Source organism: Ambystoma mexicanum, chromosome 6q (genome assembly GCF_040938575.1).
Source record: "Ambystoma mexicanum isolate Mex_15411 chromosome 6q, UKY_AmexF1_1, whole genome shotgun sequence".
NCBI lineage: Eukaryota > Metazoa > Chordata > Amphibia > Caudata > Ambystomatidae > Ambystoma > Ambystoma mexicanum.
Window position 1 is genome coordinate 1,210,156,804 of NC_090937.1, and position 72,089 is coordinate 1,210,228,892.

Consider the following 72,089-nt stretch of genomic DNA (forward strand, 5'->3'; position numbering starts at 1 on the left):
ACAAATACCATTAGGCCAAGTTAAGGTAGTCCCCACACAATGATTTAAAGTACACAGGCCAACGCATTGACCCTGTTCAGTATTTTCAGAGAAGTCAGACCTCATGAAACACATTAGTATAGGCCACACCTATTCATGGGGAGTAAAACCATCAATGACTTTTAGATTAATTTACAGTAGGTCAAGGGTAGTAGATCCAGTCAGCCATGCAGTGACACTCAATTAAGGAGTCACTTAGTTAACCAACCCTTTTAGCAGGTTACTCTTCTGAATAGTGGAACACACATTCATGGAACAGTATAAACCTATAACTAATCTTCAGGATACCACACAGTTATACTAGGTGAGTAAGACTGTATTGTGTAATATACAATTTCAGTTGCTTTTCAGATCAGTGAAACACAGACTAAGGTAAACAATCATCTTCTACACTAACTTAGGATTGCACCAGGAAGACCAAGGACATCTACCCCTACAGGACACTTTTTTTTTTTCAAATTAGCTTCTCCAAACTTTATTTCTTATTTTCAACAAGAAAGAAACATATCAAGTACAAAGAAAATGTTACTAGGCCAACAAGCTATCATCCAGGTAACAACATAAACCTGAATCAAAGAAAACAATAACCTCGAAATGCATATTAACCGCAACACATTTAAAAACGTAGCCATGAGCGGTGGCCTGACATTCCCAAACATAACAGACAACATAGAACAAGAGAACATAACAACACAAGCACCCTCCCCCCAAAACGTATCCATTAGACGTGATGCAAACCCATTCTATTACACAATTCCGATCAAGATGGTTTACCAATAAAAATCATTGAAATTCCCCCATTGTTCATCATAACGTGCTTCTTTGCATTGCTTATAAAACATAGTCTTCTCATATTTAGATAGAACTTGCACATCTAAAATCCAATACTCTACTGTTGGTTTCTTTCTTGTCTTCCAGACCTTTAATATCTGTTTAGTAGCTACTAACAGAACTTTGGCAATCCAACACAATATTACCCAATCATATTTGCAACCATTCCTTGGTAATTGCAAAATGATTGCTAATGGATTGCGTGGATAGGTGATGCCCCAGACCTGGTTAATCCTATCAACCACATCTCTCCAGAAATGTGTCACTCTTTCACAACTCCACAACATATGAAGCAAACTACCCCTCTCTTTCCCACAACCCCAACAACTGTCACCATCCACCATTCCTAAAGCATATATACGGAATATATATATTAATAATATATATAATAATATGTATATAATATTATATATGATATATAATTATATATATAATAATATATATATATAAATAATATGCATAGGGGAGAAATTTGGACTGCATAATAGAGAGTTACGAAGGTACAATGAATTGGTGGATTTAATATCTGAAAGGAGTCAGATGATGGATGCATCACTCTCACTGGATCCTGAAGTCCTCAAAATATTGGCTTGTGGATCACAAAAGGTGTCGAATATTTTGAAAATTATGCAAACAGATGTACAGTGGTTAAACTCATGGGAAAAATTGAGGTTGTCATGGATGGATTAGCTGGGCAGAGAACTGACACAAGATGAATGGGATAGGGTCTGGAGAGTTTCAGTTAAAGCTAAAGCGGATTTACAACTGCGTTACACTCATCAGAGAATATTGAGTAGTGGACCCCGGCCCTTATGTACAGGACACTTTTTTAAGAATGGAACACAGATGTTCTAGACAGATAAATACTAAAGGTGTAATATACTATGACAGTTGCTTTTCAGTTTAGTGGAACATAGACTAAGGTAAGCAATCACTCTTTAACTTAGTTTAGGATGTCACAAGGCAAGCCAAGGTAAGTAAAACCTACAATACACTTACTAAGAAATACACACAGCTATTCAAGGTAAGTAAAACACAAGCCAGACATATTCTAGATTGGCTATACAGCAGGTCATGGGAAGCAAGACCCAGTTCGTACACCTATAAACTAATATTCTCAAATAAATAGCTAAGTGAAGCCAATAGCATTACTTTTGGGAAAGAGGCGTAACCAATTCAAAGGTGAGTAAAATAACATTACATATACTTTTCAGAATGGCAAAACATATTTAAGATGAGTAAGAACTTTTGTAACTTCTCACTCTCAGAGGGGCAGTAACCAACCAACTCTTTCACGAGTAAATCCTTTTTAAACATCTGTTATACTTTTAAAGGCAGAATCATTTTCTTATCCAGTTCTTCTCCATTCTATTATTGCATGAGTTCTCACAGAGGCAGAAAAGGGACCCTAGTGGTCTAGGAGCCAGCGGTAGGCTGGAATAGATAGGGTTCAGTTGCAGGGAAAGTCAGCGTTGCTGAGGAAGTCTCTTCAAACAGGTAACTATTTTACTTAGTTTTAATTAGTTAGGGTCCAGCAATGGGCCTGGTTTAACTGAATGAGAGGACTCCCAATCACAAAAAACACCACAAAGGTATACTGAAATCACACCAGCTTAAGTTAAGTAAATACCTCAGCCAACACAGTACCTCAGCACAGAAGAAGAGTTTGCAGCGGGGGAGACTTGAATATCTGCAGCCAAAAACCTGTTTGATGAATTCCTTGTCATGAAGACTGAAGACAGGACAATGGAAGGGATTTTGCAGTAGGGATCAATGGGGAAGACGGCTCCAGGTAAGAGTTTCTTTGTGGCTGGATGCGCCTCTGTGGTTTTAGTGTCCCTTTTAGGAGCAAGTAGAAGATTGAATATTGCTGGTCGGATTCTTGTCTTCAATCTGGTCCAGCACTCTGATGAGAGGACTTCAAAGACTCAAATTGTGTCTCTGGAGAGCCAGGAGGCGTTCCCAAAGTTACAGTTCAATTTGAAAGACCATGCACCACACGATGGCTTGAGGTCCCAAGGTATTGGGGTATTACACCCCCGAAAGTTTGCAGCATGACGTGGAAAGGCTCAAAATGCAGGTCTTCTTGAGTCTAGTGGATCCAACTAGGCCCTGGGTCAGGGTCCTCCTTCTCGGGGTCCTGAGGTCGATTGGAAGAAATTACAGCAGCCTCTGGTTACACAGCAGGCTCTCTGGTCGCTGGAAATCACTACAGCCATCATGTCTTTATCTTTCTCTTCGATTTTAGCTGCAATGGTCAACTTGTCAACAGCTTGCAGGTTCGGAGTATTTAATAGGAACTACAGCACAACTTCTGCAATTTTTCCCTGCATTTTACAGAAAGGGGCGGTCTGGCTTTCCAATCAGAAGAGCCAGCCTCACCCTCCCACCCCCCCAGTGAGACAGGGCTCCTCTTAGGCAAGGTGAAATACAAAGGGATGCAGAGTTTTGGACTCCTCCCTTGTTTCCTGCCCTTTCAGACACTTTGGAGGCTGGTGGGGATTGCAAAGGATTCCCGCTAAAGACAAAGATCCTCCTAGGTTCATTACCACCTAGAATCATATGGAAAGACTTCACTCTCTATACACACACATAAAATGGTGATATAAAAAGGAGCCCATAATTTTAGAAAAATAGTTACCCTTCTGTGCATTACCGTGGCTGATTTAAAGGCCTGCAAGTAGTGTTGTAAGCTCAAATGTTATAGGAAACTATAACTCCAACCATAAACTATGGGGAGACATAAAAAGGTCACCCATACAAAGAGTAAAATACTAGGTGAGGGGGGGGGGAGGAATTCCCTTCACTGAGGGACATGGTAAAATAGTTAACTAGTCAAAGCAAAACGTTCTGGGGTTGAAACAACTCAGGAAGATGTATGCAGCCTAAGGAGAAAACAAACAACCTGTCCATGACTGACCTAGGCTCACATTGTTGACATATGTATAATATATATCAGATGTGGCTTTAATAATTATGTGAAGTACCAGCTACCATATCTCAAACTCAGCTGTGTCTTATGTTTAAAGATTAAACATCCACCAGGATGCTAGTTCATCATAATTATTTATTTTTTCAAATAGATTTACAGATTTGAAATGCAGCCTCTATGATGAAGTGACTTGGAGGCTCAGAGCCTATCTCCTGAAACCACACATACAAATCTATTCACACCCGGACGAACCCTGTATTGCAAATACCAATTACCCACTCTCAAGTCTACTTAGGCTCATTACCAGCTCTCCACACTCCCCTCAGCAGGGGTGACTGTTATAATATACAACAGGGACAGGAAGTTTTATGATATGATATGATATGATATGATATGGCATTTATAACGCGCCAATACACAAGTGTTTCAAGGCGCGACGAAGCAAGGGAGGGGAAAGCAGACAACGAACCTACTAGGCCAGGTGTCATTCAGATTGCGCAAGTGCGAGGGTAGGGAGAAAGGGAAGAGTGCCAGGGAGAAGGGAAAGAGGAAAGTGCAGTATATGGGATAGAAGAATAAATACAATAAATAAAAGCGGCCTGATGGTGGCAAGTGCAAGGTAAGAGCAGACATAATTTCTGGTAGGGGGACTGTAGGGATACAGAGCCAGTCCCTAGTGCAGGGGGTTGCCAGGGAGGCAGGGCAGGTGTGCAAAAAGGCAGGACCTGGCCCCAAGATCAGAAAGGGTGGCCAGGTAACCAGTGCAGATTTGGCAGGGAATTTCAGCAAGGGAGAGAGGCAGAGAAAGCAGAAGCAAAGAGGAAGGTTTTGAGGTGTTTCCGGAACCGGAGATGGTTCTCCTCAAGTTTCAGGGAGGCAGGAAGGCTTTTCCAGAGGGAGGCCCGTGCCGAAGAGAGAGATCGACCTCCCACTCGTTGCTTGGAGAAGCGGCTAACCCTGAGGGAGTTGGAGGCAGATAAGCGAAGAGCCCGAGAAGGAAGGTATTTAGGAAGAGAGAGTTGAAGGTAATGCGGCCCTAGGCCCCAGAAGACCTTGTGGATAATGCAGAGGGTTTTGAACTTAATCCTTGCAGCCACTGGGAGCCAGTGCAGAGATTTCAGTCCTGGAGAGATACGATCTCTGGGCTTGAGGCCAAGGACAAGTCTTGCAGTCCTGTTTTGGATAAGTTGTAGAGCACGGAGAGTAGAGGCAGGCAGATTTAGATAGAGGCTGTTGCAATAGTCCAGCTTAGAGAGAACCAGGGCTCTGGAGATGGTGAGCTTCTGGGGGAAGGAGAGGAGAGGAAGAATACCTCTGAGGAGGTACAGCTGGTAGTGTCGGAGATGTAAGGAGAGAAGGGGACTGTGGAGTCGAAGATGGCCCGAGGTTTTTAGCCTTGCAAGTGGGAGCAGGAAGAGGGTCAAGAGAGGCCAGCCAGAGAGCTGAAGGGAAGGAGGGAGAGAGTGTGCCAATGAGTAGAATCTCGGTCTTACTGTCATTAAAGCAGAGGTCATTGGCGGCACACCACTCCTGGATAGCAGACAGACAGTCAGAGATGAGGGAAGGAGAGGAGGAGGCCGAGGGTAGCCTGAAGATGAGCTGGGTATCATCCGCATAGCACTGAAAATTGGGACAGAGAGCAGCGATGCAGTGGGCAAGGAGTGCCAGGTATGGGTTGAACAGCCAAGGAGAAAGGTTAGAACCCTGGTGGATGCCACAGGTAGAGAAAAAGATATCGGAGAGGAAGGAACCAAGTTGGACCTGGGAGGGTCGGTCCGAGAGGAAAGAAGTCAGCCACGCCAGAGCATGTCCAGTGATACCCAGGTTATCACAGAGACGGTTGAGCAGGATGGCGTGGTTGACAGTGTCAAAGGCAGAAGAGAGATCAAGCAAGATAAGGACACACAGGGTTTTGGAGTCAAGGTTGGAGAGAAGGTCTTCACAAATGTTCAGGAGAGCAGTTTCCATGCTTCTGGCAGCCTTGAAGCCAGACTGATGGTCATGAAGACAACCAACAGATTCAGCATGGAGATTAAGATGGGAGATGGCCAGTTTCTCGAGGGGCTTGCCCAGGAAGGGCTTGATGGAGATTGGGCGATAGTTAGCCGGGCAGGAGGGGTCAAAAGAGGGTTTCTTAAGAAGAGGGTGCACAATGGAGTGCTTCAGGGGGGATGGGAACACTCCAGTGGCAAAGGAGTGATTGCAGAAATCAGCCAGGGCAGGAGCCATGGAGTGGATGTGGTGCTTGATAGTTTTGGAGGAACAGGGGTGAACCTGTTTTGACGAGACTTTCATAGTTCGGACTTGTCGAGAACTTGTTTTGACTCTGCATGGACAACATACTGTTGATCCAGATAATAGATCTGGACAGAGCCAGAAAAATGATGTCCAGATTGGGTCAGTTAGCAGAAAGCTATAAAGGTTCCCCTTTAAAAAGAAGTACATCCTGGTTTGATGTAAAACATAAATGCCCTCCATGACCAGGTTGCCTTCACCTGACATTAGTAGCATGAACATGGAAACAAACCATTGTGTGGTTAGTCCTGCTCTGGATGCTGCAGTCAACAAAATCCTGTGTGCTACACATTCCCAATGGTTACTGTGTAGGTCTGAAGTAGAAGACAGAGAGATAGGTGTAATTTTCAAAGCTTTTATTTCAAAATAATAATGAAAATTACTATATTTCCCTATGCTAAGGGTTTTCCTACCTAAAACAACTAAACTAGGGTGCTCCTCATCAGGATGAAAGACTAAATGAAAAGTCTGTCCTCCATCCATATTTAGTCTAACTGACCCTACCACTATGAGTCAGTAGGGTTCTCCTTAATATGAGTTTCTTAGTCTTTTGTTATATCTCGTAATACACTTCTCAGTTCTCTCAAGGTGCTTCCCCAGACCCTTGTGGCCTGTCTCCTTAACTTCTTCAAAATAATGTCTTTGGTTTCTCTCTTAATGGCCTGAAACTCTGAGTATCTGTTCCAACGCACAGTCCTTCTATTTCCTTGACTATTCACACACAGATTGTTGGACCAACCCTCCTTCCTGCGGTTGGTTTTCTCCTCTGTGAAATATACTTGTAAAGCCTTTTCCATTCAATAGAACAAGTTTGATGAGTCCTTAAGAATGCCTGAATCTTGTCGCTGTCTCGCCATTCATTGGGACAAATATGAGGAGTTCTTACATAATTCTTACTCTTTATATATTTGTGCCACTCACTGGGATCAGTATGATTAACCATTGAGTAATTCTCGTCCTTTTGGTTGTTGTACTTGTCACTGGGATGAGGGTTCTTTCTCCATTTGTTAAATTTGGTTTGTTTACAGCTTGCGAAATCTCTGTCCCGTTTTACACATACGCCATCTTTTCGTCTTGTATCTATTTTATGATTTAGCCATTCGCTGGAATGAACTTGATGAGTCCCTAAACGAGTTTCAATCTCCTGGTAATTTCACCTTTCATTATGACAAGTGTGATGAGTCCCTAAATCGGCCTCACTCTTCTGATTGTTTTGCCATTCCTTGGGATGAGTATGATCATCCTCTTGGACATGATTCTCACACTTCATACATCTGTACCGCTCACTGGGATGAGTATAATCATCCTCTCGGACACTACCTTTACTGACACTTTGACATGCTCCTTCACACACTAACTCTCTCCTTCTCACACAACATCACCCCCTAGTTTCATTGGCCTCTGAAGGCCTACCCTGTTCGTTTTGTGTGATCCCAGTGCCTGCATTAAAATCGAATTTAGGTGCCCTTACCTCTGTTCTGCCATTGTCGTTTTGTGTGATCCCAGTGCCTGTAACAAAAATCAAATTTAGGTGCCTTTACATCTGTACTGCCATTTTCGTTTTGGGTGATCCAGTGCCCGTAGCAAAAAGTAGAATTTAGTTACCTTTAGATCTGTGCTGCCATCTTCATTTTGTGTGATCCCAGTGCCTGTAAAAAAAACATTGAATTTAGTTGCCCTTACATATGTTTTGTATGCTTTGATTGCTATTCCAGTGAATTTATCTCCAGCTTTCCTTGGCTAGTAGGTTGCCTGGTGAGTTTGTGTTCATACTGTGCCGTGCAGCCCCTCCTCTATCTTCCTCCCATCCTCCACCACTATGGCACTCACCATCTGCCCTATCTTTTCAAACTGCTATACTATCACCTATCCTCCCTCTGTCACAAACTTGGAAAGATAAAAGCTTAAAAAAGATATCCTGACTGCTAACCCTGGCCTACCTATCGCAGACACCTATGTCAGTGCAACCTCCAGACACATCTTTACCAATATTCTCTTCTCTGTCCCTTCTCCAGATCTATGGACTCCTCATCTCATCTCTACTCTCTCTCCTCTTACATCCTCACCCATTAATGGTGGCACTAAATGGGAATTCCTCTTGGTGGGATTCACATCATCCAGATGTATCATTAATGTCTATCACACTGGCGTTATCTTGGTTCATGGCCCCCAACTCAACCTCCTCCTCTTTGATTGATGCCTGCTGTCCCTAATTAACTTACTCCCCACTCCCGTTACTTCTCCTTCCACACTCTCTCTGCCCCCCCCTCCGACTGGTGTACCATGCCATTGTACCCCTCCTCAGAAAACCATCAAAGTTTGAGACCTCCTGTATCTAGCCACGCTTAATGCTCATTCTACCGCCACACACTCTACTGACATCTGCCTCCTTCTTGAAGACCTTGACCTTGATATCCTTGAGTTTACCGAAACGTTGTTCAAGGCCAGCTCAGTTACTGCTTTTGACTCCATTCTCCATGATGGCTATAAAATGATCTCCAAGCCTCGCCCTAACTGTGCAGGCAGTGTGGTTGCTCTTATCTTCCCTGAGTGGGTTCATTCTTTCCTCATACCTGCCCAGCCTTACTCTTCCTTTCAGAGCCTCGTTTGCAAGTTGGACATCTCTCTCACCTCCTCTCTGACCAGTGCCACCATCTACAGGCCACCTGGCTTTACCGCCCTGTTCCTCTTTAAATAGGCTGATTTCGCCTACTCTCTTCTTAAAACCACCACTAAGCTTCTCATGGGCGATTTTAACATCCACCACGACTCTGCACTTTACTCTCCCTTCTGGTCCTACCCACTCGGCTACCCACTCGGCTGGACACAATGTTGATGCCTTCATCCACACCGATCTTTCACTCTCCTTCCCACTGATCACCCCACTCTCTAGGTCAGACCACTCTCTCCTGTCCTCTCATCTGGGTCATCTAGGCCCTCTGACCGCGCCTCTACCAGCCATGCCAACCTCGTTCAGGAACATCCACCCAAAGAAACGAGTGTCACATGCTGCCTTCGCATCTACCTTCATCCCCCCTCTCCCCACTGCAGAATCTACCTATGACTCTGCTCTTAGCAGCCTTCATCTTGCCATTACTAATACCCTGGATATTCTTGCCCCAGTCATGAGGATCTGCCTGAAACATGCCTCTAAGCATAACACCCCGTACGACTCTGAGCTTGCAGCCCTGAAAGACTGTCACCTGCTCCAAAGGCAATACAGACTCTCCATCCACACCAAGAAAAGGTTGCACATCCAAGGTTGTGTCTCTGATGCATCCAACAGCATGGCTGTTCTCTTTAAAATCTGCAGGGAACTAGCCAACCCCTCCACAGTCTCCTCCTCACCTCTCCCTCCCAGGCCCTTTGCAACGCACTGGCCACACACTTCAATGCAGAAATGCAGGACATCCTGAGCTCCCCTGAATCCCTCTCCCCCTGCCCTTCCTCTACCCACTTGCCTCCTATGGCCTCTTCCTCTTTTTCTGCCTCTCCTGTCACACCTGATGTGGTCACCAGAGTTGTCCCTCCATGAAGGTCTCCTCCAAACAGGTTTCCCCCTGCTCCTCCAGAACCAGTAAGGGCAATATTGGCTCCCTTGCCCCTGCACTCGCTAATTTCTGCAACCACTCTTTTGCCATTGGACCTTTCTCCTCCTTCCTCAAACACTCCTTTGTGCACCCCCTCCTGAAAAAATCTTTAAACAGACCCATCTTGCCCAGCCAACTACCGGCCCATATCTATCACCCCCTTCCTTGGGAAACTCTTGATTCCAATTCTCCAGCTGCTCGCACTGTACTTTGTCTCTCCCCTGAATTTGATATGGTCAACCACTCCATCCTCATAAAACAGCTCAACAATACCCTAGGTATCTCGGAGCGGGCACTGGACTGGCTGTCCGCCTTCAGCTGCAGTGTCCCCCAGGGCTCCAAACCTTTCTAACTGGCTCTTTAACAACTACCTTGCTTTGCTTGCACATCTCGTCCACCTTTTCCCCAAAGTTCTAGTGTTATGAGGATGACACGCAACTCTTCTTCAAACTTCCCTCTGATCCTTACCTCACCTCCTCCATAATTCCTGACTGCCTATCTGCCATCCAGTCCTGGTGTACTTCCAATGAACACTGCCTCAACAGCAGCAAGACTGAGATCCTTTGTATTGGGGTTCCTGCTCCCTCTTTCTGTCCCTCAATCTGGCCATCTTCTATGGGCCCTCCCCCCATCGTTCATCTGATGCCATAAACCTTAGGGTCATCTTTGACACCTCTCTTTCCTTCATCCCTCACATTCAGGACCTTGCCAAGAAGTCCCACTTTCAGCTCCACCTCCTCAAAGGAATTCTCCCTCTCCTCACTTTCCCCCAGAAGCTCAATGTGTTTAGAGCCCTGTTTCTCTCTAGGTTAGACTACTGCAACAGCTGTTTCCTTAATCTACCCTCTACTTCTTTATGACCCCTCCAGAGATTTTGTCCTTTTTAAAGTAGGTTTTATACTGAAAAACCCAATAGTAGGTAATCGGTCGCTTGATGTGGCCTTAAGAGAACAAAGAGAATGAAAAAAATGTTTTTACTTGACAGTGTTTTTTTTCTGTATTGGGAAATAGCATTCCACTCTGACACTATATTTGATAGGTCAGAAGGAGGAGGCAGATCAATAGGTGACATGTTCAAAGCTTGTATCCAAAATAATAATGAACACCTAACTTTCCCTATTCTAAGGGGTTCCCTACCTAGCATAACTAAACCAGGTTGCTCATTATCAGGATGAAAGTCCAAATGACAACTCTGTCCTCCGTTTGAATCAAGTCTAACTGACCCTACCACTATAACAAAAAAAAAAAATAAGTACCAGGAAAATGATACCCTTCTCATGTTCATTCACAGCAAGGTTCTCCTCAATATGAACTTCATGAATTGTCTTTCCTTTATCTCGGAATGAACTTCTCAGTTCTTTCAAGGGGCTTACCCAGACCCTTTTGTTCTGTCTCCTTCGATTATTTTCCTTTCTTGTATTCTTATCTCCAAATTGGGCCCTATTGCAATGCACCAACTTATTTTGCTTTTAATTTTTCTTAGACATTAATATTACTGATACATGATTTTTTTGCTGATTAATTCCTATAATCTTTTTTCTTTATATAATTGGATTCTGAATGCACCTTACAGAAGTCAATTGTATCTTTATTGATTGTTTTCACATTCATATGCTTGTATTCTTCTTTACACCTTTTGAAAATCAATTATTTCTTCATTGATTGTTTTCACATTTGAAGTTTACCTTATCATAAGATTGTAAACAATCACTTATTGTGAGTAATCTATCTATTGTAATTGTAAGTGTTCCCAAGTTTATCTCTTCTCTCAACACATGTTTCCCCATGGACTGGTTTCCATGGTTCTTCAGGAGAGAGTTTAGCTGGGAAAAGATCAAAGTTAACAATGTATACAGGACCTTCATTTATAGGTCTTTTGCGCTTTTAGACAAGTATTCTATCATGTTTTAGTTGCACTTTCCTTATTTTTCCACTTAGTTCTCTTCTTTATTTGCTTCGGTTCCTTAATATTTCCCTTTTTTAATTTTGATGTTACTGATACCTTAAAGTGAATTAATGGATACTTAGATTTCATTTGACTTTAAACACATTTTTAATTTTCTCAAAGTTTTGCTGATCTTTATATCAGTCTAGAGCGCTATAGTAGACTCTCATGATTTCAGATGCTGTTGCTTTTCAAAAAGATTACATGTATTAATTTCGTCTATTTGCTTTAAATTAACTGTGATTATATACATTTGTATTCCCTTTCAAACTGTCTATGTACTTAGTTCTTTAGGTTAAGTGCAGTCACGTAACATCTAAAACTAAGTCTATATAACGGAGATAATATACATAGAATTATAGCTTCCCCCTCTTAACCGTTAGTATCTGGAGAGTCCTAAAGTCAGTATTTAATCTAAACAGAATCTCCTCTCCTTACCTGCTTGAGCGTTCTCTTAATTGTGATTGTCCAGGAGGCGTCCTATTCGGTCTGTCTTTTTCAATCTTTGTGTACTTTCTTAAGTACTTTTGTGTGAATGACGTCATCACGCTTCTATGCGTGATGACATCATCGCTTTTTTGCGTGTCTCAGCCATTTTGAATGCCGTGATACCTAAATTACTCTTTGGGCCTCATTACGAGGTATGCCGGTAAGGGAAAAATGATGCCGGTATGTATATACCGGCATCATTTACCGTTCCGTAGCATTCCGACCCGCAAACCCGGTATTACCGCATACCAAACAACGGTGCTGCTAATAGCGGCATAGACGCGTACACGTGCACCTTCAGGGAGCAAATACCGGCATGCCGGTAATAGGGGGTAATTCCAACCCACGCATACATGCAAATACCGGCATCGCGAAGCCGGTAATCACGGCCTGCATGATGCCGGCCATACAGGCACCCCAGACCACCCGCAAACAGCAAGCAAGATACAAGGCAGCTGCCACAGGTGCATACAATCCCCACAGGTGGAGTCAAAGGAGGCTGTGCCAGTATGAACTGAGCACACCCACACACCACAACCCTCCCTCCCGGTGTAGGCAATGCAGAGTTGCCCAGTACAAAAGGAGCACAACTAAACACCACACCCCTTCCTACACCAAAATGCCACCACTAGCATTTGCAAACATGGCGCAGGAGGACCTGCCTATACTGATACAACTACAGCAACAACTGCAACAACAACAGCAGCAAGAACTGGCAGCACATAGGAGACACAGGAGGAGAAGGAGGTTGAGACAGGCCCATCCATCACCACCAGCGCAGCCACCAGAGCCTCGTAGGCAGCCAGCAATGCATTGCACCAGACCCAGCCCATTCAACCCTATCCCTGAGCAGATCCACACCCTGTACCGTTTGGACCGTGACACCATCACCACCATAGTGCACATGATACAGAACATTGCCAGCCACATACAAATATGCACTGCCTTCCCCCCACTACTAAAGGTGGTGTCTATGCCACACTTCCTGGCCACAGGCACCTACCAACACACAGTGGGCCAGCTGCATGGCATTTCACAGCCACTACTTTCATGCATGCTGAACCAAGTGCTGGATGCCCTCCAGAAGCATGCAAGAACCCACATATCCCTACCACGGACTGACCAGGAGATAGCCGAAACCAAAGTAGGCTCCCAGGCGCTGGCAGGCATGCCCAATTGTGTCGGTGCCATCGACTGCACCCATGTGGAATTGATAGTCCCCCATGCCATAGAGGCCGTGTACCGCAATCGCAAACAACACCACTCCATCAATGTGCAAATGGTATGTGACTCCAGGAAGATCATCACCCATTACTGCGGCCGATTTCCTGGATCAACACATGATGCCATGTTACTGGGTAAATCCACGGTACCCCATGAAATGGAGCGACATGCGGGACCACGTGCCTGGCTGCTTGGTGAGTTGCACAACCGTCCCATGGCAGTGCTTTGGGGTACTGATGTGTGGGGATGCATGAGGGGGGGGCAATACTGCACCTGGGTCGGAATAGCCGGTGATTGGAGAATGCATGCAGAGCCAAACACTCCTGACCTGAACCAGGCAAACGGTACATGACACTTCACTGGGCCACAGATCACAAATAATGCATATCAATGAGAACAAGTAAGAGGCATAACCAGGCCACCATGGTGATGGCAAGCAATGCATGAATGAACAGGACGGCTAGTGTGGCTATGTGGGCAGTGTGACCATGCATAGTAAATAATGAACAGCATGAATTGGAGTCAAAACATTGTTGCACTACCACAGCATATCTGCCTCAGCATGCATGATTACACCCTGCATCATCTATTGAATGCCAACCAGACTACCACAACTCATGACAGTACAGATTGCACCTAGATAACATTTTTTCATACTAACAGGGACATGTGCATGGCCACACCAAATAGCTGGCGGCATGACTGTGCTCCCTGAATTACGGGAGTTCAGAGTGACACACACCTATTTGAATCTGCTTGCTGGTGATGGAGAATATCCTTTGAGGCCGTGGCTACACACCCCTGTGCCTAACCCGCAGAATGGCCATGAGGAGGAGTACAATCGTGTGCACACCCGTACCCGTGTTGTCATTGAGCAGACCTTTGGCCTGTCGAAGTGGCGGTTCCACAGCCTCAGCAGGTCTGGTGGGGCACTTCTATATAGGCCTGAGAAGGTGGCAAAGATCACCATGGCCTGTGTCATGCTGCAAGACATGTGCGTCCGGATAAATATACCATTGTCACCTGACATTGACATGCATGGGCCGGGTGAGGATGATGAGGACGGAGACGGAGGTGAAGTAGCCCCACTGCCAGTACGTGATGCACAGGATGGCCCTGCCGTATGGCAAGCACAAATTCAAGTATACTTCTGATACACAGAGACTATGAAAGACCTGTGTCAGTCAGACACTGGGCCAATATGAACATGCCCACAGGGAATGTTGGGAGTTGGGCACTGAACACCGTAACTGATTAAATGGATGCACACGAAAAATAACAATGTCCAGCCATGGTTATTTCTTCGCACAACTTGTGTATTATTCAAAACTCGAAAAATGTGCCCACTCCCCCCTCCCATTAAACGCACAGGGCTCGATTGCACCGAGGTGCAAGGGGTTGTTGGAGTGGAGTTGTCTATTGTCAGTCCCATGGCTGGGCCGAGGTGTTGACGCTGCATTTGCGGGATGTTGGCAAGAAGGGCCTGTGTCAGTGACCCCATGCACTCCCTGAATGCACACGTAGATGCCTCCACGGCAGCTGTATTGGCTGCAATGGCTGTGGCTATGGCCCTCATGGCCTCATTCCCAGCATCTACCTGTCGATGCATGATTTGCCGCATTGACTCTTGGCGGGCCTCTACCCTTGCCAGGCGAGCCTCGAAGGAGATGTCGGCTGCAGGTATACTGGTGGCTGGCAGGGTGGTGGCTGGCAGGGTGGTGGCTGGCAGGGTGGTGGAAGGCACCTGCATGGGCTCCTCGTCCTGGGCACTGTCCTCCTGGAAGATCCCAATGTCTGATGCTCCAAGGTCTGAGTCATGGAGACACGGATCGTCCAGGCTCTCAGGCTCCGCAGCTGGGTGGGGGCTGGTAATGGGGCTTGGGGTGGGTATTCCAGACATGATTCCAGCCTCATCATCCACCTCTGTGGACACAACGTCCGTGGTGGCTGGCGGAACGGCTCCCACTGTTGTGGGTGCCTGCTGCGGTTCTGTTGCTGCAGGTGCCCCCTGCAGGGTTGATGCCTTGCGTGGCACACTGGGTGTTGCTGTAGGCATCTTCCTGGACGGGGGGGTGGCGGTGGCCCTGGTCCCATTGAGTGCACTGGAGGTACTCGCATCCCTGTCCTGTGTTCCACCTTCCTCATCGGTGCCTGGGAGATAGAAGAGATGCAGGTCATCAGTGATGTTGTCAAATGGCAGCTATGATGTATTGGGGTGTAATATGTTCATACATTCAGGCATGATTTCATTTCTGGTGTGTGGCATTTGGTGTACTGAGGGGACATGTTGGCAATCAATGCATGGCTGGTGGCATAGCATTGGTATGATGTGTGTGTGGTGGGTCCCATGGGCATGGTTGGGTCATGTTGCACCTCTGTTGGGATTGGGATTTTAACTCAGCATGCGTGTGGTGCAGGGTGTGGCACTCATTATTCTATGGATGTGTTAATGTAGCCTTGGAACATGCATTGCCTTGCCTAGTCTAACTTCCACATCACTTTTGCCACATCATGTTTTGGTATACATGGATGTGATGGTTCACTCACCTTCCTCTGTGGTAGTTGCAGCGCCAAACTCCTGGTCTCCTATTCCCTCTATGGATTCCGGGTCAATGAATGCACTTCAGTCTCCTCCCATGCGGTGAGCTTTACAGGGGAGTGTGGGCCACCGCCTGTTGCCATTGCGGCCCTCCTGTTATCCGCAAGGATCTTCCTGACCCGGAGGCGGAGGTCATCCCAGCGCTTACGGCAGTCACGTACACTCCTTGGGGTGCTCCCCACTGCCGACACCCTCTGAGCGACCTCCTGCCAGACCTGTTTTTTTCTGGTTTGTGCCGCATGCTTGAGGTCTGTGCTCCTGATTGTGTCTGCATGCTGTTCGAGGGTGTTAGCAAGCATAGTCAGTTCAGCATCAGAAAAAAGCTCCTTCCTCTTCCTCTGGGAGGATTTACTGGTGGCCTTCGACATCCTGCTTCAGTTGTGGCACACAACAACACGAATGTAGTGGTGGTTATGGAGGATGGCAATGGATTGTGTTTTTAAAGATGGCCGCCGGCTCATTTCCCGTTCTGACGCGATGACGTAATTTCCGGGTCCTTTTTTGCGGCCACAGTAATGGTTGTTATGATGCGGTTACGGAATGGATGGTACCCGCAATGCCGGTATAGGGGGGTTGGTGGGCCGTTACCGGCATGATGGTTTTGCCACTACCGGCATGGGGTCACGCGCATGCTCGCGCACTCGTAATCACCCTCTCTTAGCGGGTTCATACGAGCACAGACCCGCTCATTCTGGCATACCGGTAATGAACCGGTTTTACCGGGCAACTCGTAATGAGGCCCTTTGTTTACTTTGTTCACATTCAAACGGTACCTGTTAGGTATAACTCTATTTATTAATAGAAAGATACATATTTCCTAAAGATTTATACTTTTTGCACGCTATAATCACCTTACAAACATTATTTCCGAATTATTTTGGTCTGTATTGTTTTACTATAGAAAATACTGCCTTTTATTATATTGATTCCTATCAGATATTATTTCTATTTCAGCACTTATTCTTTCTTTACAAGTCTTTTGCAGGCTTGCTGTGCAGACGAGAGCAAAGTACTTTAATTTTCATTGTAAACTTCTATATTTAGAGCTATTAAGCATGCAACATGAAATTCTACTATGTCTGTTTCTTTGCACCTCTTGGGCTTCCCCCTCCCATTTGGTCTGCCCAAATTACATCCATTCATTCCATCTAAAGCCAATAGGCCATCTCATGCTCAGAATTTAGACCTTTTGTGCCAGTGTCCATAAAACAGATCCATTCTGATTCCTTTCGTCTCAATAAAAGTTCTCTGTTTCCACCTCTTTCCAAGTTATTGACTCTTTCCAGCCCCAAGAGTGTCTTCATGTCCATGTCTACATCTTCGTGTTCAGAGCTGAAGTGGGTAGAGAGCTAATATCGTGGGTCTCTATTTTTTATTGCTTGCATGTGTTCCGAAAGTCTCTTTTTCAAATTCCTAGTTGTGATCTCTATGCACATTCTTTGGCACACACATATGTATTATGTATTTGTTTATTACTGTTAATGAATTGTTTGATGGCTTTACTTTTCCCATTTGGTAGGAGCTGTTGCTTAACTCCATTTAAAATTTAAGGACATAGTTTGCAGTTTCCACATCTGTATGATCACTCCTCTCTCCTGGAGTGATCACTTTCTCCTATCCTCCCACCTCACCTTCCCTAACCCAGGCAAAGCCCCCCTCATCACTGCCATCCTCCTTCTCGGTCACCCGACCCATGAAGTGCGTGTAAGTTGAGGCTTTCGCTGCCACCTTCTCGCCCTACCCCTCCCCCTTCGGCTGACTCCCACCCAGACACAGCCCTCTCCACGCTCCACTCTGCTATATCTGATACTCTTGATAGCCTTGCCCATGTCATGAGAATCTGCCTGAAGCCCAAAGCCAAATGTAACTCCTGGTATGACTCGGATCTTGTCACCCTAAAACACAAGTGCAGGGTGGCAGAGAGGAAATGGCGTGCTTCATGTTCATCCTCTGACAAACTGGCCTGCCGCCTGCTCCAAAGGCACTACCGGCTCTCCGGTCTCACCAAGAAGAGAGCCCTTACCCAAGCCCGCATCTCTGCGCATCTAACAATTCGGCCAAACCCTTTAAAATCTGCAAGTATCTGGTCAGCCCTGATGCAGTCTCTACCTCTCCTGTCCCCTCCCAGGCCCTCTGCATGGCACTGGCCTCTCACTTCATCTCTAAAACTCAGGACATCCTGTCCTCACTCTCCTCCTATCACCTCCCTCCCTCTATTCCCTGCTCTTCCTCTGGCCCTTCTGCAGCCACCGCTCCTCCCTCCTTCTCTGCCTTTCCCCTTTTCTCTGCTGACGAGGTTTCCAGACAAGTCCGATCTATGAACGTCTCGTCAAAACAGGTTCACCCCTGTTCCTCCAAAACTATCAAGGACCACATCGACTCCCTGGCTCCTGCCCTGGCTGACTTTTGCAACCAATCCTTCGCCTCTGGCGTCTTCACATCCCCCCTTAAGCACTCCTTTGTGCACCCTCTTCTAAAGAAACCCTCTTCTGACCCCTCCTGCCCGGCTAACTATCGCCCAATCTCCATCACTCCCTTCCTGGGCAAGTTCCTGGAGAAACTGGCCATCTCCCATCTTAATCTCCATGCTGAATCTGTGGGTAGTCTTCATGACCATCAGTCTGGCTTCAGAGCTGCCAGAAGCATGGAAACTGCTCTCCTGAACATCCGTGAGGACCTGCTCTCGAACCTTGACTCCAAAACTCTGTGTGTTCTCATTTTGCTCGATCTCTCTTCTGCCTTTGATACTGTCAACCAAGCCATCCTGCTCAACCGTCTCCGTGATAACCTGGGTATCACTGGTTAGGCTCTGGCGTGGCTGACCTATTTCCTCTCCAATCAACCCTCCAAAGTCCAACTGGGGTCCTTTCTCTCTGCCATTTTTTTCTCTACCTGTGGCGTCCCCCAGGGATCTAACCTCTCTCCCTGGCATTTCTTTCAGTATCTGGTACTCCTTGCCCAGCACATCGCCACTCTCTGCCCCAACTTTCAGTGCTATGCGGATGATACCCAGCTCATTTTCATACTACCCTCCGCCTCCTCCTCTCCTTCCCTCATCTCTGACTGTTTGTCTGCTATCCAGGAATGGTGTGCCGCCAATGACCTCTGCCGTAATGCCAGTAAGACTGAGATTATACTCATCGGCACACCCACTCCCTCCTTCCCTGCATCTCTCTGGCCGGCCTCTCTTGGCCCTCTTCCTGCTCCTACCTGCAAGGCAAAAAAACCTCAGGGTCATCTTTGACTCCACACTCTCCTTCTCTCCTCACATATCTGACATCTCTAAGAAGTCATACTACCAGCTGCACCTCCTCAGAGGTATTCTTCCTTTCCTCTCCTTCCCCCAGAAGCTCACTGTCTCCCGAGCCCTGGTTCTCTCGAAGCTGGACTACTGTAACAGCCTCTATCTAAATCTGCCTGCCTCTACACTCTGCCCTCTGCAACTTATCCAGAACAGGACTGCAAGACTTGTCCTTGGCCTCAAGCTCAGGGACCATATCTCTCCAGGACTGAAATCACTACACTGGCTCCCAGTGGCTGCGAGGATTAACTTCTGCATTGTCCACAAGGCCTTCAGGGGCCTGGGGCCTAAATACCTTCAACTCTCTCTTCCTAAATATCTTCCTTCTCGAGCTCTTCACTCATCCGTCTCCAACTCCCTCAGGGTCAGCCGCTTCTCCAAGCAACGAGTTGGGGGTAGATCTCTCTCCATGGCAGGGGCCTTCCTCTGGAACAGCCTTCCTGCCTCCCTGAAACTTGAGGAGAACCATCTCCAGTTCCGGAAGCACCTCAAAACCTTCCTCTTTGCTGCTGCTTTCTCGCCCCCTCTCCCCTGCTAATTCTTCACTGAAACTGCACTGAATCTGCAACTGGGCTACTCTCACCGATCTCGGTCCTTGGCTGAGCCACTCTCCACTTGCACTTCCTTCTTGGCAACCCCTGCACTGCGGGACTGTGTCTGTATCCCTACAGCCCCCTTCCCAGCACTTGTCTGCACTTACCTTGCACTTGCCACCAGCTGGCCCTATTATTTATCTATTATTCTACCCTGTACTGCACTTCCCCCCCCTTTACCCTTGCACTTTCCCTTCCCCCTACCCATGCACTTGCACGATCTGAATGACACGTGGCCTAGTAGGATAGTTGTCTGTCTTCCCTTTGTTCCCCCCTCCCTGCCTCGTTGCGCCTTGAAACACTTCTGTATAGGCGCATTACAAATGCCATATCATATCATATCATATCATAGAATACCTGTAGGTGATGGCATCTTTAGATAGCTATGAAGTTTACTCAGTGACAGGTTGCTCGGACTAATCATTTGTTTTATTGTCGGTGCTTTGCGAAAAATTATAGTTGGCTTATACTTTATGAAATGTTTGATGCTGTCATCTGTCTTTAGGATATTCCAGTGAACATACAGAGAACTGTATGCGGTGATGAAGTTGACTTTGGTCATTGCATTTCTTCTTATCTGTTTATTCTTTAGCAGAAGTTCTCTTGAGATCTTCTCCGCTTTAGTTAGGGCTTTGTTTAGACATCCAGGCTGATAGCCTCTTTGTATGAATTTTGTCTTCAGTTTTTTCACGTGTTTGTCAAATAATTCTTGTGTGCTGCAGTTTCTTTTAACTCTCGGTATCTCCCCATAAGGAATGTTTCTGATGATATGGTTAGGGTGGTTGCTTTCAGCATGCAAGATACTATTCACTGCTGTATTTTTAGTAAATAGATAAGTGAGGATTTTGCATCCTTCAATATAGTTCAAGGTCTACAAATCCTACTTTCTGTTTACTACTATTCATCGTGAATTGCATATTGTACTCATTTCCATTAAGATAGTTTACATATTCTTTAAGTTATGTATCTCCTCCATTCCAAATCATAAGCACATCATCTATATATCGTCCCCAATATATGATGTTATTATTCATATTAAAGGTGTATGTTGCCAGGCATGGTTGAGTTCATAGTGTCCCATAAATGGGTTTGCATAGGCCGGCGCACATTTTGAGCCCATAGCTATTCCTTGTTGTTGTTGATACATTACTGTGTCAAAAGTAAAGGTGTTGTTTTCCAATACAAATGTCAACATGTTTTAGTATCATTGTATTTTGATTGGTATATGAAATTGACCTTGTTTTCAAAATAATTCCATACTTTCCAAACCTTCTTATGTTTTATGCTTATGTATAGTGAGACCACATCTAAAGTTACAAATACTTAGTCCTTTTCCCAGGGAATCTCTTCTAACCATTGTATGACATTCTTGGTGTCCCTGAGAAAGGATGCTAGACTTGTTGCCAATGGTTGCAAGTGAATGTTGATGTATTGAGAGATCCTCTCTGTTAGGGATCCTATCCCATTTATTATCGGGCGACATACTGGAAATGTATCATAATCCTTATGGATCTTTGGAAAGAGGTATATAATAGCCATCACTGGTTTTGTCACTCCCATATAGGCTAATTCCTCCTCATTAAGTAGACCTTCATTGAACCAATCTTGTCTCATCTTTTTACATTCCATTTGTAGTTCTGATAGCGGGTTTTTATCCAGAACTTGATACCAGTCTTTGTTGTTAAAATGTTTATTTCCTTCTTGTACCTTTTACATAAACTGTCCTATTCATGAGGATGACATTTCTTGCTTTATCTGCCATTTTGATGACTCTGTATTTTTTGCAAGTTTGTCTAATGCTTGTTTATCTTTGAGTGTTAGATTGTAATGTACTCTTGCTTTCTTATGTGTTAAGTAGTTGTGCCTAAACTCTTTACTGAGTGCTTTCAGGAAAATATCCACTGCATTATTTTCTGCCAATACCCGCATACATTTTGATTTGGTTTTAAGAGTTGTTTCTTCTGTTTGGTAAATGTCTATTGCTTGTTCTTCTATAAACCGCTGAGTTGTGAAGCTTTTTTCTTCTTCATTCAAATTCAATCAGTTGACTGTTTTTTTCCACCAATTCTACTGATAAACTAGACATTTATTTTACTTCTTGTAGGTCTTTTCTTTTGAAGGTTGCTTCTTCAAAGTATTTCTTCAGTTTAAGCCTCCTACCAAATTTGAATGTATCCACCTGTGAGTTAAAGTAGTTTGATTTATTTGTTGGGCTAACCGTCAGTCCTTTGTTCAAAGCTTCAATTAGATCGCAATCCATTGGATAGTCTGAAAGGTTAAGGACCAGGTTTACCTGTTTGCTTGTCTCTGGGATCATGTTTGCCTCACTTTTAGATTTTCTCCTGTGTTTCTGAGATCCACCCCTCTTTCCCCTCTTGGTTTTGTCAAAGTATTTACATTTGTTGGCGTTCTTACTCTTGTATCTGTAATTTGCTCTGTCTTGTGCTTTTTTTGTACCTCTGAAGTTCTTCTTAAAAGGACAATCCTTACTGACTGTAGATGTGCTGAGTGTTTCTGTGGATGTACCTGGTTTTTCTACAGGTCCCTAATCGCTTTCACTGTTGGTCTCTGAGTCTGATGCTTCTGTTGTTGTTCCTGGGTTTGTTGTTTTTGAGACTTTAGATTTGGCTTTCCAATCGCTCTTTGTATCCCATTTTCTGTGAAACGTGTACACTCTTCCATTTTTATAATCCATCTCATCACAAAAAAAACATTCTCTGTTTCCTTGCTTTTAGTTCTTTTGTAAAATTAGATATGTAGTCATCAAGAATCTGATCATTTTTGAAGGTCAATTCCAGTAAATTGATCTTTTCTATTGTTTCTTTCAGTTTTCCTATCTCTATAACTGTGTTTTCATGTACTAATGCTGCCTGGTTTATAATTCTGATCATCATTCCATTGGATGTTTTGGTCAAAAGTTCCTCCTCTTCTCCTTTCTTGGTTTTCTCTTGTAAGGGCCTTAAACATTTAGTATCTGTTCCAATTTACAGTCCTTCTATTTCCTTAATTATGCACACACAAATTGTTTACCCAACCCTCCCTTCTGAGGCTGGGTTTCTCCTTGCTGAAATATACAGCTAATGTCCCCATTTGACTCTTGTTACCCTTATCAGTGTTCTATTTACTGGGATGAGTAGATGAGTCCCTAACAATGCCTCATTGTTTGGGTTGTTTCACCATTCACTGGGATGAGCATGATGTGTTCTTGCATAATTCTCTAACTTTAAATATTTGTACCCCTCATTGGGCAGAGTATGATTAACCCTTGAGTAACTAGCCCTCTTTCGCTAGTACTTCTCACTGGGATGAGGGGGCTTTCTCCATTCACTGTATTCTGTTTGCTTATAGCTTGTGAAATCTCCATCCTGTTTTACATATATGCCCTTTTTTGTACTCTTATTCTTTTTATGATGTTCCGATTCAATGGGACAAGCTTGATGAGTCTCTGAATGAGTTTCATTCTCCCGGTAATCTCGCATTTTACTGTGACAAGTGTGATGAGTCCCTAAGTGGGCCTCACTCTTCTGTTTTACTCACCATTCAATGGGATGAGTATAATGGGTTCTTGCATGATTCTCACACTTCATGAAACCATACACGACACTGGGATGAGTGCAATAAACCCTTGAGTTAATCTCCCCGTTTTGGTTGTTGTACTTCTCTCTCGGACGAGGGTGATGTTTCCAGTCGTTATATTCAGTTTGCTTATGGCTGGTGAAATCTCAGTCACTTTTCAAATATATGCCCTCTTCCCCAGGTCGCCCTCTCTCCCTGTTACCTGCTGTGTAAGGGGTCTGCGTCACCAGGTCAGCATTCTAATTTTCCCCTTTCTGTTCTTTTAAAGCAACTCTCTGGCTTTCTTCCGACATGCTTCTGTGTCTGATGATGGTATCGGCGAGGGAGGGGTTCTTCACCTGTTTCCCTTCAAGGCCACCACCTTCCTGCGTTGCATCCTTACTCGCATTCTCCTTCAACAGACCAACCTCGTTTAGTATGTTCTTGGTGTCTAACCTGTCCGGCATACCAACGTCAGGGCTGCGCTTTGGCCCTCTTTACACATACCTCGTGGGACTTCCTGACAGGCTTCCTCCAGTCTTTCTTGTGTGCCGCGCAATGCTAGCACCTCTCTGTGGTAGCTGTTCCTCAATTACCCAGCCTTCTCCATCTGGTAAGTTTGAAACTCCATGGTCTCACTTCCTTGTTCTCCTGACTCTCCTCTTTTTATGACACAGTTTTGGGGTTCCCCGGCTTCTTAAGAAAGTCCTTCCTTTGTGCTTGGGCCACATTCATCATAACTCCTGTTGGCTTCTTCGTCTCAGTATTTGTCAAATAAGTATTCTTTACTGTGTACTGTGTACTCTTCACAGTGCAGAACGAATACCTTTCCTGTGTCATTTTATCACAATAAAATATTTAAGAGGAGTCTAGAGGCTTGTAGATTAATGGTGTCACATTAGGTTCTGGAGGATAATGGTAAAGAAGTTCCTCAGCGGAAAGGGAGTCCCTATCCCCAAGAGGGGAGTCTCTCCCAGTGAGGTCCCGCTTACTGCCACGCCTAGGAGGAATGTTTCATAGCTGACTCAGCCCATAGCCTCACAAGAAGGGGCTTCCCTCCTTGGGGAGAAGTGACCAAATCCCTTGATTCATCACACTACATTGCATTGCTGTGCATCGGATCCTTCTTGAATAGGCCCTGCAAGCTTTTTGGAAGGTGGCTTCCATGATAAGTGTGGAATGAGACTTACTGATAAGGTAGAACATGCTCTTTCCAAATGCAAATGTTTTCTACACACTTTTTCAACTGACACTTGAATTGTACTACTACATTAATTTAACAAAGCCGTGGCTAATTTAAAAACACTGTTTTTTCAATGTTAAGGTGTGGCATTGCATCACCAGGACAAATACATTGGGGGTCTAAAGCAGACTGGATTTTTAGTTTGCTTTAGAAGACATGGGCCTCATTATAAGTTTGCCAGTCCGGAAACAACAGTACCAGTAAGCTTGCCGGTACCGTTGTTTCCAGACCGGCAAACTGTTCTGGGAGCGGGTGCCTTTCAGCCTGCCATGTCTGACTGGCGGGCGGAATGGCACCCGCGCGCAGACCTTAATGGATGCACCGGCACCATTCCTGAATGGTGCCGGTGCATCCGGCCTCCTCATTCCCAATGAGTCCAATGGGACTCAAATGGAAATGATATGATATTGATAAGATATTTTTTTTGTATCGCGCTCATACACAAGTGTTTCAAATACACAATATTTTGCGTCACCCTGCAAAGGGCAATTACCGGGACCTCCGGGGCTGTAATGCCCCCGTAAGACCCCATTGCCGAGTGCCAGAAAATCAGTGTCATAATGACCCCCATATATTTAAATTTGAACATCTTTTAAGATGGTTGTTCAATCTTGATCTTATCTGTATTAATGGCATGAAATATGTTTTTTATATGTACTACATACATTGATTTTATATTGTTTTTTTGTTGCCTCCGTGCAATGTGTTTTATGGAATAGTGCTTCATTCCAAAATAAAACATTTTGATTCATTTTTTGATTGATCGACTGATTAATAAACACGATAACACTATAACCAATGTGGGCACATTTTACAATCATCTTTGAAGTGCCCATTAAAATCCTTTGATGAGACAGGCGTTCCCCATTTCTGTTGTCAGCCGAAACTATAATTCACATCCAAAGAAATCGTGCAATTCCTCCTGCAGAGAGGGGTCTAGCAGTGCAGATCATGCCATTACCGTTCCAGTTGAAATATCCAAGTAGAACACATGAGTAGCATTATAGAAGCGGCCTTGCGGCTAGACGTTACAACCAATTAAGATTGCCACCAAGCATCCTGCAAGATATTGCAGCTCATGTAGTGACCACCAAGCCAAGTACAGGGTCACCCTATTCTTTCTGAGGCCGACAAGCAAACACCAATCCTCTTTGGGCACATGCACGCATCTCTGAACTTGACATGGTAATAACGTTCCGAGTTGTGCAGAAGAAACATGAAGCAGCCTAGAAAGCCATCTGGCCACAAAGCATCACCATGTCTAAGTAGGTAACCGTGTCGAACTATAACTCAAAGGGGACAATGAGCAGAAAAGGTCTACTAGATGAGAGGTGGACCAATAGAGGGCTCTGCTATATAAGACAAAAAAAGTCATGTTTGATAGCATAGTGCTGAAGGAGCTCATATTAAATGTTGCAGAGAGGATACAGAAAGCTGCAACCATAACTTGTTACGCATGGGTTAGAGCACTCTTTGTATAATATATTTAGTGAAATCCTGACTTAAGGCAAATGCAGGCATTGCTTATCCGTAACATTGGTATTTATGTTAAAAGCTAACTTTTGGAGCAATGAATGTGGTTGGAGTCGATGGGGATCGTAGTTTTAGGCATGTTTAGCATGCCACAAGTCTCTTGCAGAAACTACTGTTATTTGCCCAAATGTCCTCTGAAATCCCTAGACTGGCTACCTGTTACTAAATAGGTACAATTGAAGTTTGTGTGCCTGGTGCACAGGGCTATCTAGGAACTTAGCTGCCCCTCCCTCAGTGACCGAATATATTGGTACTATCCAATGAGACATCTTATCCTCTCCCAGACTGTACCTTAATCATTCCCAGCTTTAGGAAATACAATTTGGGTTAGAAATATGGCACTGTCTTTGAGCCAGATGTCGAAACGACCTGCCTAAATATATGGGATATGAAAACAAATATTTAACATTTAGAAGAAAGCTTAAGCCCATTTTTGAAATGTAAGGATAGCTACTACATCATTTCATGTTCTGTTTCCTTTCTATTTTTTCCGTACAAAGATGAACTTGGGTTAATAGCTGGGCTTTATACTCCTTCCCCAAACCCAGAATAACAGAAGCAGAAATGACTATAGTGTCTATATGCATTTGTGGGATAAAGGGTAGAGAGGGGGAATGGTGTTCAGGAAGACGAAGGAGCAATGCGAGCAGATTGCATGCAGCGATGAATGGCCTGATGATAGATGAAGGGGAGAGTTAAATGCTTTGAGTGTTCTGAATAGCTAGGTTGCTATCAGGGCTTTTGGTAGAATACAGGAATTACTAGCAGCTGTGTATGGCATCACCATCAATGAGGTACCACAGGACTTTCTTGGTAGCAACAGCATACATCCTTACACTCTGGATATCCTTGCACCTGTTATGAGGATCCACCAGAAGCCTGCCATCAAGTGCAATTCTTGGTATGACCACGATCTGGCTGCTTTGAAACGCAAGGTCAGAGTAGCTGAATGGAAGTGGGGAGCTTTGGGTGCACCATCTGACAAACTGCCTGCCACCTGCTCCAAATGCAATACAGACTCTCCACCTTCTCTACGAAGAGGGTCCATATTCAAGACTGCTTCTCTCCGGCCTCTAACAGCATGTCCAAACATTTCAAAATCTGCAATGTGCTGGCCTATCCTACTGCAGTATCTACCTCTTTCACACCTAGCCAGGTCCTCTGCACTGTTGTGCCTTCTCATTTCACCACTAAAACCCAGGACATCCTGTTTGCACTCTCCTCCCCTTCTCTTCTCTCTCCCCCATCTCTCGCAGGCCTGTCTTAGCCACCCCCTCTCCTTCTCTTCTCCCTATCTCTCCTGTAACGCCTGAAGATGTTTCCAAACAATGTGACCCTCCTGCTCCTCCAGAACCATTAAGGACAACACTGGTTCTCTCGCTCGAGCCTTTGCCGATTTCTGTAATTTCTCCTTCACCACATGATCTTTCCCATCTCTTCTCAAGCACTCCCATGTGCATCTCCTACTAAAAAAGCCTTCTGCGGACCCCTCCATTCCCGCAAACTACCGCCCGATCTCTAACATTCCTTTCCTGGGCAAACTCCTAGAGAAGATGTCTATCTCCCAGCTAACCCTCCACACTGAATCTGTTGGTTGTCTCCATGATCGTCAGTATGGCTTCAGAGCAGCCAGAGGCACGGAAACTGCACTCCGGAACACCGGTGAAGATCTGCTCTCTAATCTTGACTCTACCTCTCCCTCTGTCCTCATTCTCCTTGACACGGTCAACCACAACATACTCATTACTTGTCTCCATGAGACCCTTGGTATCATGGATCAGGCTCTGGCGTGGCTGACCCCCTTCCTCCTGGACCGACCTTCCCATGTTCAGATTGGGTCCTTTCTCTGCTCCACCTTTCTCTTCACATTTGGTGTTCCCCAGTGCTCTATGCTCTCCCCCAATGTCTATCTTGCCCCTTTGGCCCTCCTGATCTCTACACTTTCCTCTAGCTTTCAGTGTTATGCAGATAACACGCAGCTCTTTCAGGATACCCTCAGCCTCATCCTCCTCCTCGCTCATCCCTGAATGTCTATGCACTATTCAGGCATGGTGCACTTCTAACAATCTCTGCCTTAAAACCAGTAAGACTGAGATCATTTTCATTGGGACCCCTGCTCCCGCTTTGCCTCTCTCACTCTGGCCGCCCTCCCTGGGTTCTCTGCCCTCACCCCCTTGTGAGGCAAAAATCCTTGGGGTCATCTTTGGCTCCACTCTCTCCTACTCTCCACACATCATGGACCTTGCCAATAAGGCCCACTTCCAGATGTAAATCCTCAGAGGTAATCTACCTTTTCCCACCTTCCCCCAGAAGCTTGCTGTCGCCAGAGCACTGGTTTTCTCTAGGCTCGACTACTGCAACAGCCTCTTTCTCAATCTGCCTATCTCTACTCTGACCCCTTCAACTCATCCAGAACAGGACCCAATACGCATTCTTGGCCCCAAGCCCAGGGACCACATCTCTCCAGCCCTGAAATCCCTTCACTGGCTCCCGGTGGCTGCAAGGATCAAGTTTAAGACCCTCTGCATTGTCCACAAGGCTTGCTTTCTGGGGCTGTGGCCCTCACTACTTTCAACTCTCCCTTACTAAGCATTTCCCTCCTAGAGCCCTTTGCTCATCTACGTCTAACTTTCTGCGGGTGAGTCGCTTCTCCAAGCTGAGAATGGGCTGTAGATCACTTCTCCTCTGCAGGTGCCTCCCTCTGGCATTTCTCTGCCTTGAGCTGGATCTCCTTAAGTTCTGCAAACTCCTCAAGGCCTCCCTTTTCTCCTCTTCTTTCTCGCTTCCTCTCTCCTGCTAACCTTGCTTCCTCCTGCTTCATATGTTCACTGGCTGCTTTGTGTCTCCGGGTGTTACAGGACACTAGACCCCCTCCCCCCAACAAGTCCCCCTGCACTTGCTGCCTGGCCCAACTTGCACTGCCCCCTGGCTAACCTTGCACTACCGGACTGGGATTGCCCGCTGTAGTCCCAGCCTTTCTTGCACTTAACTCAGAGCCCTGTTGCTCTGGGTGCACTACTCCCTGTACCCTACCCACTGCCCTTCTTCTTGTGCACATGCACAATCTCAATGATACGAGTCCTAGTACGATTCTTGTCTTGTCTTCCCTTTGTTCCACCTCCCTTGCCTTGTTGTGCCTTGAAACACTTTTGTAAAGGCGCATAATACATAACAAATCAATCAATCCATCATGCTTGGTATAGGCTCATGAGTGTGCAGTTTGAGTTCACGAGATGCAGTTTGTATGTAAAGAGATGTGTTTTTTGTTTGTGCTATGTGTCAAAACACACCATTGGACCGTGGTGCCATAACATTTAGGAGAAACGTCATCTCAGAAAGGTTGTCCAGACTAAAGTCATTTTCCAGGATACAGTACATTTCCACTGCTGGGCTACTTCTTGTCGATGCTCAGAAGACAGAATATTGTTTTATTCAGCAGTTGTGGTTATTTCAAGTCTCGCAAAATCATCTTTTCACATATACAAGATGTCAGGTGTTTTTATGCTGCCAGTGCTATTTCTTCAGATCTACCTAAAACATTGACAACTGTGATATGTATGCGGTTGTTTGATTGCTTAACACGTGCAGAATACTAGATTTCTGAATAAACTCCTATCATGCAAGTAAGTAACCCTCCGCATAGCGCCAACTTAATCAGCATGTGCCAGTTCTGTGGGTGATGCTTGGATGAATCAGTTAGATGTTTGTAAAATTGCAGATTTCACTGAAGAGCATCCAATGTAGCAAAACATACTGGAATATTCACAGTATCAAACAAGATGCAAATGCAAGACTTGGCTCGCAGCAAATGCTCATGACTGGGCCCACCTGATCTGAGCGTAATTTACATATTTTTAGAAACACTTGGAATATACAAAGAGAAGGTTACTGAATCCAATGACGTCTTCATGTCTTAAGGCCACCAAATATCCATATGGATGAGCCGTTCAAAATCGGCTCCTACACAAAATGGCAACAACAATGCTTTTGTTGGAGAAGGCTATTCTTTTGCAGTTGTATAGCTCTTAAAGGTTGCTGTGCATTAATTTAGCAAACAAACACCTTGAGACGTGCTTGTTGAGAGAGAGCATTGTTTTCATAGCGACTGTTTCGTGTGTCTTCATCAAAGCCAAGCGTTGTTTCTAAGAATAATATCAAGGTTAGAAAGTAGAACATCTTTAACTTTCATTCACAGTGTTAAGTGTAGCAATTTCCATAATAATGAACACCGTATGATCGTAAAATCCCCTTTTGTATTGGTCTTCCACTTTCTCCCTGAGCTTGAGTCCCATCAGACAGGCAGTGAACAAAAAGATCGCCCACATAGGTTTCAAACATCCAGTTCAGATGCCATGTAAGCTTAAATTGTATTATATCAACTTCGACATTTCAGTAGAGGCCAGAACCTCTCACATACGTTATTTTGTAGTGCTGATGGGTCAGTTACAAAGAAGGGGAATCGCCTCTATTTGTTCACATCACAGAAACAGGAGCAAACAAGTGTGGGACGAGCCAATAGTTTTTGCTTGTGAAGTTATTAATCGACTTTGACCGACATTGTTTGTCATTAATTTATGTTTGCACCATGTTGAATGGGTACATTTCTAGCATGCAAGCTGAAGGGCCGGTGTTCTTGTGTCTATTATCACTTGAGCATTTAACCTCTGCTGGCTGATTAAATACTGAGGAAGGTGACCTGTTTTTGACCTCTGTAACATGGCATCAACAACAATTAGTAAAGATGCCTTTTCCATGTGAATTACCCAGGGCCATACATTGCGACAACAGAGCAGTCTAACCACTAAACATCTTTTTATAAAAGGACCAAAAAGAAGGACTGTACACCAGGAAAAAAACATAAACATATGCTAGATGAAACCATGTCTAGGCAGACAAGTACTGCTTTATAGCTATTGTTGCAGCAAAATGAGAATAAGTTACTGTAGCAAGATCCAATACCAGTTTCCCAGTCATACCCATGCAAAGAAGGCATCACAATGTGTAAATATATGAGACAACTGATGAATTTGTGGGCTGCCTTGACACTGTCGATTTCGACATTCTTACTTCGAGACTGACCAAAGTGGCACGGGTCTGTGAGCACTCATTGAAATGTATACAAACTTGGGGAGCTTTTTCTAACCGCACTCTTAGACCTCCGCGACTATTATCCTTAAATAACAGCTTAAACGTGTCGGAATGATGTGTGTAGAAAACGAAGACCCAGAGTTCCCCCACTTCATTTGTTGAAAGTGAAACTAGAAAATTCCACATGCATCTATTACTGCGCCACAAGAAATATTGGTTGAGACCAGTTTAGTTTGATTTTTTTATATAAAGCATTGTTTTGTATGCTTTTTTATTTTTGGTTGTAGCCCATGTTGATGACACATGTTTCGGCACTCATTTGCCTTTCTCAAATCTGGGCAATGACACGTGTTTCGGCAATCATTTGCCTTTCTCAAATCTGGGCAATAACTTTCAATAACTTTCTATACAGAAATAGTAATATCCACATTCATCAAGAAAAACCAATTTACATGATTATTTAAAAGAAAAATAAAATACACACGTCATTAGTGAGATCATGAACACCAAAGATTGGTAAGCTCCATTTTAACTAACACTTGCACCTAATAGATGAATGGAACCTTAGAAGCCAAATAGCACTAACTCCACTGTTATATTTTGTTGTTTTTCTCTCCTCTCGTGCTATTCATTATTTCTTTTTCATTTCATTTTATTACCCCCCCCACACCCTCCTGTTTCTCTCTCCTTCCATCTGCTTCGGAATACTAAACTATTACGTATGTATCAACCCTGCAACTGGACAATACTATGGTATGTGGTATTTTTGCTTTGCATTATGATATGGTTCAAAATAATGTCATTGAAAATTATTAATTTTTGTTTGGGCATAAGGTATGGAGAACAAAAGTGTGCTAGAGAGAGTGTGAGAGACAGGTGAGGGTGATAGGGGAGAGATAGGGAGAGATAGTGAGAGATAGAAATAGAGAGATGTAGGAATGGAAGGGGGAGATGACAGAGCAAGAAAGAGAGAGTCTGTGTTGTGACTGACTCAGAGACAGACTATGGCGAGGATGGGCTACTGAGACTGAGACTAAGTCAAGACCACAGGCCTAGATTGATTAGGACTAGGGAACCAGTTTAGAAACAAAGGATTAGGATGAGGGATGAGGTCAAGGGACAAAAGAAGAGAGATACACATGAGGGACTATGAAAAGGGTCTAGAATTTAGATGCGAGATTAGGACAAGAGATTAGGTGTGCAATATTAGAAAGTGTAAACCATTTTTTGATTTAATCTGATGCTTTGCACTGATTGGATAATTAAGGTTAAATAGTTACTGAAATAAATGCTATGCCTATAGGTTTAAAAAGGGAAATTATATAATGTAAAAGTGTTTCAGCATGTGTTCTGTCATGTGAAATTGGAACATCGTGAACTGTGTAACTTAAATGTTAGTATTAGGTGAATCAATGGTAGACACACTGTTTATTAGACATCTTCAAATAGCTTAGAGGTACATGAAAAAAGTGATGACAATTCTGTTTTCACACACCATTGAATTATAACTTTCGAGGTGAAGTGCAGGAATTATCTCCAGCAAAAAGGTTGAGTGAATGTGCTGATTTTCTTCCACAATTCATTGGTTTACAAAAGGTAATTCCACTGGCAGTAAATCTGCCAAAAATATCCATGGCATCCTTTGGATTTCAAAAATGGGAAATTACAACCAATTGAATTCCTGTGGTAGCTCCAAATTACCAAGTGATGGTAATGGTAATGGTAATTGAGTTTGGTGGTAATTTGACAGATTTACTTCCAAATCACCACCAAATTCATAATGATAGTCTTTGTCTTTTTAAAGGGACATAGAACTTGTAATCTTAGTTTGAACACAAGTGATCTGTTTGTTTAGATGTTAGCTCTTTTGTGAAGCAGCAATTTACAACACTTTGAACCATGCTGAAGCATTTTAATGGGCCCAAATTCATATTTTTTATCATAAACTAGAAGTATGCAAATTACACAGAATGACACATGCATCCACGATGTAATTTACAACATAATCAAGGTTTTTTTCCTGCGATGGACTTCAACGCACTATCTGCAATAATGTGCAGGGACCTGCCTGTTATCAGTCTTTGAATTCACAACAAAACTGGCAGAAAAAATACATGCTGAATAACAGCAAAACTTGGATAAATATAAACACAGTGTCACATACACGTTTGACTTCTTCATTACTAATACATAGCCTAAAAATGAACTGATTTATGTAATCTATGCTACATAGTATCAAACATTCACTTCACACACCCCTCAATTAATAATATAATATAAAGTTAGCTGGCGATATTCACTGACTCAACTTGGCAGTGACCCAGGGTGATTCACAGATAAGGTTGCTCGAGACTGCAACTTTTCTAACAATTATCAGCCTAGGTGAGACACAGCCACAGCCTACCAAACAGTCCGCTTGCACTCAGTGGAGACTCAGTCTGCCCAGGAACCAGCACTTCTGCCTCCTTTGTCAGTGGAAGAATGAATGCCCAGCCCTCTCTCTTCAAACCTTTTTCACAAAAACTTATGTCACTTAAAAAGAAAACTCCCCTTGACAAAATCATCCCACTAAAATAGCACATGATTTCCTCTTTGGCTTTACCTGAAACACAAACTGCATTGCTGAATAGAACTTGTTACAATTCACCTGCCCTTCCTGCACCGGAACAATGTGATATCTTTAGAAGGACAAATCTTCACATTCCTCATCTTACAACACAGCACAGATTCAGCCAGCATGATTAAAGTTTATTTTTGTTTCCAGACCACCATGCATTATCTGTCAATCTGCATCCACTTTATATAATGGATTGATTTGCACTACACATTATTATGGGAATTATATGTTAAATGAGTAGGGGTAAATTAGTATATTAGTATCATGTTAGTATTATTTTTTCAGTGGAACTCGGCCCATTAAAATAGCATCATTGAGCAAAGTGATCATTTTCGAGCATGTGTTCTGTGTATAGGCATCTATTTAGATTCAGCCTGAGACTCATATTATTGAACCCGTCTGAGTCTCACACCCTTGGCCCTACTTAGAATTCAAACCTTCGCTAAAATGTGAATGAAGAAATGCAGAGTGTAGATGTTGAAATGCAGAGCCTACATTCCTAAAGTAGCCAAAAGACAACAATCTATGTAACTTGTGGATCAGCATGTGTATTCTAAGAAGCTAATGCATAGGGTAGGTCATCGACCTCTTACAGAGCAGGGCATTAGGCTATATGAAGGCTGTGTCTGTTCCATTAAGTTGGAAATAGGTCAAACCATGCATGCATGCAAGCAACGCAATCATAATTGTAGAGTAGCATGTGCATAGAAAAAGATGCTTTTAAAGTGACCATGGGAAATGTATTTTTATTTTCAACTTCAGAACCCTTGGTCAAGTTTAAAAACTAGATATAGAATTTTATTTAGATTCAGAGAGAAACCATGATCACATGCATATAAGCATAAATATAAATTATAAGGTACTATTTATTAGCACATTTGCATTTTCTTAATAATTCTGTCATGCATACAATGACAGAAATGTACCTTTCATGTCTGGTTTGCGATGATTTTTGCGCATCTGAATATATATTTATCATCAATATCACAGTTCCATACAGAGAAAAACTAAGAATCCAGTCAAATTGTGATTATACATATCCCCCTATGACATTAAAATACACTGGACCAAAATAATCCAGGCGGAGGCCCCTTGTGAGTGTGCTATGCGGAAGGATACTTTTAAATGACTCCCTCATATGTCATATAATGCTTCATGGGTTGAGTATGTTGAGTATTTAAATTCAAAGACATTTAAAGAAGAGAGAGTTTTAGGAACATAGAAAAGCAAGAGTGCCCACATGACAGGAGAAAAGGTAATTGGCATTCATATTGGAAAAAGCTGATTGGAAATCTTCCTAAGAGGGCCTTTTCAATATGGGCTGAATGCAGGGGTCTTTTGCAAGACAGAATAAGATGACCTGATAGCGATTTGGGGGACTGGTAGAGGTCCTGCATGAACCTAGATGATGTCCCTGCCCCTCCTGGAACATTGAAAGACAAATTAGAAGTGAGTAACATGATCCTAAATTGTTTAGAGAAATGTCCCAAGAATATAACCCAGACAGCTATTAAAAGTAGTTTCAGTGAACATTATTTACAAGCTATGTCCCTGTTTTAGGACACAGTATTTGTGTTTGTGCTTTTTTACAAAAATTGAAACCCTAATTAGTTTAATCAGAATAAGTCTTTTACCCTGCACTTTGAGATCACTGGAGGGCTTTGGCATCGAAAGACTAGTCAATTGATTGGCATTTATAATAGTCAATTATAAAGTAATTGAAATACATTCATTTAGGAACATATAGAACAGGGGTGTTGTGAGGGTGAACCTGCTTTTTTTAAAAATAGTGATTTAGGCACTGCTTTAAGCTTTCTAAAAATGAACAAACATTCCTGCACCCAAGTCTTTAAAATGTACTTTCAACCAACTGAAGGCCACAAGTATATTCAATGGTACCCAAGCCAAAGCTCTGAACCATTAGTTTGTTACACAGGGTGTCTAAATGTGTACATTTTATTAAGCCAAATAATTAGAGAACCATATGTCAGAATTTGTTTCTCTGATATCAATACTTTTTAATAGTTTCATTAAAACAATTAAGTGATAGCTTTGATTCAAACTTTATTCTGGGAACTGATTCAACTTGTGGTTTCAGTATGTTGGGATAGGATGACTTATTAGGAGTAGGGTGATGGACTCAGGCAAATACGCAGGCGGAGGGACTAAGACTAAAGTGGGGGAATTAGCACAAAGGACTAAGATGAGAGATAAGGGACCATAGCTATATTCAGGGACTATGTCAAGAGACAAGAATGTGGATGAGATACTAGTATGAGGTAGAAGAATGATGAACTACGACACGAGAATACAACTAGGATGAGAGACCATTATGAGTAAGTAGTATAAGGATGTAGGATGAGGCACTAGGACTAAGTTAATGTCCTAGGTGGAGGCAGTAGGATTAGGAACTAGGAAGAACCTTAGACTAGCCATCTGTCTTCAAGGTAGTAGTACTAGAAATGAGGATGATGGGACTTGATTGACAGACTAGGACTAGTGTGAGAGAGCAAGACGTGGTTCTAAGGATTGCCACTACAACTTCATGAATGGGCTCCTGCAACAACTGTCACACCATCATGCCACTACAAGTCTGATAATATCAGAGTTCCATCTGGTGCAGGAGGTAAGCACTGCTGTGCATGCTCACCCCCCTGCCCCTGTGATTGCTGGGCTGCGATCTGTTGCCTATAGCGCACTGCATTGCAACCTGGTTTGTTCTGTTCCTTTTGTTCCAGGGAGGGGTTATCCTAAACAAACTGTAAAAAAATGTCACTGCACAGTAACCCTTGGTCATGAAAACAAAAGATAATGTTGGTAGGAATGTTTCCTTTCAGTGAGAACAGTTTGTTGTGTTGTAAGGTCAGACAGTTAGAATGTACACACTTGAAAGCAGTGTCGAAATGTATGTTTTCACTGAAATCCCTATGTGTAGCTTGGAGCTGTAAACTATCTATGACATGACATGGAATTTCGCAGCAGAATTTATGTAAACTGGTGTACATAAAAGACTTGCTTTCCTTGCTATAAATTGCTCACTTCTGCACCACTATTGCTGGGTAGAACCTGTGTCCAACTGAGGCAAATAAACTCTGTTGTTTATGATCATCTCTGTGTCTGTTGGTCTTATCTTGTTTGCAGTAAAGTTACCGGATTTTGGTTTTGCACTCATGGGAATACAACGGATCATGACATTGGTGGAGATTCGAACCATTGACAAGTATCTGTTTTAATGTTGCATTTTTAGGGACTCTTTGAACTTCTTCCCAGTCTCACATGTGCAAAGGGGCAATTTGAAACTGCTGTGGGACATTTTGAAACCGTTAGTAGTCTAGTTTCATAAACCAATATGCTGAATTATAAAATGATTATTCATTCACTGCCTTTGACCAGCACCCATGAGATACTCAAAAGTATCAAAAGGCTGTTCACTTCTTACCATATTATCCTGAGAATGTGTAATTTGCAATGGGCTGCCAGCCTCTCTGGCTACTAAGCAAGTTAATATAATGTTAATTTGATTCTAGTGAAAGGCATGCTCTGAGGCCTCTTTGCAGTGCCTCAGTCTAATGGTAAACCCTAGATACTTACATGTAGCTCATCTTTATCACCTACATGTTATTTGCTTGAAACACACTTATTTAGGGCACTCTCCAGCTTAGTGCATAGAACTGTGTGGCTATCACAGATGCCCCTCCCTTCTTAATGGGCTAATCCTGCAGCTGATCAGTTTGTGCCTTTTCATCACGCTGAACCTGCATTTCTACCAAATCATGGTGAGAAATTAGAGGCCAGAAATAGAGCAAGGGACTAGCACCAGAAGAAAGGGACATTGACTGCTGACTAAGACAAAGGGTCAGGACTGGGATGAGGGTCTAGGGTGAGAGAGGTACAATTAAATTAGGAATTAAGATGCTGGAATATGAGGTAAGATTATTACTAGCATGAGGCAGCAGAGTAATGGTCTAGATTGCAGGACAAGGATGATTGACTAGGACTAGGATAACTGGAACAAGGGGCTAGGACCACTGAACAGGATTAGGAGCAGTATATAGGACTAGGACAAAGATTTAGGATGAAGAACTAGGAAGAGAGACTAGAACAAGGAACAAGGGTGCCTGGTGATAATGAGTGACTAGTACCAGGAGGAGAGACTATGATAAGGGATAAGGACTTGGATAAGACACTAGGACTAGGATGAGCGACCATGAAGATGGAAGCATATAAGGGACTATGCAAATATTGGGTACAAGGATGTCGGACTACAATTAAGGATAAGGACACGTGAATAGTATGAGAGACTTGAACTAGGATCAGGATTCAGAATGATGACAAAGACAAGAGACTCAAACATGAACTACATTATTTGCTGGTGACATGTGTAGATCTGTGAATCAGCCAATGTGTCCACAAATCTAAACCTGTAATGCTCACCTGACTCCCACGGAGGCGCTGGCCTGGTTCGCGCTGCTGTGACCTCTTCTAAGGTGATGCGCAGGGTTCAGAAGACGGACTGGACCGGGCCCCCAAATCTGGCTTGTCTGGCTCGCAAAAGTATCCTTCTTATGGTCTGGAAGGACGAGCTCTCCATCCTGCTTCTGATGCAGGGGCGCGTTGGTATCCAGTTACTTCACTGGATTTTCGGATTGGTGAGAACCAAACTTGCTTGGCTTCCAGGTAAGTTTTTTGATAAGATGCTCCCCTTGTGTCCATGCATTATTGTACTAATGCTAGTGTCTTTTTCCCCATAGGGGCCGGGGGAACAGGCACCGACCCGAGATGAGAGGTGAAATCCTTGTAGAAATCAGTTAAGTCTTTAATGAGCGTTTTTTGGTAATGTCTTTTCATTCGCTCATTAACGCTGATGTCTCTTTTTCCCCTCATGGGCCGGGGTCCGGAAATGCCAGGATGCGGCGCGGACCCAAAATGAAGAGGGAATGAATCAACAGGTAAGTCTTAACATGGAGGTTTAGCTTTCCTTATTCCCTTCTCTCTCTCACCTTTTGTTCTGGTCTTTTTCTCCCTAGGCGCTGGGGCATGACTGCGAATCCGGATGATCGCTGCTGAACATGGAGGCGCCCTGTAAAGTGAGTGGAATGCGGCGCTGCAGCGATCGACGCAATGAGCTTTTAAATAAAAGTCTTCCTTTTCAGGATTGTCGGCGAGATGTCTCCAGGATGCGGATTTAGCAGGTAAGGATTTTTCCTTCTTCTGTTCTCTTCTTCTCTTCCTTTGCAGGTGATCCAGGATGCTGGCAGGCGTGGCAGAAGTCAGGATGCAGGAGCAGACACGGTGAGCGTCCAGATGCTAGATGCAGAACAACGCGAAGCACGTGTGGCTGTTCGGGTGGGGTTTAAATAGCCTTGGAAGAAGTTCCAGGTATGTATCCTTCCTCCAATCAGGTATGTATCCTTCCCCGACCACGCGAGCATGATAAATTAGTCCCACAGGTAAAGTAGTTCCTTTCAGGCCTCAAGGAGGCCGGGATCCTGCAGCATGGTCTGCATCACGTAAGTGCACCCAAGCACGCCCATAATGACTGTTGTCTTTTATGAGCCTGGCGCCATAGGCGCCAGGACACTGTCCAAAGGGCCCCTATATGGGGTTGCTGGGTCCTTCCTTGGGGACTGGATGTCCGCTTTCGGGGACGCAGGGCTTGAACCGGCTCCCCGGGAGCGGGCATCATGACAGGACTCCCCCCAAAGCCCCTCCCAAGGTTGTTCCCTCCGGGGGTTTTGGTTTGTCTGGGAAGAGTCGGTGGAATTTCCTGACTAATCGAGGTGCATGCACATGGTCGCTGGGTTCCCACGACCTCTCCTGAGGTCCGTATCCCTTCCAATCAATTAGGTAGAACAGTTTTGACCTAAACATTTTTGAGTCTAAAATGTTCTTCACTTCGAATTCGGGCTCCCCATCTATTAGAATAGGTTCTGGAGGTTTGAGTAGTCGGGTTCCGGGTACCACTGGTTTCAGAAGTGACACATGAAAAACAGGGTGAATTTGCATACTAGCTGGTAAATCAAGTTTAACAGCCACTGGGTTAATTATTGCCGTAATAGAATAAGGTCCCAGATATTTTGGGTTAAAAGTTTGTTGCCCTTTGAGTGGTAAATGTCTGGTAGCTAACCACACTTGATCCCCAATCTGATACGGAGGTGCTTCACTCCGATGTAGATCAGCATTCTCCTTGTATTTTCTCTTGGCTTGTTGTAAATGCATAGTTGCCTCTTTGAAGGCTTGGGTAATTGTAGAATGCAGATGTTCTACTGAGTCAAGGTTTGAGGTTCGAGGGTGATGCCCAAACAAAGTATAAAAAGGATTGTGGCCAGTTCCAGAGAGTACCGAATTATTATATGCGTATTCGGCTATCCAAAGAATGTCTTTCCAGTTGCTTTCAGATTGCTGTAACATACACCGTAAGTACTGCTCAATGGTCTGATTTGTTCTCTCGGTCTGACCATCGGTCTGAGGGTGGTGACTGGTCGATAATCTTACGTCGATCTGCGCCATTTGACAACATTTGCGCCAGAAGTGGGAAATGAATTGGCTTCCCCGGTCAGAGATTAGTATAGATGGGAATCCATGTAGCCGAACAATATTTTCGAGGAATTCTTTGGCTAGGACAGAAGCTGAAGGTAAACCTTTCTAAGGAATAAAGTGGGCCATTTTGGAAAACAAATCCACAATTACCAGAATAGTATTGTACCCCGAACAAGGAGGCAGGTCCGTAATAAAATCCATTGATAGGGTTTGCCAGGGTGCTGGCGGTATGTCTAGAGGTCTTTTCTTTTGACTTTTATTTTGGGTGCAAACACCACAGGACATCACAAAAGATTTAACATCTTTTCGCCAAGAGGGCCACCAAAATTGTCGTTTCACCTTTTCCTCTGTCTTGGCAATACCGGGGTGTCCCTCTATTAATGTATCATGATAACCGGAAATAACTAGTTCGTGTAATTCCTTATGTGGCAGGAATAAGCGTCCTTGGAAATAAGGTAAACCATTATCTATGGTAAAGTCTGATCCCTTTTGTATCCAATCCTGTAAGGTTGTAGGGTCCAGGAGTTGTTTCACTCTGGCTTGAATGTCTTCAAGCGTCTGTAACGAAGTCATGCCTAGAATCCTCTGTTCGGGAATTATTGGTACTGGTTCTGAGTTTGTATCAGATTCTCCCATTCCAATTCGGGATAAGGCGTCTGCTTTGCCATTCTTGCAGCCAGGTCGATAGGTAATCACGAAATCAAATTCAGCGAAAAACAAAGCCCATCGGAGCTGCCGTGATGACTGAGCCTTGGCGGTTTTCAAATACTGTAAATTCCGGTGATCAGTGATCACTGTGATGGTATGTCGAGCGCCAAGCAGATAATGCTACCAGGCTTTAAAAGCGGACTTAATGGCTAACAGTTCTTTGTCCGTGATTGCATAATTAACCTCGGGTGCCGAGAATTTTCTGGACCAAAATGCTACGGGATGCAGTTGGTTGGTTTCGGGATCTCTTTGGGACAGGACAGCTCCCATGGCTAGGCTGGATGCGTCAGTCTCGACGACATAAGGGAGATCTGGACGCGGGTTTTCAATATAGGTGCAGAGGTAAACTTAGCTTTTAAATCCTGAAAGGCCTGCTCGGCTTCTTCAGACCATGCAAAACGTTTATTTTTCCTCAAGAGTGCAGTAATGGGTTGTACCATGCGTGAAAATTCCGGGATAAACCTGCGATAGAAATTGGCAAAGCCGAGCATGCTTTGAACCCCTTTTATAGAGCTAGGTGATGGCCATTTGAGGATGGCATCCACTTTTCTTGAGTCCATTCGGACTCCTTTGGGTGTCAGGATGAAACCTAGAAACTCGACTTCTGTGGTATGGAAAACACATTTCTCCAATTTAGCAAATAGTTTGTGTTAGCACAGTTTTTCAAGTACTGCCCTGACGTGTTTTCTGTGATCAGATTCCAAAGAGGAGTACACCAGAATGTCATCAATATATACGACAACACAAACATCGATGAGTTCACGAAGGACATCATTCATGAAGTATTGGAAGGCAGCCGGCGCGTTACACAATCTGAAAGGCATCACTTGGTACTCGAATAATCTGTATTTAGTACGGAAGGCAGTTTTCCATTCGTCGCCTTCGTTAACTCGTACCAGATGATCAGCCCCCCGGAGATCTAACTTGGTGTATATGCAAGCGTCCTTCACCTGGTCAAGGAGTTCAAGGATCAGAGGCAGAGGATAACGGTTTTTAACCGTTATCTGGTTCAATGCGCGGTAATCGATACAAGTTCTAAGGTCGCCTTCTTTTTTGGGCACGAAGAACAAAGCCGAGGATGCCGGGGACTTTGACGGGCGAATAAAACCATTAGCTAGGTATTGATCCAAATATTGTCTCAAATGCAGGTTCTCAGGTTCGGTAAGGGCATAAATCCTGCTACAAGGGGGTTGTGCACCGGGCACCAGATCTATTTGGCAATCGTACAATCTGTGAGAAGGTAACGTGTTGGCCTGTTCCTTTTGGAAGACGTCCTGAAAGTCTTGGTATTCCGGAGGTAGTTGCATGGAGACAGAGGTTACAGATGCTAGATTAATCTTCAGGTTTTCTGGGTAGCAGGTTTGTATACAATCTGGGAAGGTTATTCTCTTAGCTCGCCAATCAATTCGAGGATTATGTGTCTCTAACCAAGGGATTCCAAGAATAACCTGAAACTGTGGAGCCTTGATTACATCAAACACAACACCCTCCCGATGGCCGTCGGGACGAATAAGAGTCACCTCAGTAGTGGAATGTGTTACCGGTCCAGAGGCAATCTCAGTTCCATCGACTGTGGTGATGACATCTTTGCTGTTTTAGGACGGAGAGGGAGGTTAATCCTAGAGACCAATTCACGATCCACATAGTTTCCAATAGCCCCACTATCGATGTATGCCTTTATTGCATGCAACCGCTTAGGCTGTTCTGGATCTACGAGAACCATTGGCACAATGAAATGCGAGGTATGAGAGTAAGTTTTCAAGCTCGGCAAGCGGACCCCTACACTTGTCGGGCAGAGTCGTTTCCCAAAACAGAGTCTTCATGGTTTTTATCAGCGGCTCCTACCGCCTTTCGGGGCGGTTTTGCCAGGCAATCTTGTAGAAAGTGTCCAGAATTCCCACAATAAAGACATCATTTTAACTGCCGCCTCCTTTCACGTTCCTTTTGAGTTAAGGGTCCTTTAACCCCTCCAATTTGCATAGGCTCAGAGACATCAACTCCCTTGGGATTAGCATGGGTCTTGACCAACACCCGTGTCTCAAACCTGGACCGATCTGCTTTTCTGTTTTGAAGTCTGTGATCCAATTGGACCACTAAGTCTATATACTCTGTGCATTCTTGGGGCGGATTTACAACTTGGGCCAAGACATCTTTAAGTTCTCCGCGCAGGCCTCGATAAAATAACGTGACTCTTTTATCCTCTGGCCATCCCGTTTCCACAATTAGTCTATTAAAGGTTGCAATATAGGATAGGAGGTCCTGATTGCCCTGTCGCAGGGATAGAAGTTCGTCATCCAGAGCCTGCCCCTGAGAGTGTCGAGCAAATAACCTTTCCATGTTTGCTTGAAACCTTTGAAAATCACGGAGAATCAGGTCATCTTGAGTAACCAGTGGAACTGACCAATCGGCAGCGCAGCTGCTGAGATATGACAATACAAAGGCTACCTTGGTCTGATCATTAGGGAAGGCCCCAGGTCTGCACAGGAAGTGCAAACGACACTGATTCATGAATACGGCAAATCGTTTGGGGTCCCCAGCAAAGCGTTCCGGTGGGGCCAGCGGCATGTTTCCAGGTAGATTAATCTGCACAGGGTTACTGGAAACCACAGGAGCGGGGTTCCCTCCGGAACCGGGTAGAGGAGTTTGCCCAGCTTGACCTTGAAAAAGCTGTCTGGCCAAGTCACCAGTTCTTTCCTTTGATATTATTAATTCCCTCTTGAGGGCATTAGTCTCTTGACGAGCGGCATGTACTTCGGCCCGTAATTCCCCCAGTAATTGGGCCAACTGATCAGTCTCAGAACTTTCCATAGCGCGTGGGTGGGAATTTGTAGGAAGGCTTCGCGTTCTGTAATGCTCACCTGACTCCCACGGAGGTGCTGGCCTGGTTCGCGCTGCTGTGACCTCTTCTAAGGTGATGCGCAGGGTTCGGAAGACGGACTGGACCGGGCCCCCAAATCTGGCTTGTCTGGCTCGCAGAAGTATCCTTCTTATGGTCTGGAAGGACGAGCTCTCCATCCTGCTTCTGATGCAGGGGCGCGTTGGTATCCAGTTACTTCACTGGATTTTCGGATTGGTGAGAACCAAACTTGCTTGGCTTCCAGGTAAGTTTTTTGATAAGATGTCCCCTTGTGTCCATGCATTATTGTACTAATGCTAGTGTTTTTTTCCCCATAGGGGCCGGGGTACGGAATGCTGGGGAACAGGCACCGTCCCAAGATGAGAGGTGAAATCCTTGTAGAAATCAGGTAAGTCTTTAATGAGCGTTTTTTGGTAATGTCTTTTCATTCGCTCATTAACGCTGATGTCTCTTTTTCCCCTTAGGGGCCGGGGTCCGGAAATGCCAGGATGCGGCGCGGACCCGAAATGAAGAGGGAATGAATCAACAGGTAAGTCTTAACATGGAGGTTTAGCTTTCCTTATTCCCTTCTCTCTCTCACCTTTTGTTCTGGTCTTTTTCTCCCTAGGCGCTGGGGTGTGACTGCGAATCCGGATAATCACTGCTGAACATGGAGACGCCCTGTAAAGGTGAGTGGAATGCGGCGCTGCAGCGATCGACACGATGAGCTTTTAAATAAAAGTCTTCCTTTTCAGGATTGTCGGCGAGATGTCTCCGGGATGTGGATTTAGCAGGTAAGAACATTTCCTTCTTCTGTTCTCTTCTTCTCTTCCTTTGCAGGTGATCCAGGATGCTGGCAGGCGTGGCAGAAATCAGGATGCAGGAGCAGACACGGTGAGCGTCCAGCTGCTAGATGCAGAACAACGCGAAGCACGTGTGGCTGTTCGGGTGGGGTTTAAATAGCCTTGGAAGAAGTTCCAGGTATGTATCCTTCCTCCAATCAGGTATGTATCCTTCCCCGACCACGCCCGCATGGTAAATTAGTCCCACAGGTAAAGTAGTTCCTTTCAGGCCTAAAGGAGGCCGGGATCCTGCAGCATGGTCTGTATCAGGTAAGTACACCCAAGCACTCCCATAATGAGCCTGGCGCCTATGGCGCCAGGACTGATGTCTTTTATGAGCCTGGCGCCATAGGCGCCAGGACACTGTCCAAAGGGCCCCTATATGGGGTTGCTGGGTCCTTCCTTGGGGACTGGATGTCAGGTTTCGGGGACGCAGGACTTGAACCAGCTCCCCGGGAGCGGGCATCATGACAAAACCCTATTTTGGCCACAATGTATCTACAATAATTGTTGTACACAGTCATTAAAGATGTTGTTTACTATTTTTCTACTAGATGCATCCTGGCCATTCAACAAGGGTTGGAGCGCAGACAACCTCTTTCATTAGCCCTGGCCACAAGTGCACTGTGAATGACAAGAGATTGTGATCTAAGCATCCTTTCAAGCACATAGATGTTCAGACACCAATGACCCTGTGTAGTATTGGTAGTCACAAGGTTGAATGGCCATATAAACAAAACCAAAGGGGATACCTGTACACCCCAAGATCCTTCAGGCAGACAATATAGTTATATTCAAAAAATGGATCTGAGGCTGTGAGGTTGGATTAGATACTCTAATATCAATTATTCATACCATTTTATTTAACAAAAAATGTATTTCTGTATAATGGGCCTCATTACGACCCAGGTGGTAAATTACCGCCTGGGCCGTGACTTTACCACCATGGCGTAAACTATGTTTACGCCATGGTGGTAGGCGGACTTACCGCCCCATTCCAACCTTGGCGGGGCGGTAAATCCCCATTTTCCCATTTTCCCTTCCCCATTCCCATTTTGCCCCATAGGGCATAATGGGAGTGGGGAAGGCGTTTATTACGCCACCGTAAATTACGGTGGCGTAATTAACTCCATGGTCCCTTAGCGCCATGGATTTTAACACCTGCTAAAAGCAGGTGTTAAGTCCGCCATGGCGCTAAGGGACCTAGTACTCAGGCGGTAAGGGTCGGCGCTGTTTACGCCGCCGTAAAACCCTTACCGCCTGAGTTGTAATGAGGCCCAATATATTCAAATTTAATTCAAATATGGATATTGTATAAGAACACAATGGGCCTCATTATGACCCAGGCGGTAGGGGGTGAATGGCGCTGGTAGAGCTGCCGGCGCTGTTAACTCCCTACTGCCTCATTATGAGGTCTGTTTGCGGGATCTGCTAAGGGCGCCTGGTAAAACCAGGCATCCTTAGCGGGTCCCGCCAGCCAACCAGGATACTAGCAACGGGCCCGTCATTAACGGGCCCGTTGTTAGCATCCTCCCCATTCCCATTGAGCCCTATGGGGGCTCAAATGGGGATGTACCGGGTCTAGGTTCCTTGAATGGTGAAATACCGGGCCATTCAAGGTCGGAATGGGCCGGTATTTCCCCATTCCGGGAACCGGGACCCAGTACCCGGTATGGGGGTAGCCATGCCGCTAAAAGCTAAAAGCGGCATGGCTACCTCCATACTTGGAATGAGGCCCAATGTATGTTAACAACACCCTTCTCTACCACCTTTCATACACACTCATATCTTCACACACTACACCTCTTTTACCACATATTCTGGCTATACAAATGACATACGCTACAATTTCTTTTGTCACCCTTTCACTTTTTCATAATTATGTATTTGGCACAATTTTTTCTTTCACAGTATGCCTTTTGTTAAGACCACTCCAATTCCTTTGGGGACTTTGTTTACATATGTTTTGGTACAATAGAGGCACCCACTCTCGCTCACAACTTCTAGGACCTTCTTCAAGACAATATATAGAAAAATTGAGCAGTTCAATATCTTCTCCTGCCAAAATATATAGGTGATAGATGTCTTCAACGGTTCTACAGTTCCCAGTCACCTACAAACAAACATACATATTTTAATCCAACCTCATTTCTTTGTCAAGGCATATTTAAATTCTGCTGCACAACAAAACATTACTCTGTTGTGCCAACTCACACTAACCTCCAGTTCTTTTGTAAAGGGGGGTATTGTAAGTGTGGGAAAAATCGATCCGTCTTACTCGAGCGGACCTAATCACAACCCTCGACCACTATGTACCCTTCCAAAACCTGTAAAACATAGGCCCAGAGTTAACATTCTATCACTATATTAATCTGTGCTCTATCAGCCAAACTGCTCCTTATGAGACAAGGTCACTTAGTTCATTTTGAGCAGAAGTATGGCTCCTTTCTTTGCATTTTTATTCGAAAAATACTGCGAGCCTGAATTAGACGGACTGGTCATGAAGTGCATACACATGAGCCAGAGCCAGATAAAACACATGCGCAGATTCCTGCTGGTAAGGGAACTTGTGGTAAGTGAACTAAAATGTTATCCATCTAAATAATCTTATAACGTTGAAAATGGTGTCGAGTGGAGTTCACATTTTGTGACCCAGGAAGTGGCAGGAAACAGCGAGACAGAACATGTCATGTTGTCCATGAAAGATGTTGGTAAGAACGGGCCAGCGAGTAATGGCTGTGGTTTCTCTGTTCTTAATGGGACTGGATGTGGGGTATAACAAATGGCCTCCATTGCTTAAGCAAGCATATATTGAATGTAGCCATGAAAATGTGGTTATATGGAGATGTACAAATGTAATTGAGATTGGATGACACGGCCAAATTGTAAGGTGCCCTTTGTTGTGACACAGATGCAAGGGTGAGCCCAAAACATATGAAGATTGCGTAATTACAACATTTTGTCTGGTGCGAGATTCAACTCTCCAATATGGGTGAGTGCACATGATTTTATTGGCATATGTGCATTTTGATTTTGAAAGTTGAAACTTTGAAATCAAATGAGACAGCATGGATATGATAAGAGATATTTATTTCTAGATGGACATGTGGCGGTATAGAACTTTGTGTATGTACCTGCGTGTTGGTACTGCGAAATAAGAAAAATGCAAAGAACTGAGCCATGAAGTAAGTGACCTGGTGTCATAAAGAGCAGTTTGGCTGATAGAGCACAGATTAATATACTGATAGAATGTTAACTCTGGGCCTGTGTTTTATAGGTTTCAATTTAACTGATCCTAATTGGATGGCTACATATTGTTCGAGGGTTGTGATTGGGTGCGCTCAAGCAAGTGGGATTGTTTTTCCCGACACTTAAAATACCCCCCTTTACAAAAGAACTGTAGGTTTGTGTGAGTTGGCACAACAGAGTAATGTTTGATTGTGTAGCATAATTTAAATATGCCTTGACAAAGAAATGAGGTTATATTAAAATATGTATGTTTGGTTTTAGTTGACTGGGAACTGTAGAAACGTTGAATACATCTATCACCTATATATTTTGGCAGGAGCAGATAACGAACAGCTCAATATTTGTATATATTATCCTGAAGAAGGTCCTAGAAGTGTTGGGTGAGAGTGGGTGCCTCTATTGGACCGAAACATATGTAGACAAAGTCCAAAAAGGAATTGGAGTGGTCTTAACAAAAGGCATACTGTGAAAGATAAAAGGGTGCCAAATACATAATTATGAAAAGGTGAAAGGGTGACAAAAGAAATGGTAGTGTATATTATTTGTACAGCTAGAATATGTGGTAAAAGAGGTGTAGTGTGTGAAGATATGAATGTGTATGAAAGGTGGTATAGAAAGGTGTTGTTAACATACATTGGGCCTCATTACAAGTATGAAGGTAGCCATGCCGATAAAAGCGGGTACCAGGTCAAGGTCTCGCAAAAGGGGACTTACCGGGCCATTATGTTGGAAGGCACCGTAAATCCCTTTCCCGGGACCCGGTACATCCCCATTCCCATTTGAGCCCCCATGGGGCTCAATGGGAATGTGAAGGATGCTAACAACAGATGCGTTAATGACGGGCCTGTTGTTAGCTCCTGGACTGCTAACAGGTCCCGCTAAGGATGCCTGGTCTGACCAGCCGTTCCTTAGCGGGACCCACAGCAGTCCTCATAATAGGGCGGCCCGTAATGAACGATTCCAGTCCCCAGCATCCTCCGTTTCCGCTTCTGTCACCACAAAAGACACAAAAGACATTCCTGTGGGACAGCACATCCCTCCAGCTGCCTCGCAGGCCATGCATGATGCTGTTGACCCTTACCTTACAAAGGTCACAATATTGTGCATGTGCTGCAACGCAGTCATCTGCAGGGGGGAGAACCTTCAGAGTGCTTTCGAGACTGCGGTCAAGGAACATGAGAAGGCTTGCGACCTACCTCAATAAGGCTTCTTCTCTCCACCTGCTCTTTCTTATCCCCGTGGTTGGTGTCCCTTCCTTACCCAGCTTTCCCCTCCTTTCCTTGTGTGTCATGTTTAAACTCCCCCCCAAAAATACAACAACCCCCCCCAAAAAAAGGCTCTTTTCAGATCCGCCTTTCACAGTTTAAAAATAGAAGTGAAAAATAAATATTGCAGGACCCTGTGCATTTTTTTGAAGTCCGCTGACAGTCCGTGGACATTTATTTTTGGGGGGTGCTGCCCTATCAGAACCTTTGCACTTTTCTATGGCAGGAAGTGGTGGCTCTGAAAAGAGCCTTTTTTTGTGTTTTTTTGTGTTTCAAAAACTTCAAATGGTTAACACCTACTGCAAAATGGATTGCTGTAATTCCAAAAAAGGTTGCAATGCATTTTGTATATTTTGCAGAACAATCTGATTGCCGGCATAAGTAAGATGTACTCCATCTCTGCGAAAAATGTGTGTGCGACGATACTTAATGTTTACATTCTGAAAATGGGACATACCAACATCTTTCAAAAAGGCACAAACAGCCTTGTTAATATTGCGCCTTGCTATCTCCGTTTGTGGACCAAATGAAAAAGAATGCAACCACATTTGTCTCTGCGCAATACAGGAATAAATTACCCTGGAGTTTGGATACATGCCCGTGACTTTCCAAAGTCCTTCTTGCATTGCAAATTGCAAAGAGAGTCCAGACACATGTCCTAAACTGTTCCCTCCACAATGAATAATAAGAATGTCTGGATGACGCTGGGTCACCAAAGAAGCACAGAGGGGTACCAAATACAGCCACTTCATTCCACGCACTTCATGCCAGTGTACTTCCACATGAGAGAATCCAAGATGCGCAGCCACTCCACAGCGATCTGCATGCACCTCCAACCAATTTATCCATGAATATCTCCCAAAATCCAAACAATCTGCTTTCTGAAACATACAGCCATAGCTATCTGCTCTTCACTTAGGAAAAATACTTTCTGACAAACTCTCTCCTTACACATCACACGCAGTAAACCTTATTGACCAATCCTTTGCTCTGCTCAGTCTCATTTGCATGCCTCTCAACCCCAAAATCCCTGTATGTAATACGTGTTGCCCGAGGACAACCGCAGTGTCTGTGGACAAATCAAAAAACCTGAACGTGGGGAATGAACATTTCCCTATGTTCAGGTTTTTAAATTTAAATAGTGTGCTCCATTTCCCCTTTGAGGTTGGCTCTGAAAAAAACCTTTTTGTTGTTTTTTTTGCAGATGCTTCAGAAACTCCTTTTATTTTGTATTCTTCTGTTTTTGTTTCTTATTTTCCTCCAGAAATCTTCACAGTAACTTCTCCAAAAAACAATGTCTACATTAACAAAAGTGCTATAAACACACATATTCACTAACTTGTTTCTTTTACAATTGCAGTGAAGACCACTCTCCTGAAAAGCAGCAGTGCCTGAAGTGCGAACACGGATTTAGAAGAAACCTACTCTTTCCATACAAAAAAGTAAATACAATTCTAACATAATGTTCTAACTGTTACTCAAACACACCAACATTTAAGTATTGTAGAACAAACAAGTGTATTAATCCTTTTCCATTAGATGTAGTATTAGTGCTTCCCCTTTCCAGTTGCATACTTTATATTGTCATCTGAAGCCCAGTATAGCAACACATAAATACAAGAATAGCCTTCCCAACTTGATGTATCTGCTCATTGCACAATAACACACCTCCACAATCATCCTTACCATCATACTCAGACATTCATGCACAAAGCACACATACACTGCACAACAGCCCAATCCACACTTTCTTTTTTTCTCCAACAGACCCCAAAGAATGCCTACCAAAAAGCAACTCTGTAGAAAAGAAAAGCAGAAGTAGAGCAAATCAGAATAAAAGTGTCCAAAATAAGCATCCATCTCTAGCCGATTTTGTACAAAAAGTTCAAACAAAACAGCTAATACAGTAGTTAGTGAAACAAAACAAGATTCCAGTACAGAAACTTTCCCTCCTCTATCAAAATGTAAAACAAAACAGAAAGTGATTAACAAGACTTCAGCTACCACTACTGCTAACACGTCACCTATAAATCTTGATTTAGTGGCAAGTAACCATACCAAAAACATATTTTACAAAACATTTTCTGCCAAAGAGTCCTTCAGAACCTTATAAAAACAGGAGAGAAATCATGCACAACCCTCAAAACCTACCATAGAAAATTAATCCTAGAAGCTCTCATAGACAGTGCAATCCTTTTCAAAATGTAGTTATTTCTTTTAGTTTTAAACTGAATGAAACCACTGACAAAACTAACTACTAAACTCCAAAAAAGACTTCCCAATAAACAGAATATCAACAAAAATAACTTCTTAAACATCTGTGGAGGTGAATGGAGTTACACCACAAGCACTGAACCATATTTTAATGAAGATGCATATAAACAAAAGCAAACACACCCAATTGCCATACATAGCAGTGGACAAGGGTATGAAAATCGTAATAACATCATTTTGGAACGAGAAACTCGGCTCACAAAAATATCCCCAGAAAACTCAGTATCATCTCTCCATTCTACTGAACCAAAACGTCCAGTCTACAAGTAGCCGTGCACATCAATGTGTAACATTGTCAAAAAATCTTTCAAATCTTTACGCCAGTTCCTCAATCATTATGTAAAAAGCAAAGACAAATTCAAAATGAAACTACTACAAAATATGGATGCCTGTCCCGTGCACAAATACACAGGACTACAAGGACATTCATTAGCCTGAATTTCAGGCCCTATTTGCAAAAGCACCTTCCATCATATCAAAACGATATTAACACATTATTCAACTGTAAGAAATCGAGTCCATAAACTCTACTATGCTAAAAGTCCTGCTTTATCAGTAGCCAATTTAAATAACAGTCTTCTAAATGGTACGGCCAAACAACTACTCGAAGAAATAGAGCATATCCAGAGAAAATATTTTGGAAGTGAAAGCCTCTTACAAAATGCAATAACTTTGCAACAAACTAGCAACTACTGTACAAATAGCAACCTTTTATTAAACACATACAAAAAAGAAACACTAAAGTTTAAAAGTACCTCCGCTGAAGTACCAAACCATGTGTGTGTGTGTTGCCGCATGACTTTTTATAAAAAATAGCACAAAAACTGTAGACATAACATACAAAATAGAATACAATGAAGATTCCAAATGGTTCCAACTAGCTCTTTACCTTATTGCAGAAAACAAATATGAAATTACTGACCCGTTAATACTTTGCAATTTCTGCACTGCAAAACTTGATAACAACCAAACACCTTCACGTGCTATCACAAATAACTTGGAATTATTCCCACTATTAAAACCCCTGCAACAACTAAATGTATATGAGAGCATCCTAATAGAAACAGTGCACTTATTTTAAGCAATACTAAGCCTTCAACCAGAAACAGAAAAATGACTTCCCTCTGAATTAGTAAAAGGCATGTGTGGCAAAGTAGTTTATGTACCATTAGATCCCAAAGAAAATGTACACTCTGCAATATCTAAAAAACAAACATTAATACTACAAAGAAATTAATATTGAAGAAAACCTGAAAGAAACCATTGAAATAATTCAAGAGTCACCAGAAACTGGTCAATTTCAACTTCTAAATCTTGCTACAGAATCCAATATTTTAGACCATTATACAATTCATCCTTTACACTCTAAAGACACTATAGATGATGCACTGGAAACATACCAAATGCGACAAGCCAAAGGATCTCCAATCAGCAAATGGGAAAAAAGTATAGAAGCACGGGCCTTTCCTTTACTCTTTCCTACTGGAAAAAGAGGAAGGTACGATGATAGACCCACACAGATAACAGCATCAGAATATTGCTCTTTACAAATGTATTCTGATGACCCCAGATTCAGACAAAATGTGGAATACATATTCCACCTTCTCTTTGAAAGTGAACTAGCAACTGGATGTTTGGAGTTGCATACACATTAAAATCAGGTACCCATTTTCAAAATATGTCAGCTATGCAATTATTACAAAAAGTGCAAGAAAAGTTGAGGTTTTATAGTCAAGTATTACAAATCTTTTAGCATACATGCGTGTTACAGAAGAATACTGGTTCCGACGTCATGGAGATGTACGCTCTATGATAAGAAACCTTGGCCCACCCACTTGGTTTGTTTCATTAAGTTGTGCAGAATATGCATGGGAAGATTTACACGATTTCAAACGCATAGCAAACAAAATCAAAACAAACATAGATATAAAAACACCAGGAGAACTCTGCTCTCTAGATCCTGTATATGTATCAAGATATTTCCATCATCACTTCATTGCTAAGCTACACTTTATTTGTAATAAGACTGTTGTTCCCCTCAGAGAAGATCAACACTTCTTTTGGAGAAAAGAATACCAAGCAAGAGGAGCACCACACATCCACATGCTATTATGAATTAAAGATTCTCCTAAATATGGTCAAGACAGCAATGCCACTGTTTTGCAGTTCATCCAAAAATATGTCACTTGTGAAATCCCTTCAACAACAACAAATAGTGACCTTCATGCATAAATTTTAAAATTTCAAAGACACAAATGTGGGAAATATTGTTGTCGCAAATATAAAAAAAAGGGAAATACTACACCAAATGCAGTTTTGCTTTCCCTAAACCAATTTCAGAAACAGGCCAAGTAAACAAATTCATGTCTTCAGTCAGACAAAGTGTCAAAGGTAAATCACCTAAGAACACATATTACATAGAAAGAACAGAAGAATCAAAATACATCAATGATTACAATGCAATCATTGCCCTCCTATGGAATGCAAACATATATATGCAGTACATTGCAGACAATTCCACTGCAGTTGCGCGGTAAGTCACAGCCTACTTAACCAAAGCAGAGAAAATAGAGCTTTGGGACCTCCGGGATGACGTATTATGGGACAAAACACTATCACAGAAATTGTACAGCTTACGCATAAAAATGAATGTGGCTGCTATGGAGCTTCAGACCATTTAACCAGTACTGCCTTGTGTGGAAAATCTGACAATATAGTATAGCTAAGACTTGGGCCTGCTAAATCTAGAAAAGGAGTTCTCAAATCATATGAGGACATAGGAACAATAGCCAAAAATGATCCCAACAGCCAAGATATTTTGAAAAATAATTTACTAGAAACATACTTCCCAAACAGGAGTACCACTTTGGAAACCATGTGTCTCTACCACGTAGCCCAACACTTTACACACAAAAATAATATTAAACCAGATGAAATGAAAGGTAGTTACAGAGTTGTAAATTGTGAAGGCAGCTTAGTGAAACTTACTAAACACAGCTTAATTAATCATATCAAATTGTCATTAAAAACTACTCAACATAAAGGACTGTATTACATGTCCCTGCTACAACTTTTTAAACCATGGAGAAAAGAAGAAGAGTTACTGGTTAGATATGACTCCTATGAAATGGCTTTCAAAGAAAATGAAAGTACTATAACCGACGTAAACTTTACACAGTACTAAAAAATGTTGCAAAATGAACAGGAACACGAAGAAGAACACCAGGCCCAACTACAAGCGGACACTCTTGACAGTAGTCAACCTTCTGTAACAGGAAGCCAAGAACCACTTGGACAGCCACTAATAGCAAATGAGGCAGAATTAGCCATGACAGAAGTAGAAAACACTATGTGTCAGTATGAACAAGCTACAGAAGTCTTAACTGTACTGAAATCACAACTGAACAATGAGCAGCATAGCATTTTCCAAGAAAAAACAAAACAAATTGAACATGGTGTGCAACATGAAAATAAAAACTGTACCTGCCAAGACTACAAACCTATACTGCTATATGTGAGTGGTGAAGCTGGTTCAGGCAAAACATTCCTAATCAAAATCATCAGCAAGTTCCCCAACAATTGATACACAACAAACTGTTAGCTGTTGTAACTGCCCCCACAGGTTTAGCTGCCTACAAGCTAGGCGGTGTCATTTCAGACCGATTACTACTCCTTCCAGTAGAACACCAAAACAAATTAGACTATTACAAACTTTCCACAGAAGCTGCAATGGAACTACGCAGAGTTTTCAAACAAATGAAAATGCTGCTAATAGATGAGGTGAACATGGTCTCCAACCTAATGTTGGCTTTGATTCACCTCAGATTACAAGAGGTCCTCAAAACAGACTACGAACAGCTCTTTGGAGGAAAGCACATTATTGTTTTCGGAGATCTTCTTCAATTGACACCAGTGAAAGCTGAACCTATTTTTAAAACCTTAGGGCACAAACTGTGAAGTAAAACTCTTGGCAGCATAGGAAATGTCAACCTTTGGCAACATTTCCAATACAGAGAATTAACAGAAAGCATGCACCAGTCTGCCAACCTCACATACACCAACATTTAAAAAAATATTAGAGTTGGTGTACTATCTCAAGAAGCACAATCAATATTAAAAACCAGGCACATCCATGCATTCTATGACCATAACTCATGTGCTATTGATGTCATGGAACAATTACAACACAAAAATGTCAATTGTATGTCCTTGATGCCAACTCTTGCAAGTTGTTCAAAATTCAATGAAACAATGTTGAAAAAATAAATGCAACAAATAATTGAAATTTGCTCAACAGATAAACTGGATGTACATGGTATGACACTACCCATGTGTCAACAAGCCACAACAAGTCTAAATACCTTAGAAACACAGCTGGTTAAACTGTAGAGTAATGCTTAAACGTAACCTTGACGTGGAGCAAGGACTAATTAATGGAGCACTTGGTACAGTTGTTGGCTTTCAAACATACCCACGTTACAACGGCATTCAATTTGTCATATTTTCTTTGACAAACTATCAGAAGTTAAAAGGATAGGACGCTCAACAGCTCGCTTCCTTCTTTTTAAAGACATGTATGTATGCAGAGAACAATGTTCACTAACTCTAGCATATGCAGTTATCATTCACAAATCACAAGGTCTTACCCTAGGTAAAGCATTAATAGATATTGGTAGTACAGTCTTTAAAGAAGGCATGAGCTGTGTAGCACTATCCCACTTATGTATTCTTAATGGGCTAGTTCTAATCAACTTTGATGTAAGTAAAGTAAATTCAGATATTCCTTGCATTCTAGAATACAATACGCTGCATTCACTCTACACCCCCATCTAAAAACCTATCCTGTTCCACAAAAAGCAAAACTTTGTAAAAGAAAACTGCTTCAAACTGAAACAATACAGGATATCACTGCAATTCATCCAAAGAAAAAAAGAAGAAATTAATACTTCATCAAGTATCACAACCAAAGAAGAATCTACTGGTCTCAGTAACTCAACTACTTTTTCAAAGAAGCAACACACACTCCGAACAAATGACTACGACACAGAACTGTCAGGTCCATTCAAATGTTCAAATACAACTGCTGTAAATTGCTATGCAAATGTAGCAATAAATATTCTATTCCAATTGCCACCAATTATTGAGACCATTTACACAGTACAGACCAATTGTGTTTGCAAATGTTAGTCTATCATAGAAATGTAACCAACTATCCTGCCAACACTTACAGTTTGTATTATTTAATTTTTAAAAATTTTATTTACATTTTTAAAGCACTCACAAAGCCGTGGGCATCGAGGCACTGTTACAGGTATTGTTTTTGTTTATTTAGTTGCGTAATTGTTTTTGTCTTAGTTGCGTATTTATAACGCGCTTAAACATCCAGAGGTTTCTATGCACGGACTCGGGGATTGAACCTGTGTTGCTTCATGTCGTCTTGCTTCCAAGGCGCGCACGTTGCCGCTGAGCTATCCTCCCGGGACAATGGTCATGGAATTGGACTACTGCACTGGAATGGTTACATTTGCTATAAACTCACAAGAAGATCCACAAGAATGTCTAATGTACAGGAAAACAAAAACATACCTATAAATGAAATCTTCCAAATTTCATACATGTGGAAACATACATGCACTCTCTGCAGCCATGTAGCACAGGAACAAGTCTCTATTGAACGCTTTGTGTATGTATCCATACCTAACTGTGAATCCATTTCATTTCAGCAACATGTACAAAATGCAAACCATGGCAGATTATGTACTACCTGCAATTCAGATAATCGCTCCACCTTACAAATACAGACACATAGTAAATACGTAATAGTAAGACTTTTACGTTACAATGCAGATGGTACCAAAAACAACTGTAGGCTGACTGGATTCACACATGGTCAAGTATCACTTGGTAAGAAAACCTTCACAACAATAGGTATAATCTACCACGCAGGAGCCACAACCAATGCAGGTCACTACACTGCATATATGCAAAAGATTTGTGGATTGTTCAAATTTATTGATAGTACCAATACTCTAAAGCAGAGATTACCAGCAAATCTTGTAAACGCCTACTTAATATTCTTAACACCAAAATTTAATAAGTAATCTGTGTATGAACATAAGCAAAACTTCAACTTCAAAACTGTGCACATTTAGAATATGCAAACATGTATCTAACTGCCCCAAGATACTGCAACAAGCAAACAGATAAATACATACCACTAAAATGTAACAAGAAATACACAATTAGAATACGACAACAGGTATCTAATTGCCCCCAAAATCTTCAACAAGCCAACAGATAGAAGATTAGGAAGAAACAAGAAATAAACAGTAAAACAATGAAAGAAATATATTGTACGACAACATTGAAGGTTTTCTTTTTTAAAGCCAGCATGTATTTTTTTTCCCACTCACCCAATGATTTAGAAAACAAACACAGAAACTGAGCAAATTGCACAGTACACTGGTTTAAACTATAGTACTTGTAAAGTACTAAATATGAGGGTCAAAAAATACAGAAATGTCTATTATGCCATGCAATAACTCATTATGAACTACCTACTCTAACATATGATCTTTTCTTTTATCACATAGATCGAAAAAGTATGTCTGGTCCAGTTACCTATGTCATGAGAAAACTGGATACAACCACAAAAAACTCAACCAGTAAGTCTAACCATACACCACAATCCAAAATGTTTACTTCCAAGGGTATCTTGTGACACAGTCCTTGTTACAAACTCTACAATCTTAACTGCATAGCCTAGCCAAAACTTCACATACAAACACTACAAATGAAACAGAACACAAACTTTGGGTTGTGGATATTTGATGGGTGTTTGATTCTATGGGTGTGGTATGCTCCGGTGGTTGTGTCCAGGGCCTAGTGTCTTGGGTGCATGACTGAAGCCTTCGGCCATGCACCCAAGACTCTAGGCCCTGCCCACAACCACTGCAGCATAACACACCATTGCTACCAAACATTTTGACTGTGGTATGTGGGCTGCTTATAGGGGATATTAATTACAATCAATGCTCTACTAACAACCCAAAACCAACATCATACTAAAGTAAAATAGCTAGCAATGCATTTGTTATGTTCGTGGACAGCTGCGAAGACCGCGGACATGGTGAAACACATCAGGGGAACCTGCCTCCTAAAGAAATACAGTATTTGACCCATCTGTTACTCCCAACTCTCCCCAAGCACACCTGCGCACCAACACACTCCCCAAAAGTGCATTTTAACTCTGTTCGCCGCCGCGCTGTGAACCAAGATGGCAGGTGCATCAAAACAATGTGACACACCTTGATGCTGTATATATGTATGGTTGTATATGTGTATATATTGATATTCATGTCAGTGTTTCCTTGACTTACCAAAGTTATGCTTTGTATTTTATGTATTTATGCTCCCACTGTACTTACTTGTGCTACATATTGGAACTAAGCTATAAGATTTCCTGTGTTCTGTTGCACCCGGCTACCTAAGGGTTTGGTGCGCATTGCCAAATAAACAAACAAACAAACAAACAAACTGTCAGGGTTCGCAATGAAAGTTCGAAGAATTTCAAATAAAGAGAAGTCTGCTCACAGCGTGCCATTTTCATCTTTACTTGAATGTTGCAGGGACTGCATATTCTGGCCTCTTTGCAAATTTTACGTTCCTGGCCAAAGGTTGCAAGAACCAGTTATTTATTTACTATAAGCAAGAGACAGAATCTGCGTAACTCAGGAGAAGTACAGATTTTCAAGCACCTCTGTGGGGCTTTGAAGTTATGCACTAGATTACTCATCATTTTATTGTAGCTACTCATTGTGGTCAGGTGGCTATAATTTGTGGCCCAAACCCATCGCTCCAGTTTTTCTACATGTCTCTAACTTAACACATGGAAGCCTTACTTCTGCGTTGTTTCCCTTGACCAGCAATTGCAATAGAGGGCAGATTGGTGCGGATCCAGCTTTTAAGTACACTAGGCACCGCCTCTTTGAAGCCATGGCTGCTAATGAGGTTACGCCCATTTCCAATCTAATTCTTTTGATTGGGACACTAGGGCCAAGTTCGAGCATCCTCCTCTAAAAATTTTCCCTCAATGATATTCAATCATAATGTATCTGGTATACAGAGCGCCTCCAACCCATATAGAAAGGACGCACAAAAACATTGTTTAGAGAGGGTCAAAATACCATGGAGGCTATAACCTGAGACCTCCCTAATACATTTAGATGTCATAAATGTCAGTGTTATGGCTGTACGTTTCTTTGTACGTTTGTACTGCTGCATTTTTGCCTCTCGTAGTTAATTCTAGACCCAGATATTTGAAACATTCCACATACTTAATGTGGTTCCCTGCCAGTTCCATCGTGGGAATGTTAGTGTGTTTACCGGCAAAATGAATCTGCTTGGCCTTTTCATGGTTGATTTTTAATCCAAAACAGTCTGAGTGATTTTGTCATTCTACTAGAGTACTTTTTAGGCCGAAAAAGGTGTGGTCACACAGCACTAGGTCATTCTTCCACAGGATTTGGCCGATGGTCAATGAAGTAAAAAAACAATCATGGGTTACCCATAGAAAGGTCTTAATTAACACTGGGAAAGACTTTAAGGATGCCCTTTTGAGATACAAGGCTACTGTTGCCCTCAAAAGATTAACCTGAATGGCCCTGAGGAGGAAAGGCCAGCCTGTGCAAAGCACCCAGTGACAACACATGCCTTGTGAGGCATCTCAAAGAAGGGGCAAGGGAAAGCCATGATTGTGTGGGGGTAATTGACACTTCTTTATATGAAGAAATCCTTATAATGTGATGCTTCTTGCTGCATGATATCATGATCCCAAGGTCACCTGCACATTATGGGTAATTCTGAAGCACTCTGCTGTTTATGAAATAGCCAGGTCTCAAGTGGGTAGAAACCACACCCAAATCTCCTGACCTAAACTCCTTTGAGAGGGGATGGTCACAACTCAAGGTGTACCTGCAATGTGTCCATAAGCACACCAGTAAGGCAGAACAGTTTGACAACATCATACCATTTTGGAACAATGTACTGACACCTGTTGGTGGACGAAAAAACACATCAAGAAGATCCTTAATTTCTTCCTTGAAAAGAATAATGGTGGAGTAAGAAACATTTAAATGGAGTAGTGTTTTTGTTTATGGATCCTGTGGTTTGAAATTACAGTACTGCATCTGTATGTGTACTGTTTACTCATTAAAACATGTGCAATGTAATGAAGAAAAAGACATAAATACTGGTATGTGCACATTTTCCAACATTGTATTGCATCAAGAATGTAGGCTAGTGATACTCATTAACCACAGTGCTTTAACTTGAATCAGATAACAGGAAGGGATTTATCAAACAAATATTTATTTGGGGATACAGCCTAACTAGTGTATGGGATAGCTTGAAGAGAGGGTGCCAGGGATGCCCCTCCTTACCCCCATGAACATGACAAGCCGAAGGGCCAGGTACGCTTGAAGCCACTCATCCTTTTTCGGACAAACCACAAGTGCACCATTGGCTGACACTTAAGCAGAGAAGTATCACCTCAGACAGCCATTTCAGCCATTTCCATTACAGATCCTTCCAGATCCAGAGAACCTGATGGAGGTCGCGGACACAAACACAATAATGGACTACCTCGATTAAGTACCAAGAAGCCACTGTGCTGATGTCATTAGTGACATCACAAGGTAGTAGCATTAACCATGTAGAATACTCGCAGCCCTACACAGCATTGCACGAACACATACTCACATACACGAAGAACATGCTTAACAGTTCTATAGATAAAGGACAGATACATATGCGTCAAAGCTTTCATTTTTTTCTCATTAGCCAAATGCAGTATAGCAGAAATGCTAGACAATAAGAGATCCTGAGCAAGCTTGCAGATGCTTATGACAAATAACCCTATGGGACAACAGTCACTTCAGTTGTACTAACACACCTATATGCATATTCATTTGAGATTTGTATACAATGCTTTCTCCTGTGCCTGAGATGGCATATGTCGCTGTTTTAAACATTTGTTTCTGAGAAATCAATAAATTGTACTTTTTATGTTTGAAAACAATTCAATTCCCCCGTGTTCCTTGGAAGAGCTGATTGACATACGCCACCCTAGCTCCACTTCTTACTATAGAAGACTACCAGAGCGTTAATGACAAGGGTAGCTTTGACTCTATTTCCTTTACTACAATTTTGACCTAACCCTCTGGAGTCAAGCCCCCTTATAAAAAAGAGGGTTCCCTGCCCTTATCTCATACATGATTCTCAAAATGGCAGCAAAGTTCATCAGAAATCGAAGCATTTGAATGCAGTTTTCCGTGCAATGCGAATGGGCTTAGGCCCATATTCATAACAAGGCAGTATTATATGAATACAGTTTAACAAACCCTCCTTTTGGGCTAAGCCAAGAGCATTAATCAAACATTCGCTTTACTCAAAGCCCCACGTCCCAATGTCCGTACATCCTGAATCACATTCTTCAGAAATATCAATCGCCATAAGTTCCTTTAGTAGTAATATTCTTCATAACTAAAACATTGGTAGTTTCCTTGGGTGCATGTACCTTTGGTCCTAGCGTACCTATCGTTTGTGCACAACATCCTCCTAACATCGAACATATGGCAGGGAGACATTGTACACAACAACAAAACAATAGAATACCAAGAGCTACATTAGGACTGCAAAGAGCTTTCAACCCCATGAACGTAAAAAAGTCCCAGAACCAAGCACTAAGATTCCAGTTTCCCTCTGGGACATGTACTTCAGTACTCAAGGTATGCAGATTTTGTATTGCCTTGAATATGGTACGGGAAGAAGTCAGGTACAAAAACACAGCACACAAATCCCACCAATTTACATACCCCACCATGCTCAGCTAGGATGATGTCTAACACCATCCTATTTTGGAGGGCCACTAATCCAATATCCTTTTGCTCTAACGTCATATTGTACACAATATAGAAGGTTCTATTGATGGTTTTTTCCGGTACCCTTGCTAGTCTTCTGATATCCTCAGAGTTCATTATCTGTCTCGAAAGTGGCATAAATGATTTTGCTAGATCACCCATGACTTCTAAAGGAGTATCACCATTCTCATCCTGCCTTGGACGAGCTCTAGAGACTTCAGAGGTGAAGGCCACATATACCTCTGGTAACAAGATACCCAAATAACAAGTACCCTGCCAGTCTCTAGGTATACAAGGTGTTACGCTCACCTGATATCCCTGGGGGCATCTGGAAGGCTCTGAGACCTGGAACCCTGGATGTGTAGTTGCCCAGTGCTGAATAATGAATCTTAGTTATTTGTAGTATGAGCTATCCATCCTGCCTTTCTTGTGCAGGGAAGCTTGACGTTTGTTGGCCAGCTGCCCGAGTTGCTTCACTGGTCAGTCATCCTTGGGCCCAGGCCTGCTGTGACCCTGAATCTGCTTATAGGCAGGTAGGTTTGTTAATTGTGAGTCTTTGTTCTGTTTAAGGTGGGAATTTGTTAATGTCTTTATCTCCTTTTCAGGTGCAAAGGTCTTGATGCTGGCGTGCCGGATGGAGAGGCATGTTTCTAGGTAAGAAAAAGTGCGTAGTGCAGCACCTTTATTGTCTTTTAAAGGTAACCTGTGTTTTCTTCTTCTTCTCCTCACATGCCGCTGTGGTGCTGCGAGTGGATGAGAGCACGATGAAAAACAGGCCCCAGAAATCCGTTAAGGTAAGTACAGTGCTGTACGGTTGTTTAATATTGAAAGCGAACCTTAATATGTCTCTTTTCCTTTGCAGATGTTGCTGTGGTGCTCCAGATGAAAGCGTGGCGTAGCGCGATGGAATTCAGGTAAGACTGATGGAATTTGATGTTTTGGACGCGCGCGTTCTAATATTGTTTTTCCCTTTCTCATTATTGCAGGTCGCAATGTTCCAACAGCATCTGTGGTAGTGGTTCGCCGGAAGTCCTTAAGCTAATACTCTCAGGTGAGTGATGTTTCTTCTTCTCTCGGTTTCCACAGATTGCAGCCCAGTTGAGATACTGAGTGCTGGATGGTGTTTTCTTAGGTATAACAGATAATCTTGTTCTTGTTCTTTCAGGATTACAGGAAGATGCTGAAGACCAGGAGCTGGACACGGTGAGCGTCACGATGTTGGTTGTAGAATAACACGAAGCGTGTTCTGCAGTCAAGGTGTGGTTTATATAGCCCACGTAAAGTAGTACCAGGGAAAGTAGTTCCAGGCCTGCCACACCCAAAACACTAGACCGCATGGCTTGGTTCTTAGAACTAGACTGTGTGGGTGCTTCCATGTTGGATTTAAAGGCCCATGTACATAAATGGGACTTAGTTTGAACAGCCCTTCCTTCCTACATATGAGCCTGGTGCCAAAGGCGCCAGGACTGGCTCCAGGAGCCCTTTTGTAGTGGTTTTAAGGCCCTCAGGGTTCTGGTGGGAGCCTGCTTGTGGCACACCTTGTGCCCTCTCACAGTGGTCGTGACACAAGGATAAGCTTCATTGCACAAACAAAGTAAACAGGGTCTCCTATATACAAAGGTCTGTCCTCACTCGTTAGATTTGCAATGTTAGTAAAACCCTCAAATGTACCCATTGGCAGAGAACCTTCCCTTTGTATACAGAAGGAAACAGAGTTGGGGCTACAATTAATAATATAGGATGGAGGCATGGCATCCCGGTTGCCTACGGGAGCCATCTTGAAGGAAATCAGTGATTGAAAAGGATATCAGAAGGCCTAATAGAAGCAACATTGAGTTTGCTTCTATTTTCAAAAAGAGAACATCCCAGAGGTGTTAGGACTCATTTTTCAAACTAATTTATATTTGTTCCATCGAAGTTCCCAGAAATACTATTGTTCAAACAACCAAAGAATAATTTCCTGAGCGAGGAGTAGCATGCAGTAGAATAGAAAGAGGATGAATATACCAGCCCAGTCCCTTTTCCCATGCTGTGGCAAATGTGAACACACCCAGCAATTAGTTCTGTTCAGAATCACATGGGTCGCATTTATGATCATTAAGAGAGTGTTATTGTAGTAACCCTGTCTATGTTGGGGGTCTCGAGAAGGAAGAGTGTGCAAATGCACGAAAGGTGGAGACACAGTGGAGATAATTTCAGTTGGTAACAAAGTCTCACGTGGACGCACCCCTTTCATGTATCAGAACCCAAGCGCAAATATAATTATGAAACAGACCAGTACTGTGATTAAAAAACAATGGGTCCTCAAGGACCATGATCTCCGATGAGCAGATTTTGTGTCAGCCACAAGACCAATAGCTTGTTCTGCACAAGTAGATTTAGGAAAGGGCATTGTTTCTCAGAGTCTGTTCATAAGCCTCTCCGTTAGGCTCTTTTAGTTCATCCGTTGGTGGCTCCTGACAACGTGGCCTATCTTACTTGAAGGTAACGTTGCCGGTCCCTGCCTCTTATTTATTTTTCATCGAAAGAGTGACAAGGGACTGGCACAATGATGATTCCTTGTGGGCACAGCCGATGCTGTGCTGTAAGTTTGGTATCTTGGACGCAGATCGTACCTCAAGACTCCAGGAACGGTGTGATCTGCGAACAGAGTGTCGTCGCTTCTTGAAGGAAGTGATGAAGCAGAAGCAAGATTGCTCAATGGTGAAGAAAGATCTGGAGAAGAACTTAAAGGCAAAGCAGCAGTCTCCCCAGGCCCCACGGACTCAGGAAGGATCTCTGTAGACAAAACAGCCTTGTGATGAGTATCAGAGTGAACAATCTCCTTCTCTTCCCCTTTGTCGTGGGGCAGAGGAAAAGGTATCTTCTTCATGTGCATTGCGTGGATCCAGCGTTGTTTCCCGTCTACTCATACAATGATCTGTGTGGCCAATAGGACTTGGAACGGTCCTTTCTACCGAGATGCGAGAAAGGACGATCTTTCAAATGATTTAATGAGCACTCAGACTCCAGGTCGGAGTCGATGACCTGGACCCTCGTATTTTACTGGGAGGGCTTCTCGCACCTGTTGATAAATCAAATACACGTTTTGAGTTAACTGGTCACAGTACTCAGAAAGAAGCAAATGCTCTACATTTTTTAGCAGCTTAAGTTTAGGCACATTCCAAATATTGGCTGGTCTCCCCATGATTATCTCATAGGGAGAGAGCCCAGTCTTCTTTTTGTGCGGTCATCCGCCTGGACAATAGAGCTATCGGTAAGGCATTTGGCCATTTCAAATTGCTACTTGCACAGATTTTTGCCATCTTTTTCTTTAATATACCATTATGGTGTTCTACAAGTGTCTGGCCGAATGGAACTGTTTATCGATCTGTAATTCCACGCATACTTGCAGGATAACAGCAGCGATAAAATGTGGACCATTGTCCGACCAAATGACCCTCAGCAAACCAAACCTTGGAAAATATTCCTTCAGCATGGTTTTCGCCGTCGTCATTGCTGTGGCATCTTTTAAAGGGAAAGCTTTGACCCATTTGCTGAAAGCACACATAACTACCAGAACATATTTGTAATTCTCCTAATGCTCCATTTCAATAAAATCGAAGTGTATAACCTCAAAAGGCACAGAGGGGGGGACCAAAACTAACCCTAGGTGTCGATGTAAACTTACCTACATTATGCTGTAAGCATACCATGCAATTTTGGACCAAATGCTCAGCAGTTTTTGAGATATTTACATTCACCCAGACAGGTTCTAAAAGTTTCCAAATCCTTTTAGCAGATATGTCAGTTGGGCCATGAGCCATCGTAACCATAGCATTGACATGAGCATCGGGCAGCATCCATTTTTGTTTCCCATTATCTACCCAACAACCTTCATCGTCTAAATTTGCTAAACCCTCAGCCCACTGCTTAAGCTCTTCTGAAGTGGCATCAGCCTGAATGTCTTTTATGCAGCCAATTCCTAAGTCTATCACACAAGTGTTAGTGACCTCTTTTGTTATATACATTTTGCAATGCAAAGCGGAGGCAGTCTGTTTGGGTATACACTAAGCAAAAGCATTTACTCTCCCCACATCATCTGTTACTTTCTGGTGTGCTGCGCATTTCATGATTGCTAAATGGGTAGGAAGTGCAAGTGCTGAGAGTAGCCAAAATATGAAATTGCCATGCTGTATCTTAGTTCCATGTGAGGTCAAGAAGCCTCTCTCTGCCCATAATCTGCCAAAGATGAGAATCACCCCAAAGACATGCTGACTATCTGTACATATATTCACACTAAGCCCTTCGGAAAGTGCACAAGCTCGAGTCAATGCAATAATCCCTGTGGCCTGCGCAGAGTTACTGCAGAATTCTTTTGGTTTCCACAGTAGTGCTTAATGTAGTGAAAAGCATAAGCAGCAGTGGATGTACCATCCAGAAGTTTGAAGCACGAGCCATCCCAAAACAGCTCCCCTTGTGGATCCTTTAATGGTGTATCACTTAAATCAATTCTGCCCTTAGTCTCTTGTTCTGTGGTATAGAGGCAGTCATGTGACATCGTGTCACTGCAAGCAATTTCTTGCGGAAGAGGCAATAGTTTGGCTGGATTTAATGAGCAACATTTTTTAGTTTGGATATAGGTCCAAATAGAATCAGCTCATATCTTGTTAATCGTGCTGATGTGAGATGTTGCATTTGTGTTCTGTTTAATAGAAAGTCTACAGAGTGAGGTACCATCACGGTTAAGGAGTGACCCAGAACCATACCCTCACTTTGTTTTACGGATGCAGCGGAAGCAGCAACAGCTCTCAAACATCTCGTCAAAATGCATGCAACAGGGACACGCATGGAGGAAAAATAACCGCACAGTCTAATCTTCCCTCCATGCTCCTGCGTTAACACAGCCAAAGCACATCTATCACATTTATGAACATACAAAATAAAGGCTTTTTTTGTAATATGGTGTGCCCAAAACCAGTGCTGAACACAACGCAGCCTTGAGCTAATCAAAAGCTTTCTGGCAATCCATGTTCCATGGTAAAGGCAAAGAAATGCCCTTCTTTGTCAATGCCAACATTGGTTTTATCATTAATGAAAAGTTAGGGGGCCACTGTCTACAGTATGAAGCCATGACTATCAAGGCTCTGACCTCTTTCTGTGTATTTGGGACAGACATGCTAGAGATGGTTTGTATCCATTCAGGTGTCAGTCTTCTCCCCTCCTTTGACAGGAGGTAGCCTAAATAGGCGACCACCTGTCGACAATATTGAAACTTTTTCAATGAAGCCTTATGCCCATATTCTGCTAAGTGAATAAGCAGCAACACAGTGCCCTCCTTGTAAGCAACTTCTGAATCTGCAGTTAAAAGAAGATCGTCAACATACTGCAACAGTGTATCAAGCTGTTCCTTCAAAGCTCTACTGCAAATGCTTGGACTCTCAGTGTACCCTAGTGGCACACAAGTAAATGTAAACAAGCGTCCCCCCTAGGGTGAACACGAACAAATACCTACTGTCGACATGTACAGGAATACTAAAGAAGGCATTCTTTAGATCCACAACACTAAAATGTGTAGCCGAAGCTGGAATCATGTCAATATAGTGGTCACATCAGGCACAATCGGGAATTGTGGAGCAACAATCGTATTCATAGCATGTAAATCAATAATAAAACGAAACGGAATTGCATTATCCCCTTTCTTATACACCGGTAGAGTCGGACTATTACACGCACTTCCTGCAATTTCTTCCATCACTTCTCGATGTACAAAATCAGAAACTATACTCTTTAAAGCTTGCTCACCGTCAACTGAAATCTTATACTGTAGAATACGTGGTATTTGAACACCTGGTTTCAACATACTTTTAACAGGCTCAATATGCGAAATACCAATGTCATTATCATCAACCGCCCATAAACATGCCGGAACTTTATCCAATTCAGTCAGTAAAGACCTAGTCAAGAATTGTGAAACAGAAGTTCGCTGAGGTGAAATCGTCAAATGCACTCCATCTGGAGAACAATACATTACTGCATTCAATTCTTGAAACAAATTCAACCCCAACAAATGTTCACCATAGTTCGTCATCAAAAGAAATGGACATGAATCAGTGAATGGTCCCAGTGAAATCGGTACCGGCTGAGAAACCGGACTAACCACTGGCGTACCTGAGAACCCTACAGAAATGTTTTTCTGTCCTGACAGTGGACTATCTGGAACCCACGAATGATCGATGGAACACTTCTGTGCTCCTGTATCTATCAAAAATAAATGCTTCCTATTCCCCACCTTCATTTCAACCTAGGGCCCTTTCTGATCGACGGGAATAGGTGTTGGTTCCAGACTCTGCTTCGGGCTGTCCTAATGGAACAGTACATCATCAAATGCAAGATCCTCAGAAAGATAAACAGTCAAAGGATTATCAAAAATGTTCTCATTGTTAACACTAGGCTGCTGACTATCTTGTGAAAATGACTGTTGATTCTGAGCGATCTGACTTCTACCGGGACCCCATCCCAGGACAGCCTCTGGATCATCTACCCATGGTACCATATGTGTTATTCGATCGCTGCTGAAGGATCAGGAATTGTGCTCGCCAATGACCTTCTTGTCTGCAATAAGCACATTGGTTCATGTGTACAGGACCCATTTGTGCATTACTCTGTAATGTAAAGTGACCTCTAAACTGTGTATCCCCACCTCTGGTTTCTCTTACTATTTGCTGCAACAATACTTTTGTTTTTAAGTCTCCCTTCTTCTTTTCTGTCCTCATTTTTTCATTATTGATCCTATTTTCATAATACTAAGCCATATGCAATACTTCGGATTGTGCTTTAGCTAGCCAGGCACTTTCGGAAGTCATCATTTGTGATTGGATATCAGGCAACAATTCACGCACAAATTTGTCCACAAACAGCCTTTTTCCTGACTCGGTACATAAATTCTGACCGCTAAAAATCTGAAAACACTTGTTTGTACCGATTAAAATATTTGGTATCACCTTCAGATTTCACCTGGATGCAAGCTGTAAGCTTGTCCCAAACTATTCTTCTCTCTGGAACCAAAGTCTTTATAATTTAGTTACTATTCTGTCTGGCAGTGTCAATATCACCTGATGCGGTTTCTCACCAGCATTCCTTTCTCCATCTATCCGTACCAAGTTAACCCATGTATCACCCAGTCCTGCCTGATCATCTACAGTTCTAATCTGTTTCCATAAATCAGCAGGTAGGATCACAGGGAACATTAAATCAATATCACCCAGCATAAAAACTGAAGAATGCAAGATAGATTCTATTTCATTATAAAATCCTATTGGATTTTTCCTGATATCTGGAATCGTTTGTCAAATGGTATTGACTTCCTGCCTGGAAAATGGGACATGAAAAAACTCTGAGACCTAATGAGCTTTAATAGTAGTGGCTGCTGCGCCTGTCACAGCATTAGCTGGAATTTCTACTTTAGGCACAAATGTCAGAGGAACCTCTCTCATTGGCAATTGAGAAGTAGGCAATTCTGAACGTTCATTAAGCAACAAGGCTAAATCGTGTGACAAAGTAGCCAAAGCAGTATCGGGTGACAATGCTCTCTTATCAAATCTGCGGGACAACAAACCTTTCTCTTCATAAACTCATCCTATAGGTACTCTACCATTACCTGTCACACTTTCCTTTGCATAGCCGGAGCAAACTGACTAAACGTATCATATACTTCAATGGGAAAAATTGAAACATCCAATATCCATTTAATCGCGTCTCTTGTGCAAATACGCATCTCTTCACTCATTGGTTTACAAGAAGGAAGAAATTGTTTCTGCACATATGAAGCTTCCAATCTAAAACCATTCGTTTCATCATACTGTTAATGATCTAACTCCCTCTTAAACTCAAATACTGTCTCAACATGCTCATGTACTTTCTCCGCAGTGTCCCTTGAGCAAGCTAAGACATTCAAATCCCTCAACCCCTGTGGGACATCCATGTTCATTAAATCACTCCAAACATCAGCCAAGTGCGTTCCCATCCCCTCTATCAAAGCATTCTGTTCAGGAATACTTTCTTGGTCAGAAATTGCAGTTAAAACAGCTGATTTTTCACCTTCTTCTATACATTTCTCAGCCCATGCATACAATTCTCTTTTTCTAGCTTTAGATACTGTACTACGAGTCACTATTCTTGAATCAGCACTCACCCCTGCAATCGCTACAAGTGGAGCAGAACCACTGGAAAAGAAAGTTCAGACAAATCTTGTACAATAGGCAGTGGAGAAACTACCACTGGCGGTAAAGACGGAATTAAGGGAACAGCAACTGTCAGTAAGGGCGGGGATGCAGAAGGGGGATCAACAACAGGAAGAGGAGCAACATCTGGAGGAGGAGCGACAACGGGAGGAACAGGAACAACACCCGGAGGAGATGCAACAGCGGGAAGAGGTAAAACAACAGGGAGAGTCACCTAAGGAGGTTGTGCAGTGGCAACAGTCCTACGCTCATTTAAAAGCTTAGTGATTAGCTTGTCTGAGGCATGAAAATCCTGAGACGGATATATTTTCTGTACTCCAAGTTGACAAGCCTTATCCATGCTTCTAATGATTTCTGACTGTTTCTGTTGATCATACAATAATGCTTTTTCAGTATTAGACATGTGTCGTTGTGTGTCTTTCTCTTTACTCTTAGGTTGCTGCATAGCTTTCTTTCTCCAATCCTTAATTACATCAAATCCTGCAGGCTTAGCCTTTTTCTTCAACAATATAGCTCTAAATACTCTGTAAGGGCAATTTCAAAACTACCATGAACTGGCCACTGAAATTTGGAAGCATGTCTAGTTTGTCTGTGCCAAATGTGATTAAATACAATACTATCGAGACCGTACTTACAGTACATAGTACAAGCCGGCGAACCAACAGGTGGCAGCGGTCGGCCATGTTCCAAAGATTGTCTGTCTCTGCAGAATAAACCCCTAAAACAGGCAGACAATTTCCCAGGCATGTCAGATCACTGGTGTTACCTGGCGTTGTTTGTACTTGCAAGTGCAAAACTGTAACCAATATCAAGATGGGCATGACTCACCTGATTTCAAAATACTAAGAAAGTCTGATCGGATTACAAAGGATCCTTGTGGTTGGCGATTTCCGCAAAGAGCCTGCCTCAATATGGGGACCGTCGTCAAGATGTGCTCTCGAACCACGTGCTCACCATTCAGGGATCAGACTGTGCAGTACTAACTAGGTGTCCCGTCTCTTACAAAGGGGCCCTCTTTTCTCACTCTCCGATCCTGGTCCGATAGCCGCATCTTCTTTTCAGCAAGGAAACATCAATTTTGAGAGTCCCTATTCGGGCGCCATCTGAAAGACCAAAGAAATATCGAGGCTTAGTGCCACAAAAAGAAATACACCAATCACGGGTATTTTTTATTACTGTACAATATTCAAAGCAAAACAGAAATACATGTTGGCTGTTTTCTGCACAAGTTATTACCAGGAAATAAACTTGATCAATATTTGACCCAAGAGTCAAATATGGGCAATCTTTTTTATGGGCAATCTTTGTTAAAGATACTGCATAACTGTATTGACCAAGTGAGAAGTGTGAGGGGTATCTC